The sequence below is a fragment of the Glandiceps talaboti genome, chromosome 19, assembly GCF_964340395.1.
Source record: "Glandiceps talaboti chromosome 19, keGlaTala1.1, whole genome shotgun sequence".
Taxonomy (NCBI): Eukaryota; Metazoa; Hemichordata; class Enteropneusta; family Spengelidae; genus Glandiceps; species Glandiceps talaboti.
In genome coordinates, this window is record NC_135567.1 from 3,624,899 (window position 1) to 3,679,898 (window position 55,000).

Consider the following 55,000-nt stretch of genomic DNA (forward strand, 5'->3'; position numbering starts at 1 on the left):
TAGATAGTATAAGTGCACGATTTTTAAAGGTTGGCGCACTCCAAATTACACCAAGTCTAACCACACTATTAAATTGTGCAATTACAACAGGACGCTTTCTATCACAATGAAAATCTGCTAAAGTAACACCTATATTTAAAAAAGGATGCTACAGATAACATCTCCAACTACAGACCTATTTCAGTTTTACCAGTGTTGTCTAAACTACTTGAAAGACATGACCACTTTAATAATTTCTTATGTTCGAATAGTCTTTTATCACAACCAATCTGGCTTCAGAAAGTTTCATTCTCGTCAAACAGCTTTAATGGATATCACTAACTCTTGGTACAATGCAATTGATGGGGGTAACCTAATTGATGTTATACTGGTTGATTTCAGAAAGCATTTGATCTCGTAAATCACAATATCATTCTTCCGAAATTGAAAGTTTATGGCTGTTCTGAGACAACGATGGGATTCTTTGTATCTTATCTCAGTAATAGATCTCAGTCAGTCTTGTTCAATGGTATGCCCTGTCAATCTTACCCAGTTAATGTAGGTGCGCCTCAGGGATCTATTTTAGGACCCCTGTTGTTTTTACTGTTCATTAATGACCATCCTTTCGTCTCTGAGAAAATTGATATGTATATGTATGCTGATGATGCAGCAGCACAGGTAATAAGTCCTGACACACAACTTATTGAGACCAATTCAAATAATGTAATGAATTCTATTGTGAATTGGTATGATGTCAACAAAACGTTATGCTCGTTGGATCTTCACAGAGAGAGTTAAGACAAGGTAAAGGTATTAAAACCTATGTATGGAAATGACCAACTTAAATGCGTGTCACACGATACACTATTGGGCATAGTCATTGATGACCTCCTTAATTGGGAAAAACATATTAGCTCTTTGACTAGGAAGGTAGTTTTTAAGCCTTTACATTTCAAACGGATAAAACCATTTTTAACGATAAAAAGTAGATTGATTTTTTATAATTGTTTTATCTTACCACATTTCGATTATTGATCAACCGTATGGGGAAATTGCTCTAGTATTCTTTTAAATTGGATAGAAAGACTGCAAAAACATGTAGCAAGAACTCTGACAGACTCTGCTTATAATACACCGAGTGCACCTATTTTAAATCGTTTGAAGTGGCTAACCTTTAGCCAAAACGTTACTTATAATCAGTCAGTTTTACTGTATAAAGTATTATTAGCGCCAGACTATCTAAATATATTTAAACATGTTGATATTGTACATACTTATCGTACAAGACCAACATCTAGGAATGAATTTTACATACCTAAACATTCTACACAGATTTTTAAGAAAAGCTTTTGTTTTTAATGAAGTTAAAATATGGAAGAGTCTCCCGAAAGACTTTAGAACATCTACTAGTTTGAATTCTTGTTGTTCTCCCTCTCATGGATTCCTTCATTGAATAGAAAATAAAGACAAACCAACAGATCAAACCGAAACTTTTAGTGGCGAGTATTTCTTGGATGTCCAACATCAAACAATAAAACACAATGCAATGGAACTCCGGCGAGAAATCCGTGCCATACATTAGCGCAGAAAGACTCAAGTTGATCCCCTCTAAGGTACAATTTCAAATGATCATTCCAACATAGCCAATATATCATGTATTAATGTATAACAATATAGACAGGAAAGTGTTATCCACAACCATTTTTATTTATAAATCAAGCAAATTCAAACCTTTACAAACCAAAAACTACACAAAACATGAAACAAAACAACCTTAGAGTTTAAGTATTAATATTTGTCTGAAATGTCCATTACTATAATATCACGTTACCATGGCAACTTGTAATATCTGATCTTAATAAAACTCAACATTGATTAGGTTTTGACAATGAATAATAAAAAAGTAATAGCCTGGTTAAGGAAAAATAACAATTGATAAACGTGAAAGTCTTACAAATACACATTCATCATTGCTGGCAAAGATAACACTGTCACCATGAATATTATATTTTTCCATTTTTAAAACTGTAATTTATATTCGATATAAAATGTTCAACTGAGTACTTTGAGGCTTTCTGTTTTAAATTTTGTGATTAAGTATGAAAATACTATAAATTGTTAGTACTAACGACACATAAAAAAGAAAATATTGATGAGCTTTGTTAAGACACATTTAGTTAGAATCAACAATTTCATTTCCAATTATGTTATTATGAAAATACTATAAATTGTTAATAAAGATTAACAAAGTACTAAACGATAAAAAAATAGAAAATGTTGATGAGTATATATATTTCAATTGGTATCAACAATTTCATTTCAATTATTTATGTACATTTCTCACTTACAGGAAGTATTTCAATGATATGTAAAACACTTTTCAGTGCAGGTATATGTACCAGGGTTATAATTATAAAACCAATCCATAGACCTTTTGATGATGTCATTGGTAATTATTCACTCTAAGTTTAAATCATTTTTAGTGGAAACCATGGGATAAACATTTTTGACCACATTTTGAAATAATATATCGGTTTGATTATATGTTATCATATTTTGTATGTAGACATGACGATCCCTGTGTGTCTTCTCTAAGACATATATTGTATTCTTTGACATGTATTTCTATTTCTATCTATGGTTTATTAGGTGAAAATACATGTATGGAAATGTGACATCCACACCTGCCTCAAACCATTCAATGTAATCAGATGTCTTCATTGGATGACGTCATGAGTATTTTTGTTTGTTCTCATATCTTCTACTTACAACGTATACTTTGAGTTTCTCTGTAAGTATGCAATGCTTTATTTTCATACTTTGTCTTTCCATATCAAAGTATATTCACATGTTGCTTTTTTCTTGGCAAGGTGACACTTGTTATGTATTTATTGTAAATATATCCTGCATGATATTTTTTAATTTGGAAATAAACAGAGTTTAATTATTTGACCAATAGAACCTTAACAAACATGTACAGTTTGTCCTCTATACAATTTGTGATCTATTTACACATCTGCTCATGTTTTACATTATGTAATTTGCAACATAATCAACACATTGCTATGTTTGCTGTTGTCTAGTTTGCCAATTTTGTAAGGCATTGGCAATGTTACCATATCATATTGATTGTTCAATCGTTATAGTTACCATTATATTGATTGTTCAATCATTATTGTAAGGCATTGGTAAGGTTACCATCATATTGATTGTTCAATCATTATTGTAAGGCATTGGTAAAGTTACCATAATATTGATTGTTCAATCGTTATTGTAAGGCATTGGTAAGGTTACCATCATATTGATTGTTCAATCGTTATATTAATGTAACTCTTATGTTGTTTGTTGTTGTTTTTTACTTTGCCAACATTTGAAGAAATTGGTCATGTGACTTCTTTATAGCTTGAAGACTCTTTAAGAATTCCTTGAAATCATGGGCTTTCTTGAAGTAGTTGTATATTTGGAGCACCTTCAACCTTGTCAACATCACTATGTCTATCAGTTTCATTCATACTAACATTAACTATCATATGATCAAGTCCAAAATATTTGGTCAAGAATTCTTCCAATCCAGACTTGCTGGTAATTTGGGACGGAATTCCTGCAGCAATAGCTTCTATTTCAACCATTCCGAATGGTTCGGTACGTGACGACATCAGGAAGAGATGACTCTGTTTGACTCTGTATCTCTTCCTGTGTTCCATACGGGTACACGTAAACTTTAGGTGTGGTGAATCAACATGCTTTAGTATGTAGCCTTTTCCCTTTCGAATTCCTCTAATATTCCAAACAGGGTTCTTCTCACATGATAGTTTACGTAATATCGATATAGACAGACGTGGTTGACAAACAAATTTGCCGCTAGACAGAAAATTGATTTTATTGGTATTCGCTACCACGTAGTAGTACACATGCACATACGGAGCATGCAACTCGATACCCGAAGGCCCGATTGGGATTTCTCGTGGTATCACATGTCACATGATTGTATGTTGGCGACTAATGTCACAGCGAGTCTAGGCAAAGTGTTCTCGGCAAATACAGATGGATTTCGTAAATAGGACAAATTTAAATACATCATCAAACAGCTTTAGCCGTTCATATTCTATAAGGGTATGGATAGAAAATCATTGAAAAATCTATTTTTGAACATGAGAACTCGCGTACATGTAATGTAAGTACAGTGAGGTCATGCCGGAAGTACCGTACTTAGACTGACTCCCATAGTTTTTGACTTGCGATTGTAAAGTTAGTTTGCAACCAATTTACATTGTATCTATTACTGTCAAAAAATACCGCCGATGGCATTGTAGCACAACCGTACAGTTTAATTTTTTTTATCCACATGCTGGTCCATGCTAACTATAGGTGTTCATTTGCTGAATGACTATCCAGTTGCCTATCCATCTATGTTGCTATCTTTGCCATACACGTCATCAATGGCTGTTGCCATGGGCGTAGTCTTGTTGCTAAGCAAATTTACATACATTTTTTTGAATGTATATTCACTTATCTATTAATCCTGTTATCCTTGCAATATATGTGGTCATTTGGCTGTTGCGATGGGCGTGGTCTTGTTGCTAGGCACATTTGCATACATTTTTTTGAATGTTTATTCATTTGTCTATAAATCTGTGTTGTTATCTTTGCAATATATGTGATATTTTGGCTTTTTCTATGGGCGTGGTCATGTTGCTAGGCACCATTTGCATACATTTTTTGAATGCTTATTCATTTGTCTATCCATTATTGTTGTTATCTTTGCAATATACATGATTATTTGACTTTTGCTATCGGCGAAGTCTTGTTGCTAGGCACATTTACATATATTTGTTGAATGTTTATTCAACTGTCTATTAATCCCTGTTACCTTTGCAATATATGTGATCATTGGTTGTTGCTATGGGCGTGGTCTTGTTGCTAGGCACATTTGCATACATTTTCTGAATGTTTTTTTTTCATATGTCTACTAAATCCATGTTGTTCTCTTTGCAGTATACCTGATTATTCGGCTGTTGCTAAAGGCGTGGTCATGGTTACTTTTGAGTTTACGTTTTTTGACCAAAAATCACAATTTTTGACCCACAAAATATCATGGCAATCGGTCCGGTTTTTGACATTAAGTTGTTTACTTACACACACACACACACCACAGAGACATTTCACCATGCCTATAGTACACTGAATCTCACTTCAGCTGTGATCACAAAAATCACAAATGCAAACAAGAATAATGCGACACAATGCATAACAGAAATCTGGTTTCTAGGGTATTTGCATACATTTTTTGAATGTTTACTCACTTGCCTACCAGATGATATTGTTATTTGACCAAAATATACTGCGATTTGGTTGTTGCTAAGGGTGTGGTCATGGTTGCTAGGGCCAATTTTGTCAAAATATTTTGAAAAAATCTGCAGAATAACACTTTCAGAGGCATCTCACTAAGTTTCAGACTCAATGACCGAGTATTTTTTGAGATATAAGTTTTTGACCAAAAATGAACATTTTTACACCTAATTTGCATATCACTCATGGAATTATTGTATGCTAAGTATTTCTTCGTCCATACATCCTTAGATGCATTCACATTAAATTTCAGCCCAATTTGCTGAGTGGTTTTGGAATGATAGATTTTTGACCAAAAAGACACATTTTTAGCCCTAATTTGCATATCACTGATGGGATATTCATATCATGAACAATTCTTAGTAAAAACACCCTGAAGAATGTTTCAACTAACTTTCAGACCAATCTGCCCGGTAGTTTTTGAGTTTAAGATTTTTGACCAAAAATCACATTTTTTTTGACCCAAATCACAAACCGGTGGCAAGATCATTTTGATTTGAACAATTTCCCAACTAGACACCCAAGATAATGGACCCAGCAAATATCATGGCAATCGGTTCAGCAGTTTTTGACTTTAAGTTGTTTACACACACACACACACACACACACACACACACACACACACATACATCCACAAAGACAGACAGACAGACAGACAGACAGACAGACAGAGGCCGGGCGATCCCTATAGCACTACTGAACCTCAGTTCAGTTGTGCTAACAAAAATTATTGCATCCATGCCTAATTTTATGTAAAGTCTAAATACCTTCGAAATGATGGTGTAATAACAATTTACATATCCGACGGCATTTCGTATTACCACTTTCAAACAATTTGCAAATGAAACTTTCATTGGATATGGAAAAAAAAAATTAGTCACCGATGTGTTGTTGTCTTCTGGTACAACATATCACGTTGCACAAATAGCCCAAAGGTTATACATTCATTATGGCTGATTGTGACACAAATTTGAAAACGCGAACATTGTTTGCGGATGACAGAATATTTCATCATGTGGGACATATTAGTCAGTTTTCTTTGACAGTATTAGGTACAATGTAAATTGGCTGCAAACTATCTTCACAATCGCAAGTAAAAAACTACAGGAGTCAGTCTAAGTACGGTACTTCCGGCATGACCTCACTGTACTTACATGTAAGTACGCGATTTATCATATTCAAAATAGATTTTTCAATGATTTCCTATGCATACCATTTGAAAATATGAACAGCTAAAGCTGTTTGATGATGTATTTAAACTTGTCCTATTTACGGAATCAATCTGTATTTGCCAAGAACAATTGACCTTGACTCGTCGCGACGTCGGTCGCCAATCATGCGACATGTACTCCCAATCGAGCCTTCGGGTACAACGAGTTGCATGCTCAAAAGTATATGCGTTGTTGCGAGTACCAATCGAATCAAGTTTCTGTCTCGCGGTAAATTTGTTTGTCAACGACGTCTGTCGATATCAATATTACTTAAAGTATTGTCTAAGAAGACCCCTGTTTGGAATATGAGGAATTGGAAAGGGAAACACGACATGAGTAAAGGTTACATACTAAAGTATGTTGATTCATCGGTACTCTCTACCCGTATGGAACACAGGATGAGATATAGAAAGACTTCTAGCTGAATCATCTCTTCCTGATGCCATCACGTACCGAACCATTCGGAATGGTTGGGATGGAAGCTATTACTGAAGGAATCCCTTCCCCAATTACCAGCAACTAAGGATTGGCAGAAATATTGACCAAATATTTTGGACTTGATCATGTGATAGTTGATGTTAGTATGAATAAAACTCGTAGAGATGGTGTTGTTGAGAAGTGAAAGACAAGTATATTGAAGGTGCTTCAAAAATACAAAGACTACTTCAAGAAAGCCCAAGATGTCAATGAATTCTTAAAGAGCGATACAGGAGTCACATGACCAATATCTCCAAATGTCGGCAAAGTAGAAAACAAAACAAAGAACGTACGAGTACAACATGAACAAATAATGATTGAACAATCAATATTATGGTAAACTTACAAATACATTAAATTATTGGCAAACTAAACAATAACAAACATAACTGTGTTGGTTATATTAAAAATTACATAATGTAAAACATGAACAGATGTGTTTAGCTACCCTAGCCGTTTATGACTGTATGCAACCTTATTTGAAATCAGTTCTCGATAGGTCTCATTATGAGCAATTTTGTTTGCACACTTGGACATTGATGATTTTGCAATGTTGAGGCATACATATGCATTATACCATGGAATTAATAATTACATACATGTATTATCCTTAAATGTACTCTCTACTCTAGTTTCATCTGTATACGTCATCTGCTCATCACCATCATCTTCTGACATTTGTGGAGTCTTCAATGGTCTCTGCAGTTCTTGTCCGTCCATCTAGGATCCAAACCCTTGCTGGAATCTTTCCTGTATTCGTTTAGCTAAAGCTACCAAACCTGCATATTCAAGAAGTGCAATGAGAACTTTTGGGTTTGTGCTGCTAAGATGACCAAGATCTATCATCTTTTTAAGGAAAGCATACCCGTCATGACGAATTTCTTCCATATCTGTTGCAGTAATCTTTGGAGTCAATCCATCCGCCAAGTTGAGCAACTCGCGTATTTTATCTACACAATTTAAAAACAAATGAAAAGAATTGTTTAATGGATGGATGGATGAATGAATCGATCGATCGACCAACCCACCGACCTAGCGATCATTCGATCGATCGGTCGGTCGATCGATCGACCGACCGACAATCAATCAATCAATCAATCAATCAATCAATCAATCAATCAATCAATCAATCAATCAATCAATCAATCAATCAATCAATCAACCAACAAACCAACAAACCAAAAAATAAATAAAGATTTATCTTACTGTGAGGATGTAGTGTAAACTAATATTGTTTGTTAAGTTGTGAATTGATTATTCAATTTAGCATGTGGTAAAACCAATTCGTTGACACGAATCACTACACATAGTGATTTTGAGGCAATGTTTCCAATATGTGTGAGATGTAAACACCAATTTAGAGGGTTTCTGCTACCAACTATGGTTCAACTGTTAATCTGCACTTCAAAGATAAAACGTGCAGACAAGTATGACTTCAGTTTAAAGATTTATAATCCTAAAATAACTTTCTATTTACAACAACTGATGTATTTGACAAATAATTATTTTCTGTCTGTCTGTCTGTCTGTCTGTCTGTCTGTCTGTCTGTCTGTAATGTATGTATGTATGTATGTATGTATGTATGTATTATGTGTGTATGTATGTATGTATGTATGTATGTATGTATGTAGGGAGGCCAATGTGTGAAATTGTGTATATTTAGACGATCATCGATTTTTCAAGAGGGAAAAAATCACTAAGACATCATCTAAACCCCACTGTTTTTTGTATTTTGGTAAACAACTAATATGAGGTTATGTTCGCATATAAGTATTGTAATTCGAAATAATGTGATGGATTTTAGCGATTGTTGAAAGTGCCAAGTTGTGCTGTGAAACGGGGCCGCGAGTTGCGCGTATGTAATGCAGCGCCCTCAAGTTGTCTCCATAAAGACGAAAGAAAATATTTGATGACATATGGCGGCGTTGCCGTTTGTTAACAATAACAACATGTTTTTTGATTGGTTGGCGAAAGCTCAATTTATGTCGTAAGCCAATAAAAATTGTCGAAACATAAGTTTATGGCTAGCAAGAGTTTGTGATGAACGATTTCTGTTGTCTGCATCTGGGAAGTGTTACTGGCGCCCTGTATTTGCTTACACGTATTGATTATAGGTAAGTAACGTCTCATCTATTTTCAAATCGTCAAATCTTTTAACATCATAATAAAGAAGTACTGTTTATCAATTTGTGCAAGTTTCGTTGAAATTAATAGAGAAATCGCTTCTCGCGACCATATTTTCTGAACGTGCATATTTTGTATTACGAACATATTCAAGATGGCGGCTCATTTGAATCCAAGTAAACGTTCCGTGCATATACACTCAAGTACTGATTTTTTGTAATTATTGCAATCGAATGCTAATCGCGCTAGCACATTAAAGGTAGGGTAATCATCTGATCGCATTGATATATATTTTTAGGCATGCCACTTTTGCGATATTATTTTTTTTTGTACATAAAATGTGTACATAATTGTACTTCATAGTCACTAAGGCCAGTGAATTTAAATTCTCCGCTGTGTTCACGATTTCGATCTGGCCCGACCTTTTCATTTCAAAATATATTTCCACTCTTAAATTCACGTTTTCAACAGCATATTTGGCATCTGACATGTTACAAAGCTTCAAATGTTGATTTTATTTCTTTTTATTTTATTTTCATGTTCATTTATTATGACAAAAGTAACTGTCTTTCAATAAATTTTAAAAAAGTACTGAGGTTCAATTTCAGTGCCAACTTGCATCAGTGTTTTTGTCAATGTATATTCAATTTGTTTCCCTTTAAATTGGTTCTGTTTAAGGATATAGTGTAGTAATGCTATTCTCCTATAAACCATGCATGTCCATGTACATGTCTTTGAATAAGAAATATTTTGGGACAGCCTATTACCACGTTCCATGTTCATGAAAATGACACATTTATGAAAGTATAAAAAATATGATAACGCATACATTTTTAAAAACTCCAATGATTAAATATAAACATTTGTTTGTATAGAAAGGAGAATCAACTCTCAAGTGTCGTAGGTAGAGGTGGAATACTATGGTAGCTGACTCCATTATGCTTTACACCAAATATGTTGTCCTTGATGCTTGCATACAATTTGTTCATAATGCTGTACTGTATATCTTAGAGTTTCATAATTACTTTGCATTTCACTATATGCCCTTTAATTTCGCTGTTTGTAATTAGCCCTCTAAAGCTGTTGAGGCTGTAATAACACTGTTGTGGTTAAAATTGAAAATAAACACTAAAAATGACCAAACAACAAGTTAATCAAGTGAATTGGCTTGAAGATTGAATGTAGTAGAACGTGAAATGTGGTTTAGGCTGTCCAAAATATGTTTGACAATTTATTGAACTCAAATATATAATGTATAATTAAATATTATGAATTTTAGCTCACAGTGAAAAAAGGCTTTACCTTCATCGTACTTTGTCTGTTTGGTATTAATTGTTGAAATGAGAATAAACTTCAACAATTGTTATGCTTCTATAACAATGTATTATTTGTAAACAATTATGGTAATTATATAATTCTCTTGTGATTTTTCCCAACAGATATACAGTACAGCACTATGAACAAATTCTATGCAGGCATCAAGGACAACATATTTGGTGTAAAGCATAATGGAATCAGCTACCATAGTATTCCACCCCCTTACCTACGACACTTCAGAGTTGATTTTGCTATCCGTACAGATAAGTGTTCTCTACTACCATGTCGTCAAATCACTAATAGAGATTATCTTTCTCTATACATGACATGGAAGAAAGTATGCACATACCAAGGAGGTTACTGCATCAGTGTAGATGGCATACCAGTTCATGCAAACAAAGTACTGCCAACATGGTGTAAACATTTCTTAAATATAGACAAACAACACAATGCTGTGAAAGCAAAAGGTGAACGCCTGCTAAGTGATTTTAAACGACTGGTCCATAACAACAATAGCAGAGTGGGTAGAAGTGGTGCTGTGTCATCGTTTGAAGCACTACAACATTTTCTAAATTCTACACTATATTGGCAACCAAGAAAGGGAACAGAGAATGTAAACTGTACAGTTTCTGGGCCAAGTTTGGAAGTCACTAATGTTGCCGATGAATCTGGGAAATCTCAATGTGCACCCTCCCCCTACGCAAGATACTTACCTGAACCAATACCAATACTTGCTGACATTCCACCTCCCTACCAACCCAGCCTGCCTTCCAATGAAGTTTATATGCATAATAAAATGTCACCTCCCACTTATGAGGAAGCAATGTGTAAAGAGAAAAGAAGACAGATCCAAGTGTGTACAGTAGACAGCAAAGAAAGACATTGGAAGAAAAAGTATGATCAGCTTAGAAGATGTGTCAATGTTCGAACAAAAGATGCCCTTACTCTGAAGAGAAAAGCAGAAGAAACTCTTGCTACCACAACGGAAGCAATGAAACAAGTCCATAACATGTCAAAAAAGAAAATAGAAGAATCTAGAGAAAGAGTAGAAGCAGCAAGCAAAATGGTGGAGCTAGAAAAAAGAAAAACACAAGATACAGTCACTCAATGTAAAGAAGAGAAACTCATACTTGTAAAAACAATGGAACTCAAACATGACATTGAAAAACAAGCTGTAGTCAAGGACATGGAGCAAACATTGATGAAGGAAAAGCAGACACTCTTAAAGCAATGTGAGAAAAATGATGACAAGCATTACAAAAAAATACAACATCTCCACAAACAACTAACATCGGAGAAGCAGCATATAGAAAAGTGGAAAAATACAGCAGAAATCATGATGGACATAGCAAATGAAAAAGAAACAAAATGCAAGAGAGTTGAAAACAAAGCAAAGAAGATGACTGCACTTGAGCAGAAGGTCTTGCGGAGAGATAAAAATATCAATACATTGAGAGATAGACTTAAGAAAGCTGAAGAAAACTTAGAGCAAGACAAAGAAGCAAATAAGTTATTCTATGAAGGTATAATCAGTGAACTGAATAAACAGATGAGAGAGAAAGAAAATAGTGAAGAAATGCTAAAGAAACAGATTGAGAAGTTACTGACTCTGGAAACGAAGATGAAAAATGGTTTGTACAGAACTGAAATTCGAATGACATACTACCATCTCCTCACCCTTGGAGTGTCTGCAAATGTAATAGAACCTGTCGTACGAACTGTATTGAGTAATTTGAGTCCTGTAGATATAAAATCAACGTCCCTACCAAAACGAAGTACAGCTCAACGTATGAAAATGGAAGCAGGCTGTCTTGCTAGCATACGTGGTTTGGTTGAGTGGAATCAACGAGATAACAAAAATGTTGGATACCAAACTGACAAAAGTCCAAAATGTCAACTTGAGTGGTTGTCCCATAAAATAGTTCTCTCCCCAAATGAAGAAGAAAGCCAGACAGGGAAACGGACAGTTTTCACACTAGGTTTAACCCCAGTAGCTGGTGGACGTTCAGAGGACACTTTGGACAGCTTACGCCAGCATCTAGCAGATCTTGCCCGTCTTGCTAAGGACATTGGAATTACCAACCCAGATGAAGTATACACACTTTCTAATATCCAATCAAAAATGTCTGATCGTGCTGCCACTGAAGTGAAATTAACAAGGCTTTTGATTGATGAAAAAAAGAAGGCCATATCAGACTGGGATGAGTTGTCAATTCAAGAGCAAGTTGACAAATCATACATCCATGCTTTTACGTGTGCAGCCCACAAAGTACATAATACAGCTGAAGCAATGTCAAGGGCAGTGGTCAAATACCTATGGTCAGAAGCCAATGTTCAAACTGACAACAGAACACAAAGAAGACTAACTGGAGGGCGGAAACACATTTATGAATGTGATAAACTGTTATGTATGGAATCGAAAAAAGAATATGCTAGAGGGAAAGAATATAAATCATTCTGTTTAGCCAATGATGTCAACTTAGATGGAGACCTTTTCCAACCAATAGTTGGGTCAAGATACTTAGTTTACTTTCACAACGCTATTCCTACATATTGTGCCCAAGAAATCGTCAGAATGTTCCTTCTTGATGTTCGTGATGTAAAAGGCAGTTGGAATAGATTGGAAAGCAGTGTCTATGAAGGGTACTTTGACAACAAAGTCCTGGCTGAGCAGAGGGCATATGCTATTTTGCATTATGAAGTGTTGCTGCCACTATTGAAGAAGTCTAAAAGTGCAGACAATCCACTTGCCATGAATGACTTCTATGTACATGCAACTGAAAAACTGAGAAGATGGTCATCTGATGCTGATGGACTCTTTGTAGGTTCTGAGACATTATGGCCGGATAGCCATTGTGCCAAACTTGATTCATACATGGAAAAAATCAGGGAACAACATGAAACAGACGGACTAGTCAAAGTACTCCTGAAGTTGTGTTGTCAAGCTGGTTTTGAAAAACTAAAACTCCATGCTAGAGAACATCTACCTGGTGGTGAATTTAGTAACCCTACACCTATCCAACAATCTGCAGCAAGACTTCTTACCGGAGCAACTAATGATGAGTGCGAAAGTGACTTTGGTCAACTTGATCAACAATATCGTGTTGCACCGTCCAGCAACCCACTGTCTTTGTCAAGTATTGTCAGAGCAAAGCGAGATCATGCTTCACTGTGGATACAAAACCAAAATCCAACTGACCAACAACAAATAGTGAATGCATCTGTGAAGGAAGCAAACTTCCTTCGACAGAAATATGGTAACAAGGATGCCCAATTAAGGAGACTTTATGAGGAGAGGGAAGTACACAACACAAAGAAGAGACAGAAGATTAGAGAGAGTAGAGCACGTAAAACAGCAAACAGAACAAAAAATGTTGAGAAATTAAAATCAGGGACACTAATTACACACTGTCACAGGATTGGTCAACTAAATAGTAAGGAAGTACAAGAACAGATACAACTGTGGGTCACTCTGAGAGATGAAGATAAGCTTGCAACCAGAGACTTTGCTGCATTGGATGGGCGTAGTAAAGTAAAGGATAAGAAAACAATTCTCAAGAAACTCATTAGAGCAAATAAGGACATACAGAACACAATAACAGATTTAGCCATGGCGGGCCAAAGTGGTGTGCACATGGATGACCTTTCAAGTTCTTCTGATGATGACATGGACATACCCCTTTCTATGCATGTACCTCTTGCTACACTATTTGAACAAACAATGTGCCGTCAGTCTCATGAAGGAGTTGACACATTGGTTGATGGTGATGGTGATGATGATGATGATGGTGATGATGATGTACCTCTACATACATTGAAAAGTACCTCAAGTGTAGATGTTGATGAAAACTTGGATTTACCCCTAGCTCAATTGCATAAAACAGCAAACAGAAGTGACGGTGATGATGATGATGATGATGATGACAATGTACCTCTACATATATTGAAATGTAAATCAATTAGTGTAGGTGTTGATGAAAATATGGATTTAGCCCGAGCACAATTACATAAAACAGCAAACAGAAGTGACTGTGATGATGATGATGATGACGACGACGACGACGACGATGACGACAATGTACCTCTACATATAGTGAAATGTAAATCAAGTGTAGATGTTTTAAAATTTCATGAAACAACAAACAGAAGTGACAGTGATGATGAAATGGATTTACCATTGGCCAAACTGTCTCGCAAGATAAACAGTACTGACGAGGATGAAGATATGGACATACCACTTTCTAAACTGAACACTCTGCCATAAGTGTGCTAACATTTAACTGGTATATCACTCATTCATAACTCCTACCATACCCTGGAATTGTTTTTTTAATTGAAATATGTGAAAAGAATGAAATATTGACATTGATACAATTTTAGTTGATAAATGAAGTTTGATGGCCCTTAAAAACACACAAAAACTAACAAGTTACAGTTAAATACAGTTGACAGTGAATATTGAACATCTATAGTGGCCATGTTAAAACTACAAAACAATTACAAGTTTGTTGACAATATACTGGGCTAAACATGATAAATAATGATAACTGAACTTTGAACCCACAAAAGGTGACACTTATAAATGAAGTAATGTGGGTGAACTGAATGTTGTAGAGTAAATATTGCACATATACAGTGGTCATGTAAAATGTACAGAATCTCAAATTTGTTTACAATATACTGAGTTGAAAATGTCCTCAATTTATATAAATTTGCATGAATATATTTGGAGCTTACAATGAACTTCGAACTCCCTATAGGCAACATTGTGAAATGCATATTATAGATGAACTGAAAAGATTAATTTTATTTTGTACATACATTGACATTGACTATATACAGATACTCAAATTTGTAAATGATATACTTTGGGTAAACTCTTTTAATGAAGTTGCATAGTAATATTTACAAGCACAAAATTGAATTTCCGTATCTACTCTCTCCATTTTCTCCATGCATTTCAATGGGAAATCCCATAATTTGCATACATTTGCATAAAATTTGTGGTCCTCTATGGTGCCATTTGTTTTGTAGAAAGTAATTATGTAATGTGAGTAGGTTACTTGGGTTGATTTTTCCATGCAATTCATTTTAACACCCATTAATTCATTTTCACCTATTCCTAATGCATTTCAATGGGAAATCACATAATATGCTTAATTTGCATATATTTGCATAAAATTTGTGGTCCTCTATGGTGTCATTTGTATTGTAGAAAGTAATTATGTAATGTGAGTAGGTTACTTGGGTTGATTTTTCCATGCAATTCATTTTAACACCCATTAATTCATTTTCACCTATTCCTAATGCATTTCAATGGGAAATCACATAATATGCTTAATTTGCATATATTTGCATAAAATTTGGGGTCCTCTATAGTGCCATTTGTTTTGTAGAAAGTAATTATGTAATGTGAGTAAGTTACTTGGGTTGATTTTTCAATACAATTCATTTTAACACCCATTAATTCATTTTCATCTATTCCTAATGCATTTCAATGGGAAATCACATAATATGCTTAATTTGCATATATTTACATAAAATTTGTGGTCCTCTATGGTGTCATTTGTTTTGTAGAAAGTAATTATGTAATGTGAGTAAGTTACTTGGGTTGATTTTTCCATGCAATTCATTTTAACACCCATTAATTCATTTTCACCTATTCCTAATGCATTTCAATGGGAAATCACATAATATGCTTAATTTGCATATATTTGCATAAAATTTGTGGTCCTCTATGGTGTCATTTGTTTTGTAGAAAGTAATTATGTAATGTGAGTAGGTTACTTGGGTTGATTTTTCAATACAATTCATTTTAACACCCATTAATTCATTTTCACCTGTTCCTAATGCATTTCAATGGGAAATCCCATAATATGCTTAATTTGAATAAATTTGCATAATTTTAACTTGATAGTTTCTTAAAAAGAGGTTTTTTAGCAATAAATATCACTATACTATGATTTCTGACAAAAATTGAGTGCCTATCTTTGTGTTTGAAAAATTTCCATTTTTTGCCTTCAGAATTACCATTTTTGTGTCAAAAATAATAAAATTAGCAGTTTTGGAGCCAAATTTTTGAGAAAATTCAAATGTGAAGAGTTGCAACTGTATACTTACCATGTTACAAAGAAACTTTCCCACAGAAAAATTATAGTTATCCCTTTCTGAGTGAACACATTTTTCAGAAAAGCAAGTCTAAAGTTTGGAATTTATCAGTTTTTGCTTAGTTTTGAAATATTGAGAAATTTACACTTTCTTCAGATTTGAACTCAAATTTTTTCAAAAATAATAAATTCGCCAGGCTGAATTCTGATATAACATGTTTCCCAATGTTCCTGCCTTTTAAAATATGTCCTCAGTTGGCTGAAACAGGTCAGAATTTGTATGTCATACAGTCCCTAAAACCACACTTTATTCAATTATCTCCAAATCTATTGGCCTCCCTAATGTATGTATGTATATATGTATGTATGTATGTGTGTGTGTGTATGTATGTAAGTAGGTATGTAGGTATGTATATGTAGGTATGTATGGGTGTATGAATATGTGTGTGTGTGTGTGTGTGTGTGTGTGTGTGTGTGTGTGTGTGTGTGTGTGTGTGTGTGTGTGTGATATCAAAAAATGATAGCTGGATTACATGTGTATGGACATCCTTACCTTTAGTCAATTCTTTAGATAATTCATTCATGTAGACAATGAAAGGATCTATTCGTGGTTTCTTCTCACTTTGATTTCCAAGGTGAGACAAAGTATAAAAAAGACTTTATTAATAATGTACATAATATGAAAAACTAAACAAAAAACAAAAGAAACAACAAGAAACTGGAAAAACAAAGAAAAATCGTGAAATCCCCCGTCAGCCAAAGTGGTAAAGCAGAGTTTATAAACTCGATACATGGTCTTTCTGTTCAGATTTAAATTAATTTCAAAGTATGATATGCACTAGTGGTCCTGTGATATCCAAAGGCTCTGTATGTCTCACCATACTTCTATGGTCACACATAGCAGTTGATATTTTATATAAGAACAAATAGAGCGATTATCATATATGCATTGATTGTGTATGACGTCGGTAAAAGGTCGGTAAGTATCTTTGCTTTACATGTACATGTGTCAGTCGAGAGAGAGAGAGGGGGTAGAACATCAGGGTGTCGACAAACTTTGTTAATTTATCGAGAGATGATAGAGCTTTAGAGATTGGTTTTCAAACTGAGATGTTTTATCTAATGAATTTCTTTTTGTATTAATAATTATTGTCCCTGAACCCAAGTCCCTACAACGGCATCGATCGTACGCAACCTTGGCTCCATTCGTAAGACTGTGTTGCTTACATTTTGGTGCCCAATGTGGAGCTCGAGAGTCAATCTAGGGTGGCTAGTGCCCAATGTGGGGCTTGAGAGTCAATCTAAGGTGGCTAGTGTCTAATGTGGGGCTTGAGAGTCAATCTAAGGTGGTTAGTGTCCAGCGTGGGACTAGAGAGTCAATCTAAGGTGGCTGGTGCCCAATGTGGGGCTTGAGAGTCAATCTAAGGTGGCTAGTGCCCAATGTGGGACTTGAGAGTCAATCTAAGGTGGCTAGTGCCCAATGTGGGGCTTGAGAGTCAATCTAAGGTGGCTAGAGCCCAATGTGGGGCTTGAGAGTCAATCTAAGGTGGCTAGAGCCCAACGTGGGGCTTGAGAGTCAATCTAAGGTGGCTAGTGTACAATGTGGGACTCGAGAGTCAATCTAAGGTGGCTAGTGTCATTTAAGAAAGTGAGAAATTTCATACTGAAATTGTATCTTTACAGTTTACCAGTCAGTCTGAAGACTGTAATTCTGTTTTGCACTTTTTTGAAATTTAAAGTGAATTCATTCTATATCATCAAGGGAAATGTTATGATTGATGCTTTCAGGACTATACCCTTGTATACTGTTATTGATATTGATAAGATTGAAGGACTTGAATTGACAAAAATTATCTCAATTGTCAGTCCAATCTGCCTGGTAGTTTTGAATTATAGATTTATAGACATATTGATAGCCCTAATTTGCATATCACCGATGATATCATCACGTCATTAACACTTTCTAAATTAAAACCCCCAAAAACGTCCATGCTATCTTTATCACTCTAACTGTGATATATACACCTGCACACACACACACACACACACACACACACACACACACACACACATCTGCACATACACACACCACACACAAACATTTCACCATGCCTATAGTACACAATCTCAGTTCAGCTTTGATCACAAAAATGACAAATACAAACAAGAATAATGTGATATAATTCATAACAGAAATCAGTTGTTTTCCTCACCTTCCTCTCTGCTGTACATCTTTGACACCATCACCGTCGACACCTATGATAAAAAAAAACGCATGATGATTTATGTTAGCTATCACCAAAACATGAAAACTGCGTAATGTCCAGTAGAAAATTAGAAGCTATTTGGCAGACATGTATATAAACACATTTACTATTTCACTTATGACTACATGTACAGGTAACATTTTACAAATAATTTGAACTTAATAATGATTATAAAGACTACAAATCTAAACCTACTCCAAGTATTAAGTTCTATTTTATATCTAACATTCGATTCTTTCCCACACACATATTGAAAGGTGTTTATTTTTGCATCCTGTCTACAGTTTCGTAATTATCATGGCAGAGTTCAAATTTTACCATTACCACTCTTTCTAGCCAAACTAAATTATTTTTCAGTAAACAAATGTCTTCACCTCTGATGGCATCATGGGGTATTAAATTGTAATCCTATGAGCCAAGTAATTATCTCACCTTGACCAGCCAATCCTGATTCATCGACCACTTCTTCACCACCCTTCTTCATTTGCTTTTCAATATTTCCATCTGTCAAAACCAGAACATGTGCATATGTGATATTATATGTGTTAAACTGTGTTTAGTGATATGGTTCATTCTCTGACAAATATCAACTATGGCTAGCTATTTTTCTCATAGCACTGAAATTCAAAAAGTAATATAAAATTTCCCGCAATGTTCTTACCTTGACAGTGTAGACTGGCAGCGGCTTCTCTTCTACCCTTGACGTCACCAGCAAGTGTTATTATTCCCAATGTTTTGCAATACAGACAATCGCGTTTGGCACTACATATAGAATCAAATTAAATTATCAACACTTTACTAAATTAAGACGGAAAGTAAACTGAAACTGGTATTAAAAACATGCATGCAGTCTAGTACTTGTATTTACTTTCACCCTGTTCAAGAAAACAAACAAATAAACAAACAAACAAATCAAACAAACAAACAAACAAACATACAAACAAATATAAAGACAAACAGACACACACGCAGACACATGGCCAAACAAAGTATATGTTATGCTTTTTTCATCTGTAACTAATATAAGCAATAATCTTGTTTTTTCGTAAAAGTAGTAGTTTGGATCGAGGAGGAAACTAATATCAGTCTAACTGTGAGTGTATGACGCAATGAAATTTTAATGCTATTATCAGTCTAACAGTGAGTGTATGAAACAATACAATTTCAATACTATTATAAATCTAACTGTGAGTGTATGACACAATGAAATTTCAATGCTGGGACTTGACATGAGTATAACATAGTGGGTTAATTCAAGGAGAAAAATCCAAGAGTTGCTAAAAATACTTTTAAAGAGTTTGGTAAATATTGTACTTGTCTCCTTGAACTAAATCATTATGTAAAAAGCAGATTTGTGAAATCACATGACAGATGGTGATATTTTATGAGTCCATGAATTAGACTACAGAAATTGTTTTTACAAATTAATTGATTCTAGCAATTGTCAGAGCAACATAGTGAGTTATGGTAATACACTATTTAGACAATAAACAAAGTGAAACGAAATATACATCTGAATTATTATAAGGCCTATACCCACCTGATGTCCTGTCCAACTTGAGCCAGATGTCTGAAATCTGCAGATTTTGAAATGAAAAAAAAAGCACAATATTTTAAAACATGTAGTTGTTTTATTAATTTGTATAATATGATATCTGGGTGTACGAACATAAAATTATTCCAGGAATAATGGAATATAACTTATTATGTACAAACTTATATTTCTTACCATGGGGTAGTAAGCTTCTAGCATCTTCCTGCCTGTTCTTTTTTGCATCAAATACCCTCTTATTCATCTTAGCTTTCTCTAGTACATCCTCATTTGCGTAGTATCCTACTTCTTCAGGTATGTCGTGTTTTCGAAGTGATCGTGCACTTAGAACGAACTCATCAACATTGGTTCCTGGACATGAATCGAACAGTACATTTGTGACTTCTTTTGAGACGTATCCAAGCACTCTCTCACAATCACTGATTTCATTACTATATTCAGCTCTAACACAAATGTGGATAGCTCTTCTGTCGTCCGTCTTGTAGACCAACGCTTCAATAACATCACTTAATTTTATCTCGCTTATCCATAGATCATTTGGTCGACATTTTTGTTCAGTGAACAGCTTGTGAAGGCGGGCTTGTAATCGTGGGAAGAAACCTGCACTAAAGCTATCTGTTTCATCATGACATTGGATTCTTTTACCATAGTACCACTCTGTGTCACACTTGCTCCACTGATCAGGAGGCATACTGTGATCAAGAAGACCTGGGATGATGAACTTGGCCTCAGAACTCTCATCGTGAGATGGATATTTTGCAATGAGCTCAAACTCTTCAAGGAGATAAATGAGTGGATCGATTTTAGCATCCTTTCCAAGGACATCTTGGATATCTTGTTTGGTGCATACTCCTGTTTCTGATCGAGGTAGCCTTTTTGCATATTTGGTGAATATTTCAGTAGCCAGCATTGGACCAAATACTCTGTTACATAACCACTGTGGATCTAATACAACGATATCTTCATTGCCGTTCGTTTTGATTTTGATGTATATTACCTGCAAAATTGAGTTATAAACTTGTCTAAGTGATCGATTATGAATAGTAAACAAGACATGTGTACTATACATAATAATTATCATACCCAATCACTTTAAACTGCATTATTGAGTCTTTGTCGTTGTTGAGTTTCATTCATAGGTCATAGATCAAATAGATTACATTAGTGTTGTAAATAATTCACCCATGCACTTGATGCTAACTATGATGGCACTGTTAGCCATCTATTACCCATTGTTACCAAAGGGGCTATTATGCAGCAACTGTTTCCCAAAGCTGGAGGAAACAATTGCTACATAATAGCATGAAGTGTAATACTTCAAGACTGTAAGATAATTTTGTCAACTTATCAAACATGCATTTTGAAAAATTATACTGAAATCTAACAAACAGATTAACGATTATAAGAATTCCGATGGTATTGGTTGACAAGATAAACAGACTGTGTGCATTATGTCATTTGACATCACCAAGCTTTTCATATGCTATTAGTTATGTTTGAATTATGTACAGAATAAAGTTTAATTTGAAATGTGCATTTTGAAGACATACCCTAATTACTGAAAAATATAAATTACGCAGATAGTCATTAAAACTAAGTGTTGCATCAATAAACTTTATGCGACACGTGCACCCTGATATCACAGATATGTATACGAAATTATACACAACTAGACACTCACACTCTTCATATATAGCCTAATTACTGGAAATCACTCATTAAGGAAATAGTTTGTTAAAACCAAAAGGTACAGCAACAAGCTTTTTAGAGCATGTGCCCTTTGTTTTGTTTCAAGTAGGTACCAAACTGTATTGAACTTGAAATCTTCATTCTTAAGATGTAGCCTAATTACCAAAAACATTAATTATGCAAATAGCTCACTAATATTCGTGGAACGTTCTCCAAAACCTAACCAGTTCTAGTCTTAACCCAAAATAACATGTGCTCCAATTTCCGTTTGAAATGAGCCAGCCGTTTTTTAAGGAAACAATGACAGACAGACAGACAGACAGACAGACAGACAGACAGACAGACAGACACACAGACACACAGACAGACAGACAGACAGACAGACAGACAGACAGACAGACAGACAGACAGACAGACAAACACAGACCATTCATCCCTAAGTTATAACATACCCTTACGGAAGGTAAAGATGAAACTAAATTTGGACAGTTGAGGAGCCTTCCATAATTACAATACAAGGAAGGGTAACCTTTTACAAATCAGTTCTTGGGGAATGGCCATATTTTTGATGGTGTATTTAGAGAAGGGTCACATTTGACTTTCACTCATTGCTTTGTCTAAATTAGCATTGTTTAGTGATTTTGGTGTCTCATCACTGCCACCGGTTCTACATTCCACTGCTACAAACTTGGTTAGGGTACATCAGGTATTATGTAACGCCAAACAAGAATTGTGTGTTACCTTGACAGTCGTATATTATGTGTGTGTATTTACAATTACAATGCAATATATATATATATATATATATATATATATATATATATATATATATATATATATATATATATATATATATATATATATATATATATATATATATATATATATATATATATGAAAGGAGACGAATATATATTAATATATAACCCGATGAGGTATGTAAAATGATAGAAGCACAAATAACAAATTTGGTAATTATGCTGAAATTAATACCCTTACCCTACGTCCTGTAACCATGGTAATGAAGAGCGCAATATTGTCTTTAATCATGGCCTAGGGTTAGGAATACTACAATGAAGTGGTCTACTTCACCTCAACCCAGAGGTTTGGAAGAGAACAGTGACAGTGTGTGTGTGCGCGCACGAGCGCGTGAGTGAGTGTAGAGAGGTAAATGCAGTGAAGCCCATTTTGGAGTCAGTGATACTCCTTAAAATGACTAATTAAGGTTTTGTAGAGTTAAGGATGACAACCATATTTTGAATTGTCAGTTGTGATGTGAAAAGAGAAATGGGAATCACAGGAACAAAACGGGAACAGATGGCAATGTATTAGGATAATGTTGTAGAAATGTTGATCTCGGTTCCGACAATCATTGCGAGTAAGCCCATATAGTGTTTGTCAGTTAACTTCCTGGCCTTCAACTCGGCCAATGGTATCCAATTATCGTGGTGTTTGCCTTTAAAACTTCCAATGTGGTGGCAGCAGTGGGACTTAGTCATTTAGCACATTTATTTTAGTGCCCTTTATTGATGTCTGACCGCACTTACACCACGCTTTTCAAATATTTGAATAGGATGGTCACAGGGTCATACGGAGGATCACTTTTCAGCACCGATTTGGGGGAGGGAAATATTTTATGTACCAGCCCCCCCCCCCCCCCCCCACACACACACACCTGTAATTACCGAAGCCTCTCTAAGGTTGTTATACTATGAGTCCTTGCCAGCTTAATGGAATTCGCACTGAGATTTTGGGGAAAAATGTCAGATTATTTGATAGAGATGTGCAATATGTGCTTTATATAGTGAATTTGTGCATTTACATGACAGTGGGTGGGCGTGATCAGTTGTGTTAAAGGGCTGTAGGTAATAAGGTGTACGTTCTAGTGTAAATACTCATCGAATTCGAAGTATAACTTCATTACACTACATATCTTTATGCTCATTATTGGTTTTAACAGATCAACTTTGGATAATGCTCAGGTATTTTAAAATAACAGCTGGTTACCCAAAGTTGTCCTGTTAAAACAATATAGGTGAAGAACTTTACTATAACTATCAGATATATATAAAGTGACATACCTCTCCCATATCATGGATGTAGCTTGTAACATTTCTAAGGAAATCATCTTCAAAGCTTTCATTACGTTCACTAATTGATTTAACAGCCTTGACGTAGTTGGTCCAATACATCACAGGAAATCTTTCGTCTGTGATCCATTTGTCTTTTTGTTCAAGTATCTCCTCACAGATGTATGGCATCATCCTAGCTTTTGATATCTGTAAATAATCAAACCATGACACGTAGACAGTTTTGATTAATAGTATGTATATGTGACAAGGTCAAGACCATTTCAACTTGTCATCAATTCAGTACATATCTTTAAGAAATAAACAAATAATGTAGAAGTCAAGATTTGCCAAAGTATATGATTGCCAAAGAGGTCACAGCTATGGATAATCAGTATTGCTAATGAGCATTGTTAAATGCTATTTCCGATAATATAGTTAGGTTTCTAGTGAAACAAGACAATTGTGCAAATGTTCACAATGTTTCAGATGTTAGCACATCTCCAGAACAAGGCATGACTGAATAGACACCATGTTTGGTGGCCTGTATTTTGAGTCCTGTGAATATTATAAGTGATCAATTCTGTTCCCAGAATTGTTAATTTGTAAGTTATTAATATCAGATTAATGGGGGTTATGGATAGTTTGCATATATGTGTAATACAGAATGATTTACTCTACTCAACTATACCTTTATCTCACATAGCAAGTTTCTCAGTCGCTGCATTTCGTCACTCTTGATATCCTTACAATTCAAAATGAATCGTTTGTCAGATATGTCAAAGTATTTCCCAAACTTCTCTTGGGCCTCTTTCAGAATTTCATCGGCAACTGCATCAGCTGGAAGGAAAGATAAGTACAATCATAGAACAATCACCCACATTTACTTTCACCCAAAAATTTACATGCCTAAGCTAATCTTTTCATGCCATCAGTTTAATCAATACGTTAGGCTATTTAATAGGTAATGTTGGATTATTTTGTCTGATAAAGTGAAGCCATTGTTGATGGACAATTGAAAGGTAAATTAAATTGTCCAATCTCCCCCCCCCCAGACCAACAAAAAAAAACCAAATAAGCAACAAATACAACAACGAACAAACAAATAAGCAAACAAACAAACAAACAAACAAACAAACAAACAAACAAACGGACACAAACATGGTGATTCAAATATAAACTAAAAAGTATTTTAATGAACGATAGACAAAAAATCTAACATGAATAGCCAACAATGAAAGGAATTTAATGAAAGAAAAGAATGATATACAACATAAATAACCGACATTATAACTATATACTCATGGCAAACAAAGCCTTTACATAGACTGTGTAAACCGACATTATAACTATATACTCATGGCAAACAAAGCCTTTACATAGACTGTGTAAACCGACATTATAACTATATACTCATGACAAACAAAGCCTTTACGTAGACTATGTAAACTGACATTATAACTATATACTCATGGCAAACAAAGCATTTACGTAGACTGTGTAAACCGACATTATAACTATATACTCATGGCAAACAAAGCCTTTACGTAGACTGTGTAAACCGACATTATAACTATATACTCATGGCAAACAAAGCCTTTACATAGACTGTGTAAACCGACATTATAACTATATACTCATGGCAATCAAAGCCTTTACATAGACTGTGTAAACCGACATTACAACTATATACTCATGTCAAACAAAGCCTTTACGTAGACTGTGTAAACCGACATTATAACTATATACTCATGGCAAACAAAGCCTTTACATAGACTGTGTAAACCGACATTATAACTATATACTCATGGCAAACAAAGCCTTTACGTAGACTGTGTAAACTGACATTATAACTATATACTCATGGCAAACAAAGCCTTTACGTAGACTGTGTAAACCGACATTATAACTATATACTCATGTCAAACAAAGCCTTTACATAGACTGTGTAAACCGACATTATAACTATATACTCATGACAAACAAAGCCTTTACGTAGACTGTGTAAACTGACATTATAATTATATACTCATGGCAAACAAAGCCTTTACGTAGACTGTGTAAACCGACATTATAACTATATACTCATGTCAAACAAAGCCTTTACATAGACTGTGTAAACCGACATTATAACTATATACTCATGGCAAACAAAGCCTTTACGTAGACTGTGTAAACCGACATTATAACTATATACTCATGTCAAATAAAGCCTTTACGTAGACTGTGTAAACCGACATTATAACTATATACTCATGTCAAACAAAGCCTTTACATAGACTGTGTAAACCGACATTATAACTATATACTCATGTCAAACAAAGCCTTTACATTGACTGTGTAAACCGACATTATAACTATATACTCATGGCAAACAAAGCCTTTACAGGGACTGTGTAAACCGACATTATAACTATATACTCATGGCAAACAAAGCCTTTACAGGGACTGTGTAAACCGACATTATAACTATATACTCATGGCAAACAAAGCCTTTACATAGACTGTGTAAACTGACATTATAACTATATACTCATGGCAAACAAAGCCTTTACGTAGACTGTGTAAACCGACATTATAACTATATACTCATGTCAAACAAAGCCTTTACATAGACTGTGTAAACCGACATTATAACTATATACTCATGACAAACAAAGCCTTTACGTAGACTGTGTAAACTGACATTATAATTATATACTCATGGCAAACAAAGCCTTTACGTAGACTGTGTAAACTGACATTATAATTATATACTCATGGCAAACAAAGCCTTTACGTTGACTGTGTAAACCGACATTATAACTATATACTCATGTCAAACAAAGCCTTTACATAGACTGTGTAAACCGACATTATAACTATATACTCATGGCAAACAAAGCCTTTACGTAGACTGTGTAAACCGACATTATAACTATATACTCATGGCAAATAAAGCCTTTACGTAGACTGTGTAAACCGACATTATAACTATATACTCATGTCAAACAAAGCCTTTACATAGACTGTGTAAACCGACATTATAACTATATACTCATGGCAAACAAAGCCTTTACGTAGACTGTGTAAACCGACATTATAACTATATACTCATGGCAATCAAAGCCTTTACGTAGACTGTGTAAACCGACATTATATCTATATACTCATGTCAAACAAAGCCTTTACGTAGACTGTGTAAACCGACATTATAACTATATACTCATGACAAACAAAGCCTTTACGTAGACTGTGTAAACCGACATTATAACTATATACTCATGGCAAACAAAGCCTTTACATAGACTGTGTAAACCGACATTATAAGTATATACTCATGGCAAACAAAGCCTTTACGTAGACTGTGTAAACCGAAATTATAACTATATACTCATGGCAAACAAAGCCTTTACGTAGACTGTGTAAAGGTCGTGATTACAGAAGATCTTAAATTTCCTTTAAATTTTGAGGCAGGAGGGACATTCCTGGAATGGTATATGGAAAATTGATGTCAATTGACACCTGCCTGCTTCTACCCCTCTCCAACAAAAAGACAAAAATACCGCCAATGGCGTTGTAGCACAACTGTACAGTTTAAAAAAATGTTTATCCATATGCTAATCCATGCTAACGATAGGTGTTCATTTGCTGAATGACTATCCAGTTTCCTATCCAACCATGTTGCTATCTTTGTGATATACGCTTTCATTTGGCTTTTGCTATGGGCGTGGTCATGTTGTTAGATATATTTGCATACATTTTTAAAAGTTTTTGCTCACTTGTGTATGAATTCCTGATATCCCTGCAATATACGTGATCATTTGGCTGTTGCTATGGGCGTGGTCATGGTTGCTAGGGTATTTACGTACATATTTTGAATTTTTACTCACTTGCCTACCACATTATGTTGTTATTTGACCAAAATATACTGCCATTTTGTTATTGCTAAGGGCATGGCCATAGCTTCTAGGGCCAATTTTGTCAACATGTTTTGAAGAAAATCTGCAGGAAAAAATTTCAGACTCTTTGACCAAGTATTTTTTGAGATATAAGCTTTTGACCAAAAATGACATGTTTACACCTAATTTGCATATCACTCATGGAATCATTGTGTGTTTAATATTTCTTTGACCATACATCACTAGATGCATTCCCATTAAATTTCAGCCCAATCTGCTCAGTCGTTTTGGAATTATAGATTTTTAACCAAAAAGACACATGTTTAGCCCAAATTTGCATATCACTGATGGGACCATCATATCATCAACTATTCTAAGTAAAATTACCCTGAAGAATGTTTCACCCAAATTTCAGCCTAATCTGCCCAGTTGTTTTTGAGTTTAACTTTTTTGACAAAAAATCACATTTTTTGACCCATATCACAAACCGGTGTTGAGATCATTTTGATTTGAACAATTTCCCAACTAGACACCAAAAGTAATACACCCACCAAATATCATGGCAATCCGTTCAGCGTTTTTTGACTTTAACTTGTTTACACACACACACACACACACACATACACACACACACACACACACACACACACAGAGACAGACGCGGGTGATCCCTATAGAACTACTGAACCTCAGGTCATTTGTGCTAAAAAGAAAAAAAACGACAATTGAATGTTTTGCAAACAAATTATTTTTTAAAAAGAGATATGCTATTGCCCTCATTTAAATAAAGCAATGACCTATGTCTATGACACAAAAAACTGACATTAAACACTATACTAACGGTGAAGAAAACGTTTGCATAGGCTGTTTAAAATTCAATTTGTTTCAATTCTTGAGGTAGTGAGGACATTACTAGAATGGTAGCAAAAATCAAAGTTGGAACTTTGTCTTATAATTTTCCCTGGACACACAGAATGACTAGGAAGATCGTCTATATGTTGTGTAGACGATCAGTATTTTGCTCAAAGTGTAGTACAGTGATAACTCACCAACGCACACCTACAAAACACAAATCAACCAATTACGCGATATTGAAACTCCCTTGGGAACATATATATAAGTGGTTTATTTACCCAAGCGTATAAAATTTAAGTATTCCTGACGTTAATGTCAGATTACTGAATTTAAGTGAAGTTCAAAGTTATACAGGTGAGTAAGAAACGAATGCCAGGGGCTATGATCAAATGATTATTGTACAGTTTATATGTAATGTCATGATTCAAATTTTCAACTCTGAATTATTCATCTCCCTGAGAGGGAAATACAGTTTGTGACTTTATGCCAGTGTAGTGCAGTATAGTACAGTACAGTACATTGCAGTGCAGTGCAGTGCAGTGCAGTGCAGTGCAGTACAGTACAGTGCAGTACAGTACGGTACAATACAATACAGCACAGCACAGCGCAGTACAATGCAATGCATATATACATACAGAACAGTACAGAATATTTCCTGCAACTTTTCAGTGATAATTCACTTGTCCACCCAGCAATATTACCACCTTTGCAATTTGTAACACCACGTCATTGTTGATATTGTTATTGCTTTTTTTGACCAAAATTATTCAAATTTGTTGAACATAGAAAATGATTAATTTTGTATCAACATGACATGAACAACACTGACTAGCTTTCCTCAAAGCACATGCACACCAATAACAAGCAATCCGACCACCGCTTTCAGAGAAGTAGTCGAAAATATCAGAGTGATGTATTAGATATAGACAACAAATCTTTGTAACAATAAGAGGCACCAGTATTAAATATGCTGATAGGTTTAGTATAATATGCTAGTAATGCGTCACCATGGCAGTTGTATATAACTTGGTTTATGAACAGCTGATTTGGTATACACTCTTACATTTGGTATACACTGTGTGAGGGCATATACCATCACCTGGCGTTGGTTAATTTGTCTGGTCCAACTCTGTCAACAAGGTATTTTTTAAAAACTACTCTTACAATTTCTCTCTTTACCAAAATAATCCCGTACACTGACAACCACTAATAAAACCATCACCCATTGTATTAGTGTTATGTACATTAACGTAAAGGTTATTGCATTGACCAATCAACAAAATATCTTGTTTGTCAACTGTGTTGTCATCATCTGCGGTAAGGTCAATGTTGTCGGCATACTTTAGAATGACTCGTGTGTTTGAATTCAACTGTGTATAGTAGTGACCTAGTGTTGGTGCAGAGAACAAATTATAACATACTTAATATACAACACTGATTTATGAGATATCCAGGCATCCATAGTACAGTCGGAATAATATTTATATTCAACATTTTTGTACTAGAAAATAAATGTGACTAACCTTCAAAATATTAAGACAGTTAAGCTCTGAAAGAAGAAAAAGCAGGCACACACACACACACACATACATACATACATACATACATACGTACGTACGTACGTACGAACGTACGTACGTACGTACGTACATACATACATACATACATACATACATACATACATACATGTACATACATACATACATACATACATACATACATACGTACGTACATACATGTACATACATACATACATACATACATACATACATACACACACGCACACATACATACATACATATATACATACATACATACACACATACATACATTCATACATACATACATACATACATACACACACACATACATACATACATACATACATACATACATACATACATACATACATACATACATACATGTACATACATACATACATACATACATACATACATACATACATACATACATACATACACACACACATACATACATACATACATACATACATACATACATACATACATACATACATACATACATACATACATACATACACACGTACGTATGTACGTACGCACTGACGTACTTAGGGACCGGTCAGTTTCTTCGGCCTGGGGGGGGGGGGGGGGGGGCGGTGGATTGGTAGGGGGGGTCACCCTGTTTTTGAAATTGGCAGTAGGGGGGGGGTCATGCTGTTTTGAAAATTGTGGAAGGGGGGGGTCATTGTGTTTTAGATTGTGATGGAAGAAAAAAATCCTTTCTACAATGGCATATAGCCTTGTCTGAAATGTGGTACATGTCAATATTTGTTCTTGTCCCTGTTTCTTACATGAAGTCTTTAACATTACCTATTAGTTCAAACCTAACTATACATATTCATATACATTGTACATGTACCGGTATTACCTAGCTACCACACTAGTTACAGAACATGTCATGTAAATGCTTGGCTGTTTCACAATCAATGCTTCACTTATATTGTAGTTTGGGGCAAAAGTGAACTTGAAGGTTTCGTAATGGTAATTTTCATAGATAGTTTATAAATGAAGTTAATCTAAATTGTTCTACTCGTCATGCTATTGACACTACAAATCACCACATCTCATCAGATTCCAGTTACTATTATACACTAGGTAAGACCACCTAAAGTTCTCTAAGTGACTTTATTATACATGCAATATTAATGCCCCTATATACTAATGTTACGTGTCCATTTTATGTGATATGAGAAACTCATTTAAAAACGTTTTACGTTAGCTTTTCGAAGCTTGGAAATATTACCTCAAAGGTTATGAATAACCTAAACATTGCCTTAGTATCTCAAGCAAAAAACTCCAGATCTGCCAGGGGGAAAACCCCAAGGACTCCCTCACCCCCAGAGGTCACTCATACATTCAACCAACAATCAGATGCACCAACAACCTTTTTACTGTCATAATGGTATTAAACTTTTCTTAAATATTTTCACCCTATTCTAATTTGATATGATATTGTCTTTTCAAAATCTGAAACATTTGCCAAGTTAGTCTAAAATTACCTTAAACTCCAAATCTCCCCTACCAATGATACTACCATTATAGATGTGCTGACCTTTACTACATGTATATAATGATGCCATTTAAACTTTTTAAGAACATATTTCAACCCTTAGTGTAAGTTATAAAGAATAGTTTCTGATACTTGCTGTCTTGTAAAGCATGGATTAAGTTATTGCTTGAAAGGGTCTGAATAGCCTAAACGTTGGCTTTAAGAGTAAAAATCCTCCAGGGATGTCTAGAGGGAGACCCCTCAGACCCCCACATGAGGTGGACATATCCCAGTCTCAAGCTCTTCCCCTCTTACTGTCAAGATGCTATCAAAGTATATTTCAAAAGTATTTCAACCCTATGTAGTTGTTTTTTACATGTTGGTGTTGTCTTGTAAGGCTTGGAAATTATTGTCTGAAAGGGTCTGAATAGTCTCAGAATTGACTTTTCAGAGTTAAAAACCTCCAGGGCTTCTAGGGGGAGACCCCCTAGGACCCCCCCCCCCACATGAGGTGTACACATCCTAGTCTCAAGATCTTCCCCCTACCTCTTACTGTCAAGATCCTATCAAACTATATTTCAAAAATATTTCAACCTTATGTAGTCGCATTTTACATGTTGGTGCTGTCTTGTAAAGCTTGGAAATTATTTTCTGAAAATGTCTGAATAGTCTCAAAATTGACTTTTCAGAGTTAAAAACCTCCAGGGCTTCTAGGGGGAGACCCCCTAGGACCCCCATAAGAGATGTACATATTCCCTTCTCAAGCTTTCCTACCTTTCACTGCCAAGATGCTTTTCGAATATATTTACCCTGTGTAGTCAATAATTATAAATATGATAGTGCTAACCCGGGATCTTATAAAGTAGATGCAAGACAGTCAAGCAGTCCACACTGAGTCACGATAAAAAAATACCTGTCATGCGAATATTATATATGGGGGGGGGGGGGGTCATCATGTTTTAGAATTAAGTGATAGGGGGGGGGGGTCAGCCTGTTTTTGGTTTTACAGATAGGGGGGGTCAGTGACTTTTTGTCGGCCCGATTTAGGAATCCACCGCCCCCCCCCCCCAGGCTGGAGAAACTGACCGGTCCCTTACATACATACATACATACATACATACATACATACATACATACATATACACACATACATACACACACATACATACATACACACATACATACATACATACATACATACATACATATATACATGCATACATACACACACACGTACGTACGTACGTACGTACGTACGTACGTACGTACATACATACATACATACATACATACACACATACATACATACATACATACATACATACATATGCACACATACATACACACACATACATACAGATGGACGGACGGACGGGCGGGCGGGCAGGTGGGCGGACGGACGGACGGACGGACGGACGGACGGATGGACGGATGGACGGATGGACGGACGGACGGACAGACAGACAGACAGACAGACAGACAGACAGACAGACATACATGCAATCCAATCCACTACTAATCCACCCCACCCCCCACAGGCCAAAGAAACTGACCATATTAAACTAAAAGGTCCATGAGTTTACGACGATGATATAGAGAAATGTAAATGCAAACCCAATGAGCCAAATTGCAAAGCGTTAACTTAAAGTCTGTTAATACATGCACATGTATTGCTTTTGATGTCCCAACACTTTCAATTTACCCTTTCTGTTTTCGTAGAGATTAATTCAAGAGATATCAGACGTCTCAAGTCTCCGGTTAACAGCGGTACTGAGAGTGTCATTACCCAAACAATGTCTCTTTCAACTTTTGTCAATAATATGGAAATCAAAGATTGGCCGTCGATGAACATCGCCCTCTACCGCTGCCATTAGATAAAGTAACACTCGGTGAGAGAAATGAAGAAATCTAACAAAAGGTAAGATCAACACCATATAGTGAACGGATCTCAAAGGTAGCTTGAGGATTTTCCAACTATTTACGACTCACATGAGACAAATGTTAGCTTCACCCAAAGAAAGCTTTATGAGTAAGGTGCACTCTGGCACCATGAGTTCATATAAGCTTACTAAATTATATAGAACTTGAAGCTTGCACTCTTCATATATAGCATAATTGCTGAAAATTATTCACTATGGAAGTGGTTAAAAACTAAATCCTACATCTACAAGCTTTTTGGCACATGTGGTCCGTACTCTGCTTGAAGTATGTGTCATATTTTATTCAATTTGAAGAGTGTATTCTTAAGATATAGCCTAACTACTGAAGATCATTAAAATATGAAAATGATTAACTAAAAGTACAAGCTATATTATCAAGTTTTATACAAAACATGCATTTTGTAATCATCAATGTATATATGAAAGTATATTGAATTTGATGTGTGTGGTCTTAAAATCTAACCTTAGTACCGAAAATTGTTAATTGTGGAAATGATTCACTAATATCCATGAAATGTTTACCCAAAACCTAACTAGTTCTAATCATTACCCTAACGTATATGTGCACCAAATTTCGTTTGAATTTACACAGTTGTTTTTGAGAAAACGATGACAGAGACAGAAAGACAGACAGACAGACAGACAGACAGACAGGTAGACAGCTGGACAGGTAGACAGCTGGACAGACACAGACAGGCAGGCAGACACACACAGACTTTGCATCCCTAAATTCTAACCTTCATTATGGAAAAGTAACAACGACAAAAAATACAAATAAATATGGTTAGTTATCTCCATGTGTTGTTCTGTCTTTTTGCTGAAAACTTTTGAGATTTCGTAATTAGCGTGCAGTCTGACTGAACACTAGTCTGTCCAACATGTATATACACTAATCTTTTCTTCCATGAAAGTAGGACATGTCTTTGGATTTCTCGAACCATATGTAGAGGTTCTTAAAGTTCACATACCTTCATATTTGAGATTTGGTTTTACCAGGTCAGCTCTACTTGCTACTAGTATCACTGATGGTCTAGCTGAAGGACCACTCGCTGTGTTTGAATCTTGTTGAATTGATGCATTGGTTGCTTTGATAAATCTCAGCCACGTCAGTACCTATAAACAAATATACAGATATAATTACAGATTTAAAATACACACACACACACACACACACACACACACACACACACGCATGCGCGCGCACACACACACACACACACACATATGATTTAGGCATATAAGTGTATTTTACCTTTTAACTTTTAAAATGGCATCTTAAATTATCTAATAATTTATCATATAATGCTCTATATCAAAGATTATGTATTTAAATAATATTTCCTCTGTTGAATGTTAGTTTCTTGACTTCTAAAATAACGGGTTTTTTTTTGCATTTATCCAATTTAAGATACCAGATGAAGTCAAAAACGTAACATACTTATCAACTGTAGTAGTCATGAAATTACTACCTTCCTACTAAAACGTACTGACCTATGCAAATACTCTATATAATGCTATTAAGTATGAATAAAACAAATACACAAATACCATATTCAAGATAGTATTACACACCTTCTCTTTCTGACTTTCTTTCAAGGTCTTTGGCCTCACTAGTTTACCATTCTCCTCATCAGCTATTATATAGAGTAGAATGAATGTAGAATACACAGCTGCAATGAACATATTGTGTGTCACATAATATTCAGGTTGACCTGCCAGATCCCAAGAGCTGAACTCTTCATGACTACCATCTTTGGATCTTATTTTAACAGTATTTACATCAATCCCTGGTGTGGGGTCGTGATCTGAGGTCGGACACTTTTCCTACAAAGAGTTTTGTGAAAATAAAAATAAACATCATGTGTAACATAGTATTCAGATTGTTGGGGTAAATTCCAGAACGTAAACAAATCCCAATAAATTTCACCGAGGTTTACATTAATCCCTGTTTTTGGAATATCACAGGTGGTTTGATATCTACAAGAAATTTTATTCTGGATATATAATCAAAGTGGATGAGTCTGTGATATGTAGTGTTTACAATTGGTTCGATAGTACCAGTATCCACATATAAGTCAGAATGGGGTCTGAGCTCTTACACTCTTTCTACAAAAAACACTTTTCGTGAAGAAAAGAATTAAGGCGACCAAGTGTATAATATGTACTGTTTGCAAAGTGCATTGATTGATTAGATTGCATCGGTATTCATATATGTCCCTGCTGTGTCGTAATGCAGTCTGAGGTCTACAAAGAGTTTTGTGAAAGACAACAGAAATATTAAAAGGGATTTATAGACAGGGATAGTACTTAGTCTTCAGCTATGATCTATGTATATGATATGTATGTTTTATTAGGTGAACCATTTATAGACTTGGATAGTACTTAGTCTTCAGCTATGATCTATGTATATGATATGTATGTTTTATTAGGTGAACCATTTATAGACTTGGATAGTACTTAGTCTTCAGCTATGATCTATGTATATGATATGTATATTTTATTAGGTGTACCATTTATAGACTTAGATAGTATTAAGTCTTCAGCTATGATCTATGTATATGATATGTATGGTTTATTAGGTGTACCATTTATAGACTTAGATGGCACTTAGTCTTCAGCTATGATCTATGTATATGGTATATATGTTTTATTAGGTGTACCATTTATAGACTTGGATAGTACTTAGTCTTCAGCTATGATCTATGTATATGATATGTATGGTTTATTAGGTGTACCATTTATAGACTTAGATGGCACTTAGTCTTCAGCTATGATCTATGTATATGGTATATATGTTTTATTAGGTGTACCATTTATAGACTTGGATAGTACTTAGTCTTCAGCTATGATCTATGTATATGATATGTATATTTTATTAGGTGTACCATTTATATACATGGATAGTACTTAGTCTTCAGCTATAATCTATGTATATGATATGTATATTTTATTACGTGTACCATTTATAGACTTGGATAGTACTTAGTCCAGCTATGATCTATGTATATGATATGTATATTTTATTAGGTGTACCATTTATATACTTGGATAGTACTTAGTCTTCAGCTATGATCTATGTATATGATATGTATGTTTCTTTAGGTGTACCATTTATAGACATGGATAGTACTTAGTCTTCAGCTATGATCTATGTATATGATATGTATGTTTCTTTAGGTGTACCATTTATAGACATGGATAGTACTTAGTCTTCAGCTATGATCTATGTATATGATATGTATGTTTCTTTAGGTGTACCATTTATAGACTTGGATAGTACTTAGTCTTCAGCTATGATCTATGTATATGATGTTATGTTTTATTAGGTACACCATTTCTATTCTGTTACAATACATAAAACTGTGATACCTGGTATATATAAATAAACACTTACTACGTATATATTTAACTGGTTTTACAATGATAATTATAAACATACCCCTTGCAATGACTTAGCCAATGTAGATTTTCCAACAGCTGCATAGCCACACAAAAATAGTTTGCATTTCTTCTGTTCGACTCCAGGCTCTTTCATCAGTTCTTGGTAATCTTGTTGCTTTATAAGAGTGAAATACATAATATATTCATACAATTGTAGTATAGTACAAGCAATGTAAATAATGTATGTTGTTATTTAACACATTATATTCTTACTATATTTTGGGATCCACGTTTATAAGCATTGTCACCTGTGTAGACTGCCTGTCAAAGTTAAATAAATGAATAGTTTTACATAAATATACTTGAATAACAAATGAAAATAATAATGAAATTCATAATATGAATATAAAATAATAATTAAACACAAGATGGATGAATAAATATTTAAAAACCATGTTTAAATTTGTTAGCATGAATAATTTAATTGGATTGTTGAAAGGATTAAACTGTATATACAATTAGATATTTAGAGTTTCAATCGCTGCACTTCATTATTAGCTAATATTCTAATTATGAATTTGTTATTGAATATTATGAAAATAAATCAAACCAGAGCAGAGTTTTATAATCTTGTATGTACAAGTACATTATGTCTACATAAATAGAATAAAATTGATGTATAAGAAATAACAGTATCACTCATTATTCGGTTAAATTGTAGTATGTTCAGTAATTGAAGAGAAACATAATTAATTTGTTATAAAATACATACATATACTAAATCTACTATTACAGACTAATTATTCTACATATTTTATTAGCATATTCACTATCTGAATATTTTCATTTTTCATATTACGTTCATTTGAAATAAAACTAGAATTTTAGACATTTATGTAGAAATAACGTTCTAATGCTTTCATTTGAACTATAATTTCAAAGATATTGTCAAATGAAATTATAGCCAACTTGACAATGTTTAACTCGAAAATGTGTCTTCGAAATCATACTCTGGGGAATCATGCATTTATATATTGCAAAGGTACAAATTTTAAAAACATCCGAATCATATAGGTATTGCATATCACTGCTATAAGTGCTGAATAGGACATACGATGAAATGTAAATGAAATTAAATATACATATGTACTTGTATTTACCTTCATATGGTGCATCAACAGCCGTTTTATTTCGCTTGACCTTGTAACATCAAATGGTCGTTCCCCTTGCTACATGAACACAAACACAATAACAAAAATAAACAGAATGCCCCATTCAATACTTGTACACAATTCATTCCATATTACTGAAATAAATGTATCAATTCAACAGACAGACAGAGACAGACAGACAGACAGACAGACAGACAGACAGACAGACAGACAGACACACGTGTGTAGGTGAAACATATATATATGCATATGTACACACATACACATACATACATACATACATACATACATACATACATACATACATACATACATACATACATAAATGAATGCATACATACATACATACATACATACATACATACATACATACATACATACATACATACATACATACATACATACATACATATACACATACATTCATACATACGCACACACACACATATGCATACATACATACATACATACATACTTACATGTATGCATACAGTACATGAGTGTCATGGTATAAACAATATATTTACGTGTTTAAAAGAAGATAAATTTTACCTTATTCTTCAAATCGAAATCCGCCTTTCTTTCCAGAAGAATTCGTACTACTTCAATTTTGTTAAATCGAGAAACTATATGGAGTGGTGTATCACCGAACTGATACAAAACATAAACAAACAAATCAAAGTTAATAATAATCCAACTTATAATTAATAAAAGTTACACTGACATTGTCCGCTATGGTTCCCTATAAATACTATACTAACGATGATCTGTATGAGATACTTCTTTCTGAATATGACTAAAACTGAAAAGTTTGTATCCACGGTGTCAATGTTTTGTTAATGTTTTATTCAATTGGTTAGGATATCCAATGTCCAAGGAAAACAAGACAAATACTAAATGTTACTGTTCTATAAACTGACAACGAACTATTGATGAGACTTGTTAACAGCACAGATGACAATAGTGACTGTTGATTGTCTAAATACGGTCTATAATACTTAGGATGTGAATGCACTAGACTGTGAGATACATTGTGTAACTCTGCCCTCACTGGTCCGCTCTATCCAACTGTAGTAATCTGAAGTACTATGATGACAATTGAAGATGGTAAAACGTAAGTACCATGGCAAACAGAAACGCGAGAGTTATTCGCACCTAAATAAATCACAGTTTCAGACCCCATTAAAGGGGTACAACCTGAGTTTCCAAGTCTTTAGGCGTAGTTATTTAAAAGGTACTCACAGTATTCTACTTACTGGAGCACCACTTGCAATTAACAGAGCTAAAATCTGCTGTCAGTATGCAATTTCTAAACGAACCGATGACATAATTTATAATATGTGTAAAAAATGTTCAAATAATCCCTACTATGAAAAAATACCGCCAATGGTGTTGTAGCACAATTGTAGTTTTTAAAAATGTTTATCCATATGCTCGTCCATGCTAACAATAGGTGTTCATTTGCTGAATGACTATTCAGTTGCCTATCCAACCATGTTGCCATCTTTGTGATATACGCGATCATTTGGCTGTTGCTATGGGCGTGGTCATGTTGCTAGATATATTTGCATGCATTGCTGAATATTTTTGTTCACTTGTGTATGAATTCCTGATATTGTATTTGCAACATATGTGATCATTTGGATGTTGCTATAGGCGTGGTCTTGTTGCTAGGCAAATTTGCATACATTTTAAAATGTTTATTCATTTGTCTATTAATCCTCATTATCTTCAAAATATATGTGATCATTTGGCTATTGCTATGGGTGTGGCCTTGTTGCTCGGTACATTTGCATACGTTTTTTGAATGTTTATACATTTGCCTTTCAATTTCTGTTATTTTTGCAATATACGTGATTATTTCGTTGTTGCTATGGGCGTGGTTTTGTTGCTGGGCAAATGTACACACATTTTTTGACTGTTTATTCAATGGTCTATTAATCCCCATTATTATCTTTGCAATATATGTGATCATTTGGCTGTTGCTATGGGCGTGGTCTTGTTGCTAGGCACTCTTACATACATTTCTTGAATGTTTTATTCATTTGTCTTTCAATTCCTGTTATCTTTGCACTATACGTCTTTATTTGGCTGTTGCTATGGGCGTGATCATGGTTGCTAGGGCCAATTGTGTTAAAATACTTTGAAGAAAATCTGCAGAATAACACTTCTAGTAAACATCTCACCAAGTTTCAGTCTCACTGACCAAGTACTTTTTGAGATATAAATGTTTGACCAAAAATGAAAATGTTTACACCTAATTTGCATAATATTGATGAGATCATTATATGCTTATCATTTTTTCATCGATGCACTCCTGTTAAATTTCAGCCAATCTACTGAGTAGTTTTAGAATTATAGGTTTTTGACCAAAAATACATATTTTAGCCCTAATTTGCATATTACTAAGGGAATGGGCTATTGTGGGGGGGGGGGGGTCATATCACACGTTTCACGTGACTCGGTTACAAACATTGTATGTGCAGCTGATAATGACATATTACAACTGATGGCTAGCATGGTCATCATTAACACCCAAACAAAGTATATACCAGTTAAACACAGTTCATTCCTGAAGCACAGCACAACAAGTCAAAATGCACAACTCTAGTCGAATCAATCAAAGCTCCAGAAAAGAAGTCCAAATACAAAGTCCAGTAAGAGTAGTGCTATATAGTACATGTAGAACAGCTGGTAAGCCATTCTGATCTTTTGAAAGGTCACAGGCGTGAGATTTATTTAGGGGGGGGGGAGGCAGGGGGATTAGGGGGTAACGTTTTACAAATCATCTCTCAGGGGACAGAAATATATTAGGAAATATGATTAGGGGGTCGTATTTTATTTTACTCACTGTATTGCATAGCACTGCATTATTTTCTTTTTTAGTCACCCCATTGCTGCCATCAGTTCCAAACCCACTGCTGCCATTCGGGTTAGGGTTAGGGTTAGGGTTAGAGTTAGGGTTACGGTTAGGTACCAATGACATTAGCCTATATCAATCAAATGGTTGGTGACAACCAACGTAATGGAGTATTTGTCAGTTGTGGGTGAGGAGATGATTAGGTCTAACAGGTGTTCAACTGGAACAGTTTGGTAAGATACTATGAATAATGTTGTAGAGATCATGACCTTGGTCCCGGCAATGATGGGAGTGTGCCAATCAAATTGTTGTGAGTTGTGGTCTTCAGCTCACCGCATAGGTATTGATTAACGCAGTGCCTTCACACACATCTAATGGTGGCAGTAATGGCTAATAACCAATGCCTTTAAAACTTTCAACATTGATGGCAGCAGTGGGATTAAATCCTCACCAATGATTGTGAGACTTGTGTCCCTTTACATTTCTGACAGCATTTTAAGCCACGTTTTGAACTACTTTAACAGGGAAGGGTCATATTTTAAGGACATAAATTTGAGGGAGGGCCACATTTCATCAAGATGGAAGTGGGGAGGGTCATATTGTACGAGTAAGTCAGCATCTGATGTTCCCTGACCCTCTCTTGGAATTACTGAAGGCTCCCTAATCTCAATGTTGCACATTCAAGCTGGAACGATAATAATTGTACCTATATCACTAAATCGACAAGTACAATGCCATCTTTCAAATGATAAAAAGTCCACACAAAACAGGATTTAGTTGAGACGAAATCTAGAAGAGATGCTAAACTTTGGAAAAGAAAGTATATAAGTTTATGAACAAGAGTTGCATACAGTGCTCTAGAGTCGTTTGACAGAGAGAGAATTAAGAGAAAAACTTGTCCTCATAAGGAGTGTAAAAGACAACATTTCAAGTATACGACAAGGGAAATGATCTTCACTGTCGATTACCGTACAACATGAAAGTGTCAACACACAAGTCAAAATACAAAATCGTGCAAATAATAAACTAACAACTATGCGAATATGTATTATAGGATATATGAGCATTCATGTTATGTTCCATTATTTTTTCAAAGTTATCTTTGCTGACAAATGTTATGTTAATTACTGTACTTTTAAACATGCAACTGGCAGCGCCATGAACCATTTTTGCATACGACTGACTGTATGTTTAGAGGTGGAGAACTTGTGATGACTCACTGGCAAGTAATCACCAAAATATAAACATTCCCTATATCTGGGTTTTTCACATGCAAATGCCGCATATTTTAATAATAATGAATGACACACAATCTAAGCAGCTGTTTCCAGGGGAATTTGTCTCATTTGGAGAGTTTTTTTTTTCATTCTATGAAACAAACAGACTGATTTTCAACTAATTTGTGTATCAAGTTACCATCCTACGACATTCACAAACAATTTGTGCATGATACATGACCTGTGTGTTTCTCGGAGCACAGAAAAATGCTGAAAACAAGACCCAGAAGCTAGTGCTCTGTACAACAGTTTGAATTTTCCGCATTTGCATAGATTAGCCATAATCCTCTTTATATAGGGCTGCGAGGGCAGTTCTGTCTTTAAATTGATTGATACGTTCAATGACACCACAGCAAGTACATGTACATCTAACAGTGTAACAGGCCTTGTATCTACAACTAATCTGCTCGGATTTCGCGTAGTTAATTTTTTAAAATTGTTTTACTGTAATGAAAAATAAATACGTCTTTGCTGACAAATGTTCTGTTGATTGATGTACTTTTTAAATTGATTGATACGTCCAATGACACCACAACAAGTACATCTAACAGTGTAACAAGGCTTGTATCTACAACTAATCTGCTCGGATTTTGCGTCGTTATTTATTTTAATAATTGTTTTAATTTAATAAATGATATACAATGACATGACAGGTTGTTGTGGCTTGATTCTCCTCACATTGGCAGATGAATGAATAATTTGGTTGTTATCTCTGATGACTTTATTAGTTGATGATGGTCACACTTAGCAACCCAAGTTCCACAGATATTGTGCTGTCTGTTTATTAACGATTACTACACTTCGACATTCTTACACAAGCATTGGTCAGAATCGAATCACATGACCTACTTTAAATAGACTATTGCCAGCGCGTGCACAGACTAATGCCCGACATTATTGCCAGCTGGATTTATTTCGACCGTTGCAAATCTATTCTGCGCATGTTGTCCTGTTTTACGTGCTCAAGATGGCAAACTAACTACAGTAAGTCACACAAGTTTACTGCTTGTTGGACATGGAACATTAGAGTGCAGAATGCCAGTGATATTTACCGTATCACGTGAATCAGTCTTCAACATAAAAATCGAAGTCAACTGAAAACAGAACATTTTGGTAGATGATAGATCACAATAACATGCAGGGACTGACTTGATGATCGGAAAGTTGTATCTAGTGACTCAATAATTGAAAAGGTTTCCTATGGCGCTAAGATTCTAACGGGTTAATATAGCTCCTTAACCATCCATTCAAATAGAACAACAATATTGATGGACAGTATAGTCACTGATCTACAGAAGGAAATCAATGATCATAGGATCGGCGTCACTCTTTAGCCATGTTTCTGTAATGTTGAAAATATTCAGATTTTCGACAAACAGTTTTGACGCGAGAGCAGCAATCTTCCGTTTAACAGAAGGGGCATTCAACAGGTCAAATTTCTGGAAACAAGTTGAGATCCTTGAGATTTTCAGTAAATACAGTCATGTTTTCTTTCTTTTAATGTTGTAATCACAGTTTACATAGCATTAACTCACTATAAATTACTTCATTAAAAATTGAAATTTGCTGCAGTGTCCATCCCAGCACCTGTTATATATGAAGCTGAATGACTTCTAAGTTCGCCGACAGGTAATAATTGTTTGAAACGAAAATATTTTTTTGTGATGTTTGTGTCTAGCTTTTCGACAACGAGGTTTAAAAAAATTAGGAGCTGTCTTGAACTTTGATAGCATATAATTCGTTCTGTTAGCCACACCCTTAAGACACTGAAGTAGGTTGAATGACAAAGACTGGGAGGCTGTGATGATTCCGGTGCACATATACTCAGAAGGGTTCTACGAAATTACTAACTCAGCAGAGGAATAAAACCCTGCTACAGTTCACAGGCCGGTTCCAGGTATCGCAATAAAACAATCAGTAGAAATACAGAATTAGAGTGGCAAATGTGCAAGTTAAAGTCTTTTTTAAAAGTGGGAGCACGCTCAACAGGTAGGCAGCCGATCAACAGCGCCATCTACGGCATCTTGCTTTGTTATTCCATGACGGCCAATTCATATGACAACGTTAATTCTTATGATATGAGACTTTACATTTATTCATATTTCTGTTTGGATATTAAGGGTAAATATTGCGAAGTACTTTAGCTGACCTCATTTGTTTGATTTTTATTTATTTTTTAGTTAATTTTGATTCCATTTTGTGTGGGTGGTTTTATTATTTCTTATTCTCGTAAAACAATCATGTGTACAAGAACTTTGCATTTCCCAATAATACAATTCATTTTTAGAATAAACTTAGGATTATTTGGTTTCCATGGACTTAGTGAGAATTTAAACCCCTTTCAAGTTTCGTCATTCAATTTATGGTAGTATTTTCAGTAAAATGAAACATTTGAATTTGATATTTCATAGCCTTCTTGACATAGCTAATCATTTGTCTCGCACAGATTAATGTTCTATGTAAATTCATGTTATACCAGGCAAACCGTTAAATTTAAATTTTAGTCAGTACTTAAATGTCTGATTGCGGAACAAATCAGAGGTCAATTACAATGTCGATTTTTCTGATTCAATTCTTATAATATTATTATTATTAACAGAGCAGACAGATAAATTAAAGAAACTAAACACCCCTTTTAACACTAATATGGTTTTAAAGTATCATTTCAGTCTATCACATGTTTGTGTAAATTTATAACGATGATAATGACAGGAGTAAATAAAAGAATGATGTGAAAGATATTGGCAGTTTAGTTTGGTGACAAGAATTGTGAAGAGAATGGGAATCACATCATATCTTCATGTCACAGTGAACCTTCAATATAAGTAAACTAAAGCTTACCAGATTTAAACTGAATGCCTTCCGTAAGGAATTTCATGATTTATGCAAGAAATTTAGCTCTATATGTGATTCGTCAAATCCCAATGAAAGTTAATAGTTGTCAAAAATGTTGTAAAAAATTACTTAAGTCTAATTACTCAAATTGGTCATTAATATTCAAGGGGTGAACAAATGTGATGGTCATGAAAAATGATAATTGTTATTTAATTCATGTTGTCCTTCCAAGTTTCAATTAAGCTGATGTGATAGACTCTATCACAAAATGAGACACACAAATGCTTCTATTAAAACTCTAAAATGCTAACACATCGTCTGGCTAAACTTACATGATTTATAATATATACATGCAGACACCCATTTCATTCCATCCATCCATACATATATACATACATAATATTGCATACATGCAAGCATCATATGCCCTTGAATGAATGAATGAATGAATGAATGAATGGATGAATGAATGAATGAATAAATACATAAGTAAGTAATCATAACTAACTAAATAAATAAATAACTAACTAAATAAATAAATAAATAAATAAATAAATAAATAAATAAATAAATAAATAAATAAATAAATACAATGGAACTTTATGAGCACCCATTCTTCCTTTGAAATGAAAACAATATAAACAAACTAAAAAATACTTAAGTCTGCGATATTTATTTGACAAGGTAACTACAATGTATCTTGCATCTCTAAAAAATGAAATATGTACAACTCTTGAATCCAAACATCCTATCGCCTGACATTAATACAAATAAAAGAAAGGTTATAATTCATTCCTTACTATGTTGATACTTGCCATTGGTGAACCTTATATAACATCATTTTATGAGCCCTACTCTAAATGTAATATAAAGGTAAAGGTTGTAAAGGTTAATGTCACTCCAGGAAATATATATATTGTTATCAACTAGTTACTGGCAAGTTACTTTATGATTTCATGTCATATAAATATATCTATTCAACTAATACTCATGTGTGTCTGCTAAGTCTAATAATGCTACATGCAGATCAATTCATGAATATTCATTGTTAAAGTAATACATATGTATGTAATCCAAGTCCCATAATGCAACACTGTGGACCACTATAGTTTGTTTTGTAGTTACTTGGTAATCTACAAAATCTATGTGATGTGAAATTATGAGTTGACTCTCCAGACCCCAAAGTTTATGAAAGCCACCTTATATCCTGGAGTGGTGTCTCTTTCATTCAGCTTAGTTTTCACTAATACAAACCTATTGCTTGTGTATTGTCATGTTGTCACTTTATGCTTAACCTGAGTACAAATGTATGCCAAAGACAATCTCAACTGAAATCTATAAATGACCTAGAGTTCATATATAATAACTTTCAGTGTGTCTCAATACTGTATTGTAAATTTGCATCCAGTCAGACAATGGGTCTATAAACAGTACTATAACAATATTTAAAAAATCATAAAACTACAGAAATTAGATAACTTTAAAAATTTAAATAACATTTTAAAAAGAACAATAAAGAAAGTGGTGTCGAAGCACAACTTTGTTATTTTTACCAACAGCCTCAGGCTTTGTTGACTAAGTTGTTTTCATACATCCTCACACACTTTACTGAGCCTCTAGCAAGACTGAACCTGTAGTTCATTCCTACTAACAAATCTATAAAGGTGAATTCTATCATAATTAGATATGCACATATCAAGTACTGTATTAAAACTGTCACTTAACAAGTCTTTTATATCCAGCTCAACAAACATACACTAGAAACAGTGTTGTGTATTATTTCATGATTTCTCAACCTGAAATTGATATCACATCATTCTGTAATAAATTATCAATTACTGAAGAACAAGTCATCCATAATGTATGTATGTATGTATGTATGTATGTATGTATGTATGTATGTATGTATGTATGTATGTATGTATGTATGTATGTATGTATGTATGTATGTATACATGTATGTATGTATGTATGTATGTATGTATGTATGTATGTATGTATGTATGTATGTATGTATGTATGTATGTATGCATGTATGTATGTATGTATGTATGTATGTATGTATGTATGTATGTATGTATGTATGTATGTATGTATACATGTATGTATGTATGTATGTATGTATGTATGTATGTATGTATGTATGTATGTATGTATGTGTTGTGTACCTGTATGCACATTTTTATGCCAACAATTGCACAATTCGTAGGACTGCACTGTGCTTGTCAACTGTGCTAGCTTGTACTATATGGTGGTGCCATCGAATCTATATGTGTATGTGTATCATTTCATGCATGCAGGACTCTGTGTAATATGATGCTTGTAATGAGTAGTGACTCATATGTAAATTTAATTCTGAAAGCTTGCCACAGGGTTTTTCACCATTGCTTTGCACTACACAGTCAATGGTATTAGTCAGTTCTCATACAGATGAATGGTGGTTACAAACTATTTTAATGTATTTAAAAGTAAAAGTTTCTGAGAAAATTTTAAACTTTATGATTATGCCTTGTACTCTTCTATCAGTATGCAATATTCTTTCTACATTTAATGGAAGCATATTTGTTGATGTGTTTATGTTTTCAAACTACATTATAATAAGTGTAAAGATATACCAACAAGGACACATAGCAATGTTAATGTGGATTAAAGTTGTATACATATCATCCACTAATATAACAGCATTGGTCTACTATGCATGAACTTTGAAAATTATCATTTAGCATTAAATCACAAACTTTGAAAATCACTATATAAAGTAATATGAACTTGAGAAATCACTGAACATCATGAACTTTGAATAAATTACTAGCTAACATAATAGTATAATGGACTTACCAATCAGACTTCAGTTAAACTTCAGTGTAAAATATAGTTAAATGAAAATATTATTGATTTAACTAATATAGATTGACATTCTCAGATCACATGACATACCAACTACAACAACATAAATCTACTGTAACAGTAACCCATCTACAATATTGATGTGTCTACAATATATTTCACCTACACTCAGCTTGTTATACTAGCTATTCAAATTAGATAAGTTAGCTACATTCCAAAAATGCTATTAGACATACCTGTGTATGACTGTATTTGTATATTCACACAATATTTGCTGTATATGACAACTATACATACATTATCACATTTTATGTTTGGTCCTTGTAAGTAGAAGGCTGGGTGTCCCAGTTATACATATAATGATAACACACACTATAGCCACTCAGCTATGGCAGCATTTTCAAATCACAATATTTACTAGATAAAGCATTTTATCACAAGCTAAGTGTAATTTTAGTAGAAATCTCATAGACACGGACCAGGGATGCAGACAGATATTGTAGACGTTTCTCAGCTGAAAGATCAAATACCCTGATGATTTATGACATAGTAAGGGGCGAGATCAATAGTTCTTAGAGTGTACGGTGAAACTCGAAATTATTTTAATTAAGCCTGAGACGCCCACCTCTAGCTAACTCAACTGGCCAGACAGCACAATAAATTTCAAATATGTGTGTAGTAGTGTATAGTGCTATGAATACAAAGTGAATATGTGCGTAGTATGTAGTGCTATGAATACAAAGCCAGTATGTAGTAGTATGTAGTGCTATGAATACAAAGCCAGTATGTAGTAGTATATAGTGCTATGAATACAAAGCCAGTATGTAGTAGTATATAGTGCTATGAATACAAAGCCAGTGTGTAGTAGTATATAGTGCTATGAATACAAAGCCAGTAGGTAGTAGTATATAGTGCTATGAATACAAAGCCAGTGTGTAGTAGTATATAGTGCTATGAATACAAAGCCAGTGTGTAGTAGTATGTAGTGCTATGAATACAAAGCCAATATATAATATTATGTAATGCTATGAATACAAAGCCAGTAAGTAGTAGTATGTAGTGCTATGAATACATAGTATGTAGTAAATAAATAATGATAAATAATGTTGGGTTCTTATATAGCTCTTTCCCACTCCGTGCTCAAAGCGCTTTTATAATTATTACCCCTGGCTCGGATCAGAACGGCACATCGGCCCTTTTGTCTCCCTCAACTTAACTCCCCGGGAGCATACCATCCATTGCAGCTGTTTTAAGCGCATATGATTAAAGTCTTCACATTGCAACCGACATCTTACCAGGTCCCCAATTACACAGCTGAGTTGACTGAGGCACAGTCGTGGTTCAAATCTTGCCCAAGGACTTTAACCACTCAGAAACAAACAGCAGGCAGCGACAGGGCTCGAACCTGCAACCTGTAGATTCCAAGCCAGTATGTAGCAGTGTGACTTATAGTGCTATGAATACAAAGCCAGTATGTAGTAGGATGTAGTGCTATGAATACAAAGACAGTATGTAGTAGTGTGTAGTGCTATGCATACAAAGCCAGTATGTAGTAGTATGTAGTGATATGAATACAAAGACAGTATGTAGTAGTGTGTAGTGCTATGAATACAAAGCCAGTATGTAGTAGTATGTAGTGCTATGAATACAAAGCCAGTATGTAGTAGTATGTAGTGCTATGAATACAAAGCCAGTATGTAGTAGTGTGTAGTGCTATGAATACAAAGACAGTGTGTAGTAGTGTGTAGTGCTATGAATACAAAGCCAGTATGTAGTAGTATGTAGTGCTATGAATACAAAGCCAGTATGTAGTAGTATGTAGTGCTATGAATACAAAGCCAGTATGTAGTAGTGTGTAGTGCTATTAATATAAAGACAGTATGTAGTAGTATGTAGTGCTATGAATACAAAGCCAGTATGTAGTAGTGTATAGTGTTATGAATACAAAGCCTGTATGTAGTAGTATGTAGTGCTATGAATACAAAGCCAGTATGTAGTAGTATGTAGTGCTATGAATATAAAGACAGTATGTAGTAGTATGTAGTGCTATGAATACAAAGCCAGTATGTAGTAGTGTATAGTGCTATGAATACAAAGACAGTATGTAGTAGTATGTAGTGCTATGAATACAAAGCCAGTATTTAGTAGTATGTAGTACTATGAATACAAAGACAGTATGTAGTAGTATGTAGTGCTATGAATACAAAGCCAGTATAAAGTGAAGGAAAAAGTAGTTCTTTTGTTGACACTTTACTTTATTTTAGTGCCATGCATTTGCTATACCTAAGATTCTCCCCTTTCTCTTAATTTGAATATTTGTATTTCGGGGTACAAACAGATTCCATTTAAATGTAATCTTTTTTGTAGAAGTATAAAAGGAGATGACGCACCATATATAGTGATGGGTACATGTTTATGCATACTATACTTTGTCTTTCTGTTAATACTACATGTTTCCATACAAATGACTTAATTAATTGGAAGTATACTGCAACACATACAATTGATAGTAGTAATTAAAGGACAATCAAAATGGTGTCACATGGCCATAAAGCGAAATGAATATGATGTGAAATCATGAAATAACTCTCCAGAACCAAACATTCACGAAAATACAATTATTTCCCGGAGTGGGGGTTCCTCTTAAAGGGTATATGTTGGTTACCAGAATAACTCGCAACAGTGACAAATGTTCAGAGACTTGAGAAAGTCTATAAAGGTAGTCTCTAAGTACTTCATTGATAGACAAGCTCCAGTCTGTGTACAGTTTCTCTCTTTGTTTCAAATAACATATTTTAGCGTAATTGTTTTCTTTTGTGTGAAATAGCGACCTGAGTGGTGAGTGATTGTGAACAGTTGGGCAAACAGTTAGATCTGAACTAGTATGTGGGGAAAAATATTTTTACCAGATTTAAACTGAATGCCTTCCGTAAGGGTAATATTGAAATGTATGCAAGAAATTTAGCTCTACATCTTTGCTTTTTCAAGTCCCAGTGAACGTTAGTTGTCAAAAATGATGTTCAAATGTCCGCTTCCTATTGTTAACACAGGAAAGCTTGCTATCCTTGACTTCAGTCTGCTTTCGCGAACCCCTACATACCCAGGATATGTACACCCGTTTCCATGGCAAATAATAAACGAAATTCAAACCCTCATAACATTGCTACTATGCATCAGAAAGTTTACATAATTCGTGATAAGCACCTAAACACTTTAATACAGTGAAGAGATACGGTATTATTGCCCTACTTCGTCCCTGGGTAAAGTGTATATATTCCTGTTTCTAACGAGATTGACAGACGCACCATCTGCTGCAAATCCTATAAGTTTCTACTTCCAACTTTCATCAACTTTGTCACATATAGTTTTTTGTCACACTAGCACCATCATCGGCATGTGCGTGTTGAACTTCCTTCTGTTCTGCTAAATTAACCTTAAGTGTACAAGTAGGTTTGTCTACTCATCGCATGTAGACGATTTCACACTCCTGCATAGCTCTATCAGTGTCGCAGTCAATCAAATTAGAAAAATATTTAGTTTCGTTTCTGGTATCGTTATCCATGTCATTCCTGATTCGTCCAGCAATTGTTCTGATCATCTCCGAGCATTTATGAATGTTATCATAGGTTGGCTTTAATACCGACGCCATTTTTTTCTGAGCAGTAGCAATAACTCGGAAATAGTGAAAATGTCAGTTCTTGTTTGGCTATCAGATAGGCAATATTTATCTTTGTTTTTTATTTCTGCTATTCTGTTATCACCATTCAAGTACTAGGATCTACAAGTGTATTACCACAAAAGTGGAAACGGTGGTCAAAGTAGCCCTGTTTTCGAAATGCTATCAAAGGTCAAATATATGTACTATGTGTTTCTGTATATCTCCGCGTATTTTGCCACATCGTGCTGTAGTGAAGTAAGAACACACTCGTCTAACTTCTTTCGAAAACTTCGTTCGAATGCATGCCAATCTCAGATATTTTAGTGCCTCAAGGTCGCCAGCAATGTAGTTATCGCAAATTTATCGTTTCAAATTAATTTTTCCTCAGTGTATCTTTTGTGTAACTGTACACATGCAGTCTCTAGCTGTAGTTATCTATTCAACACTATATTAGTGGAGAACCATTTGACTTCTGGGGAGGGGGGTTTGGAGAAGTTTGGAAAAAATAATTTGTCGGCAGGTGAAGGAGAAAAAAAATAATTTGATCCCATAATGGCTTGAGAAAAAAATCTGGGAATTTGATTATATCTCATTTTTGTCTCATTTATTGTCAATATTTTGAGCAAGCCCTATGGGTTTTTTTCCAGCATTTTTATATGGGGTTGCTTTCAATTACTGTCAATTAGCATTTTGTCTGCCATGTGCAAAAATCAGTTTCAACAAACATGTCAAAATGCAAATTCCAATGATTATATGCAGTATCACAACACAGAAAAATATATCATATTCATCAGCTCTTTTCATTACACAGTTTTTATTAATGTGCTTTACTGATATTCTATACGGTATTGCATGTTTCAAATTTCCCTTTCCACTTTAATGAAAATATTTTGTTTAATATGACCACCCTTCCATTGTTCGTAAGTGATATCTAACTATTTAATGTAAACTGATTTTAGTACATAGCAAGGAAGACAAATATGGATGCAACTTTTTATGTATTAAAAACATTGTCAGAAGTTTTAAAAAAAAGTATCCCAGTCTGCTGCCAATATAGAATGTCAATGATAAAGAGTCACTTGAGAGGAACATGAAACAAATGGAGTGGTTAAGAAGTATCAAAAACTCTATAAAACATGCTTGTCAAATTCCTCTCCAATTGAGATGACTATAACTTTACAACATAAACTCTAAGGCATGCTAAATACTTTCTAGAAATGATAAGTTGAACACCAGCTGCTAAATCTTTAACAAATAATACTAACTATCATAGAGAAAATCGAAAAATAAACTTTTTATACTAAACTTTGCATAAATATTAGTATTAATAAACATGCATAAAATACTGTGACATGAATCAACTTTTAGCAGAAGCATGGACTGTAAACTGCTACTTATTGCTACTTACACAGAACAAGTTAGTTTTGAACCAGTGACATGTAGGTATAGTTATGAACAGCACGTTAGAAATTGGTAATCGGAAAAAATGGCATTGTTTTCACATATGGAAAAAATAATATGATGCAGGACTGACCATTTTTTTTGCTGCTATACCCACTCCCCCCCCCCAACGAAATGGTTCTCCCCTTATGTATTCACAACAATCTGTATGTGTATTCTATTTCCGTATCATATTTTGCAGTTTTTACGACCATTGCTGTTTCAATGACCATTTCGGTTGTATGGACCATTACGCCAACAACGACACTTACGATACTATTATGGTAACTATGGTTACAACGGTAATGTGTATAATCTTACATGGACATATGGCTGTAATGCTCTTCATTAATGACTCAAAATAAAACCGTAATAACTGTATACAAAAACTCTTACAGACTTCATCCTGGAATATCAAAATAGCAGAAAGCTACAAAAGATTGCCGACACAGTACATTGTTTTGATGAAGCTCCTAAATGTTATGTCTTTTGCGAGGCAAATACAACCAAAATAGCGCCAATGTCGTTTTAGCACAACTTTACAGTTTTTAAGAATGTTTATCCGTATGTTGATCCATTCTAGGTACAGTTGTTCATTTGCTGGATGACTATCCAGTTGACTATCATATCCAACCATGTTATTATCTTTGCAATATATGCAATCATTTGGCTGTTGCTATGGGTGTGGTCATGTTGCTCGACATATTTACATACATTTTTTGAATTTACTTGTCTATTAATTCCTGTTATCTTTGCAATATACGTCATCGTTTGTCTGTTGCTATGGGCGTGGTCTTGTTGCTAGGTACATTTACATACTTTGTATGAATGTTTATTCACTTGCCTATTAATCCCCTGTTATCTTTGTGAAATACATCACCATTTGGCTGTTGCTATGGGCGTGGTCATGGTTGCTAGGGTATATTTGCATACATTTTTTGAATGATTACTCACTTACTGATACTGCTATTTGACCAATATATAATGCCATTTGGTTGTTGCTGAGGGCGTGGCCAATTGTGTCAAAATATTTTTTAAGAAAAACATCTGCAGAATAACACTTCTAGAAACATCTCACCAAATTTCAGTTTCACTGATCAAGTACTTTTTGAGATTTAAATTTTGGGCAAAATTCACTTTTTCACACTTAATTTGCATATTACTGATGAGATCATTACATGGTTAAGATTTCTTCATTGATACACCCCCCAGATGCATCCCTATTAAATTTAAGCCCAATCTGCTGAGTAGCTTTGGAATTAAAGATTTTTGACTAAAAAGAAATGTTTTTAGCCCTAATTTGTATATTACTGAGGGAATCATCATGTCATGAACAAATCTTAATTTACTTCCCCGTAGGAACATTCCCATCAAATTTCAGGTCAATCTGCCGACTAGTTTTGGAGTTTAAATTGTTTGACCAAAATAACATTTTTTGACCCAAAACGCATATTTCTGATGCGATCATTTTCATTACACACACAACAGTTTTGACTTTAAGGTGTTTACACACACACACACACACACACACACACACACACACACACACACACACACACTCACACATACAGACACTTGTCAATGCCTATAGCACTACTGAACCTAGTCTTGCTGCTAGACGTTCGGGCTTTCTTTCGATGCTATAACTATAAGCGAACGAAGTTCGCATGTGAGGGCTTG

General features: G+C 34.6%; 1 long non-coding RNA gene across 1 annotated transcript; it reads right to left on the reverse strand.

Moving 5' to 3' along the window:
- Window positions 1-7,422: 7,422 nt before the first annotated feature.
- LOC144449896 (uncharacterized) lies at window positions 7,423-17,182 on the reverse strand. Its single transcript, XR_013482189.1, has 2 exons — window positions 17,118-17,182; window positions 7,423-7,966 (listed from the first exon to the last, which is right to left on the reverse strand). It is a non-coding gene; the product is annotated as an uncharacterized LOC144449896 (long non-coding RNA).
- Window positions 17,183-55,000: the final 37,818 nt, after the last annotated feature.